Source organism: Octopus bimaculoides, chromosome 16 (assembly GCF_046866305.1).
Source record: "Octopus bimaculoides isolate indiv1 chromosome 16, ASM4686630v1, whole genome shotgun sequence".
Lineage (NCBI taxonomy): Eukaryota > Metazoa > Mollusca > Cephalopoda > Octopoda > Octopodidae > Octopus > Octopus bimaculoides.
In genome coordinates, this window is record NC_142943.1 from 13730325 (window position 1) to 13801433 (window position 71109).

The 71109-nt window shown below is 37.9% G+C and overlaps 2 protein-coding genes across 3 annotated transcripts in view; one reads left to right on the top strand and one right to left on the bottom strand.

Moving 5' to 3' along the window:
• Positions 1-6509, bottom strand: part of LOC106878381 (WD repeat, SAM and U-box domain-containing protein 1) — a 34471-nt gene extending 27962 nt beyond the window's left edge. Inside the window, exon 1 of the mRNA XM_014927575.3 lies at positions 6064-6509. Coding sequence (XP_014783061.1) covers positions 6064-6488 — 425 coding nt within the window. The 5' untranslated portion in view covers positions 6489-6509. The remainder of the gene's footprint in view (positions 1-6063) is intronic.
• Positions 6510-13512: 7003 nt separating this feature from the next.
• Positions 13513-60024, top strand: LOC106878371 (aspartyl aminopeptidase). Of its 2 annotated transcripts, XM_089364165.1 has the most exons (16): positions 13663-13755; positions 18170-18478; positions 25729-25807; positions 27661-27749; positions 28032-28145; positions 31078-31203; positions 32286-32410; positions 36406-36472; positions 37923-38030; positions 39164-39241; positions 46342-46422; positions 47104-47258; positions 47555-47594; positions 51176-51277; positions 54386-54553; positions 56486-60024. In XM_089364165.1, the coding sequence occupies exons 4-16, from the start codon at positions 27681-27683 to the stop codon at positions 56531-56533; spliced, it is 1281 nt and encodes a 426-aa protein (XP_089220291.1). In that variant the 5' UTR covers positions 13663-13755; positions 18170-18478; positions 25729-25807; positions 27661-27680; the 3' UTR covers positions 56534-60024. The 2 variants fall into 2 exon arrangements, with proteins under 2 accessions (XP_052829878.1, XP_089220291.1); XM_052973918.2 differs by lacking the exon at positions 18170-18478 and having other exon boundaries at positions 13513-13755.
• Positions 60025-71109: the final 11085 nt, after the last annotated feature.

A 71109-nucleotide genomic window follows, 5' to 3' on the forward strand; every position in this document is an offset into this window, starting at 1 on the left:
TTAAATGCGGGGAGCATTCCTTTAGTAATGGTATAGAGAGTGTTAGTATGAGGAGACAATGTCATTCATCCTCTATATAGCCTCTTTATCTATGTCTCGAGGGAAAGCTGTGTGGGTGAATGACATCCTGTACCAATATCAAAGAACTGCCAGGTGGGAGAGGTTTCTTCTTTACCTCTTCAAAATACTAATTAAAACATTGTTAAAATAAGCTGCTATTTTTATAATTACTACTACTGCATCTACAATCAGCAACACAATTGCAATTATCACTTCAAGTACTACTACCATAGCCATAAATGACACTAGTATTACGATTGCTGTCACCACCATCACCACAACTACCAGTGCTCTATCATCACCTGCAACCTATGTGGACAAGTCAACAAGAAAGCTGCTATGTAGTTGTTCAACCTGCAAGAAATAGCAGCCAAATCTCCATCAAATCATACCCTACTGTATTAAAAATCGGGGAAGAACATATTAGATAAGTTTTAAAAAAAGATGGGTTGGTCACGGTTGGAATGTCTGAATATTTTTGATGATAGGCCTGTCTGATAAAAGATGACCTGGAGCTAAACTACAAGAATTAATATCATCATCAGTAAGACTGTCTTTTCTTTTTTTCCTCCTACACTGTTACAAGGAATCAAGCACCACATATAACTAGAATTTTATTTTTAAAGTAGGAACAACTGGCAGAACCATTAGCACGCTGGGAAAAATGCTAAGTAACATTTCTGAGTTCAAATTCTGCAGAGGTTAACTTTGCTTTTCAACCTATCAGAGTCAATAAATGAGTACCAGTGGAGAACTGGGGTCATTTTATTTGACTTAGCTTCTCTGAAATTACTGGTCTTGAGCCAAAATTTGAAACCAATATATGATGTGTTATGACGTTTTCTCAAATCAATAGGGGCTGAGACTCTGGGGCATCCACAACCCCTCAGAGGCCTCACCTAAACACAACGGTTTTATTTGATTGCAGAAAGGACGAAAAGCAAAGTCAAGCTTAACAGTATTTGCACTGGGTACAGGACAAACTTATTTCAAGACTTTTATTACCATTTTCTCATCTTATTATGGCTAATATGTCATCAGTACTTAGCATTTTCAGTGTCCAACTTTGAAAACATTGTCTCCTTCCCACATTCATACACTGAAATGGAATTTTGCCATGAAACTTATCATGGCATTTTGATGTGTTTTCCAGCATAAAAAAACATATATCTCCTTACTTCCATCCTTTCACTGAGGTTTCATTTTATATAGATTCAAATTTGTTTTGGTTATTTGTCACCATCACAAGGGTGAGGGTGATAGCATATGGTACAGTAGACAGACGTTGCAAGGTTTCATTTTAAGTAACAGAAATGAAGCAGACATGGCTGTGTGGGTAAAAAAGAAGCTTGCTTCTCAAACATGTGGCCATGGGTTCAGTTCCATTATGCAGCACCTTGGGCAAGTATTCTCTTCTATAGCCCTGGGCTGAGCAAAGCCTTGTGAGTGGATTTGGTAAGCAGAAACTGAAAGAAGCTATTGTAAAGATGCAGTCACCATATTTCACTCCATAACTTCTACCTCTGAAGAGCATACAGTTACATAATTGGACAGTTACCTAACACTTCGTTGAACCTCTAGTACAAAACTGATCAGTAAGATCAGCCATAATGAATATACTGGATCACCCCATAAATAATGCAGTTTTTTTATACTTCCTTTCTTTTTCAAACCTAAGATAAACAAAGTTCCTTTTTAATCTAAAATATACTCTCCTTCATTTTCTACAATGCTCTTCCAGTAGACTTGCAAGGCACCTCTTCCAAAATTCACTTGTCCGTGACAAAAAATACTCCTCCGGTACTGTTCTGACCTAGTTTACAGAATTCATATTTTTTCCATTCAAATGATTTTGAAGACTGTGGAGTAAATGATAATCAGATGGGGCAATGTCTGACAAATATGGTGGGTGGGGCATCATTTCCCATTCAAACTGCTCCAGCCTTTAGAATGTCATCCTTGCTGTATGTGGCTGAGTATTATCCTGATGGAAGAACACCTTTTGTCTTGAAACCAGAGATGGTCGTTTTCCTTCTTTTGCTGACTTAAGCCACTCAAGTTGCTCGAAGTAGATCTCCTTTGTTATTGTTTGGTTTGGGTTTAAAAGTTCAAAGTGGAATAAACCTTTCATATCCTTCCAAACAGATAACAACACCTTACGTGGGTGAAGACCCTTTAGCCTGGGGTGCCGGTGTTTCTCCTTTCCCTACCCACTGTCTTTGGTGCTTAACATTTTTATAGAAAACCCATTTCTTGTCACCAGTCACTATTCGGTCCAAACAAAGGTTTATTTGTGAGATGTGACAGCAAAGAAGAACACACATTCAATCTCTGACTTTTCCTATGGCATACAGGTGTTGACGAATGGCTGAATGACCAAATCCAAGCTTCTCTGCTAGTTCCTCAATATTTACAATGGTATTTTGTTCCACCGGGGTTTGCAGGACGTCCTTGTTGAGCTCTACAGATCTTCCAGGACATGGCTTATCTTCTAGGCTGTAGTTTCTGGCTTGGACCCAATATACTGCATTCATATTCCTTGCACTTTTTGTGGCGTTGTTACCTTTATTGAACTCATAAAGCAAAATATTCCAAATATGCTCCTTTGTCACTTCCATTTATAGCTTTGAAAAAATAACTTAAAATTGAACTGCAATCTTCAAAGCTTGTACTAAGAATAAGTACAAGGTAAAATTAATACCTGCCTTTTAGCAAGTTGATGCAGGTAGATTATCCCATCCTCCTCCGACTTTTAGTTCATGCAATTGAAAAAACCGCATTATTTATGGGATGACCCAATATAATACTGTACACTTCAATTTATATACATATAATAAAAAGCACCTGTGCTGGTGACATGTAAAAGGCACTCTTGGAGTGGTTGGCATTAGGAAGGGCATCCAGCTGTAGAAACCAAGCCAGATTAGACTGGAACCTGGTACAGCTCTGCAGTTCATCAGTTCCAGTTAAACTGTCAAACTCATACCCAGTTATGTATCTATATGTACATGTAGATGAAGGTATGTGCATACATGTACATATATATGCATATACTCATATATTGTTTATATATATATATATATATAAATATACAGGGATTAGCATTGAGTTGCTTCTCCAACATACTGAAAATTTAGAAATAGCAGTCAAAGAACTACTGATTCTAAACTACAAATTTTTCTCTAAACGGATGGCGATATTTATGGCATACATAGAACAAAAAACTAAAGGCAGGTTTGTTTTTGCTTTTCCCTCCAGTTTTTTGTTCTATGTGTGCCATAAATATCGCCATCCGTTTAGAGAAAAATTTGTAGTTTAGAATCAGTAGTTCTTTGACTGCTATTTCTAAATTTTCAGTATGTTGGAGAAGCAACTCAATGCTAATCCCTGTATATTTATGATGATAAATGGTTTTACCGATAAAGGTTTTTTCATACTCAACTACTTGGCAAAATTGTTAATTATTAATTCTATTACTAATTGACAATTCCCTGCCCTTATTCTTGTATATATATATATATATATATATATATATATATTGCCAATACATGAAACTCTCAGACCTTGAGTCACTCTGTCACTTCTGCTAAATATTAATAAAAACATACATATGCTCATATTTTGAATTCTATTTTTCTTGTTTTCACCAACACACACACACACATATATATATATATACTCTTTTACTTGTTTCAGTCTGTTTGACTGTGGCCATGCTGGAGCACCGCCTTTAGTCGAGCAAATCGACCCCAGGACTTATTCTTTAGAAGCCTGGTACTTATTCTATCGGTCTCTACTGCCGAACCGCTAAGTTACGGGGACATAAACATACCAGCATCGGTTGTCAAGCGATGTTGGGGGGACAAACACAGACACACAAACACACACACACATACATATATATATATATATATACATATATACGACGGGCTTCTTTCAGTTTCTGTCTACCAAATCCACTCACAAGGCTTTGGTCGGCCCGAGGCTATAGTAGGAGACACTTGCCCAAGATGCCACGCAGTGGGACTGAACCCGGGACCATGTGGTTGGTAAGCAAACTACTAACCACACAGCCACTCCTACATATATATATATATATATATATATATATATATATATATATATATATATATATATATATATAATTATATATATATATATATATATATAATTATATATATATATATATATATATATATATATATATATATATATATATATATATATATATAATTATATATATATATATATATATATATATATATATATATATATATATATATATATATATATACACATACACACGTTAGTGGAAACTTCTAGATGCACACACACACACACATATACATATTTATATATGTTTATAAATGCTCATATACACACACATACCATTCGACTAAAACTATTTAAGGCAGTATCCCCAGCACAACCGCAGTCTAATGAATGAAACAAAAAGTAAAAAAAAAAAACAAAGATAGCTATGTGATACACTGACAGTCACATATGACTATCAGTGTATCACTTACCTATATTTAAGATACTCGACAACTAAACATAAAATAAGGTGACGAGGTTGCAAAAACATTCGAAACAAAGGCTCTATTGCAGTCGCTTGACTTGCTACAAAATAGCAGTCAATTTGTTTTCCTGAGAAAGGAAAAAAATTCGATCAAAAAGTAATATTATGATAATTACACTACATTTTAAAAACATAATCTAAAATTGTATCTTAATTTATTATTTGTTCTTAAGAAGTTTTTGTCACCAGAAGCGTTTTTGGACTGCCTAGGCGTGTATCGCCCTAGATATATTATGTTTGAAAACAGAACAGCTGATCATGGATGTAACACTTTTGTCCAAAGATCTGTTTAGACTTGGCCGGGGGTTAAATGATGCCTATAAGCAGGACTGTCAATGGGGGGGGGGGGGAAATGGTTAGGAAAATATGATAGGCGTAAAGATAACAACAGTATTTAAGATGATAAAATTAAATCAAATTGTCAAGAAATCATTTTGAAATGATTGATCGATCGCCCAAAAGCAGGTGAAGCCCATACTTTCGACATACTGCTCGGGATCTATGAGGGACTTGGCAGTTTCAGAGCTGTTATCGTTTACCCCGAGATCAGTGAGCAGACGCTCCTATCACGACCAACCCACCTTTCTTTTAGACGACGGAGGGAGATTTGTTTTGTTTCTTCTAGCAGGCCAAACAGCGCGAAAAAAATCCTCGTTGACTCAAATTCTAGTTGTTATTGTTGTTTGCTCCACCTCGGCAGTCTCTAATTTAGTTGACTTTATAATCAATCTTTATAATCAATGACGTTCCATCACACTTTTAGATTTTTATTCTTTCTTTTTTTTTTTTTTTTTTTTGTTAACAGTAAGATGTTATTTGTCGAACATTCGATTACTAGAAGCAGCAGCTCAAAAGGATACACCGAGAATTCATTTTTGACCCGACAGCTGGAAATTGACGATGATAAAACTTGTAAGACGAAAACTCATGGGAAGCGTCACTGAAGAAATTTAGTCCAAAACGTCCACTCCTCGCAACAGCTGAATTTAGTGAGACCTATAAACTCACTTGGGCACTTCCATTACCATTGTCGCTAACACTAGTCCTCACCGGTTTCCGAGGATTCTGGAATTTACTCATAGAAAACTGTCCAGTTGGAGACCGTGTCATTGTCAAAAAACAGAAAAACTGCGATCTTACCAAAGATCGCCAAAAAGAATATCACTGCATGCGTGCGGCGTACTTACACACAAACACACACACATATATATATATATATATATATATATATATATATACATACATTGAGTTAACGAGGGACACTTCGCGGTCTTTCGATCCAAAACCATATTTCCCTCAAATCACACCCTACCGTCTTAGAGTAAAGAAAACTGACACATATATCACATTGGGCTAGAATGTTTTTAAACATAGATCATTTCGATCAGTGCAGATGCAGTGCTCAAGAACAACAGCATACATACCTTATCAAATCTAAAGACGTGGATTCCCAAATACACAAAGTCTCATCGTCACTTCCTGACACAAGGTAAAAACCGTTTGGAGAAAACTTACACACACGTATACCACCTTTGGACGGGTGTTCGAGAACAGCTTCTTGATGCCCTGTATTTAGATTCCAAAGTATTAGTTTACCGTCCGTAGAACAAGATGCCAACAACGTTCCGGCCGGATTAAACGTACAGGAGTTCACATACAAACTATGCCCTGTGAGAGGCGAAAAAGGATTTATTTCGGCGAATCCTGGAAACGACCACAAACGAACAGTTTTGTCGCCTGCACAGCTGGCCATAACATGTTTAGAAAAAGCAAGTCCGTTGATGTCCGATGTGTGTGACTCCAAAGAATGAGAAGGTTCGGTCGACGGCGGAAAGCAAATTCCTGCCATTGTAATAAAATAAACACAAGTGGAGAATGTCGTTTACAACAATAACTAATGTGTCACCAAATTCCATTAGTTACACTAATTGACATTCCTGTTAATTAATTGATAAAATACTATTTTTAATTGTTGGAAATATATTTTCTTTTTTTATTTTATTTATTTCCCAAAAGTTATTTTAAAATTTTGTTCGGTGATCGATAAGCGTGACATTTAGAAACAGCCGCTTACATCACTAATAGCAGAACAAATAGATTTTTTTAAAATGTCATTCAGTATATTGTTACATTGACAGATGTTTTTCAGCATTTTTCGTTAATGTCAGCACCCCTCCCATTCAATTATAATTTATCAAATTTGGTAAATTTTCAGATTAATACCCGCACGATTTTCACTGGTGTTTTAGGGTTAGGGACGGAATTCTCTAACCCTAACCCTAAAACTAGCCATAAAACCCTAACTCTAACACCTCAGTGAAAATCTGAAAACTTACCTCAAATTTTTTGGTTTACTACAGCAAATATGCTGGTGTCTACTTATAAACTTTTCGTGCCCTGAATATATCACTATAAACAATAGTGCTGGTGTCACCCATACACACAGTAAAGTGATTTTAATTGAAACCATGCCAAAACTGAGACATTGGACCAAGAATGGATCTTTTGACTCTCTGAATTCTGTTGAACCATCTACCTATGCCTTTACGGCATGGGAAGCGAAAATAAAATGATGATGATGATGATTTTGTGCGTATGGTTAAGAAGTTCTCGATTTGCAACCACGTCGTTTTGGGTTCAATCCCATTGCGCGGTACTTTAGGCAAGTGTCTTCTATAGTCCCGAGCCGATTAGTGCCTTGTGAAACTGTGTGGAAGCCCATCATATATATAGGTACAGGCATGACTGTGTGGTAAGAAGCTTGCTTCCCATCCTTAAGGTTCGGGGTTCAGTCCCACTGCGTGGCAACTTGGGCAAGTGTCTTCTACTATAGCCTCGGGACGACCAAAGCCTTGTGAGTGGATTTGGTAGACGGAAACTGAAAGAAACCCGCATTATATACGTATATATATCTATGCGTGTGTCTTTTGAGTCTGTGTTTTCCCCCCTACCATCACCACTTAACAGATGCTGGTATGTTTATGTCCCTGTAACTTAGCGGTTCGGCTTAACAGTCCGATAGAATAAGTACTAGGCTTAAGAAAAAAATAAGTCCTGGGTCGATATATTCAACTAAAAATTCTTCAAGGCAGTGCTCCATCATGGCCGCAGTCTAATGACTGAAACAATTAAAAATAAAAGGTATATGTATCTATGCGTGTCTTTCTGTTTGTTCCCTACCACTGCAAGACATCCGGTGTTGATTTCTTTCTGTCCCCTAAACTTAATGATTCAGCGAAAGAGACCAATTGAATAAGAGTAATTTTTGGTTACCTCACCCCTATTAAAAAATTATCGTTACAAAATTGGGTTACCTCTCCACTAAAAAATTGAGTTTGTGGCGACGAGATTAGATAAAAAGTTAGATCTTTGGCCTCCTGGATAAGCATGGTATGATTTGTATTAAAAATGTTATGAGGCACAGGAGAGGCTGTGCGGTAAGTAGCTTGCTTACCAACCACATGGTTCCGGGTTCAGTCCCACTGCGTGGCACCTTGGGCAGGTGTCATCTACTATAGCCTCGGGTCAACCAATGCCTTGTGAGTGGATTTGGTAGACGGAAACTGAAAGAAGCCCGTCGTATATATATATATATGTATGTGTGTCTGTGTTTGTTCCCCCACCATCGCTTGACAACCGATGCTGGTGTGTTTACGTCCCCGTAACTTAGCGGTTCGGCAAAAAGAGACCGATAGAATAAGTACTAGACTTACTAAGAAGTCATGGGGTCGATTTGCTCGACTAAAGGCGGTGCTCCAGCATGGCCGCAGTCAAATGACTGAAACAAGTAAAAGAGTGAAGACTCAATAAGATGATTATTTTTTTTTTTTTTTTTCAGTTTTCCTGGTGATTAATTTTTTTCAGTTTTCATGTTTATCGATTTTTTCATATTCTTTTTTTTGTGTTTTATTGAGGTTTAAACAATTTTTTTAGGTGTAGGAGATAACCAAAAGTACCGATATTTTTCATAAAAACAGTGAGGGGAGAGATATCCAATTTTTTTAATAGGGTGAGATAACCAAAAAGTACCAGAATAAGCAGCAAACATAAGTCCTTGAGGGTGATTTATTCGACTTAGTTCATCGAAGAGGTGCTCCAGCAGTTCAGTGACAGAAAGAAGTAAATGATGAGAGAGACAGACAAAGACAGAGAGAGTCATATAAGATCTGTAGTAATAGAATACACTCTACGGAGGAGATCTGATACAACCGATACAGTCGTTGTTGGCACTCCGTCGCTTACGACGTCGAGGGTTCCAGTTGATCCGATCAACGGAACAGCCTGCTCGTGAAATTAACGTGCAAGTGGCTCAGCACTCCACAGACACATGTACCCTTAACGTAGTTCTCGGGGATATTCAGTGTGACAAGGCTGACCCTTTGAATTACAGGCACAACAGAAACAGAAAGTAAGAGTGAGAGAAAGTTGTGGTGGAAGAGTACAGCAGGGTTCGCCACCATCCCCTGCCGGAGCCTCGTGGAACTTTAGGTGTTTTCGCTCAATAAACACTCACAACGCCCGGTCTGGGAATCGAAACCGCGATCCTATGACCGCGAGTCCGCTGCCTTAACCACTGGGTCATTGCGCCTCCACGATACAGTCGTTGTAATGTTGTTAAAGATCAGACTCACTGCTCATTGAATTCTACCTTAATATTAAAATGTCAGAAAAGCAAGCTGGCAGAAACGTTAGCACGCCGGGCGAAATACTTAGCGGTATTCTGTCTGTCTTTACGTTCTGAGTTCAAATTCCCCTGAGGTCGACTTTGCCTTTCATTCTTTCGGGGTCGATAAATTAAGTACCAGTTGCGTACTGAGGTCGATCTAATCGACTGTTCCCCTCCCCCATGAATTTCAGGCTTTGTGCCTAGAATAGAAAAGATTAAAATTTCAGAGTTATCTCCCCTGTTTTTGAATCATTACTCGTTTAGATATGAAGTGTTCTCATCTGTAAAGGAATAATTTTAGTTACAATATCTTTCATTCTTTTACCTGTTTTAGCCAATGGATTGCAATGTTGCTGGGGCACCACCTTGAAGAGTTAATCAGACAGATCATCCTCAGTCCCTATCCGAAGTCTGGTACTGATTCTATTGGTCACCTTTCGCCAAACTACTAAGTTACAAGATGTAACCAAACCTACACTTGTTGTCAAACAGTGAGAGGACAAACACAAAAATGTACATACACACATGCGCGCACGCACACACACATATGTATATGCAAGTGTCTGTATGTGTATGTGTACATATGCATATATATACGTGTGAATGTCTGTGTATGTACAACAGGTTTCCACAATATTTCCATTCAGCAGATTCACTCACAAGACACTGGTCACCTCAGGGATGTAGTATAAGACACCTGCCTGAAGTGCTACATGGTGGAATTGAACAGAAAATCACATGGTTGCAAAGCAAAGTTCTTAACTACACAGTCATGTCTTCACCACATTATTTAGAATTTCTTGGTTTATTATATTAAATATGCTAGTGTTCACTTTATCATCATATTTCTAGTTTATAATGCTTCAGTGTTGTTTGTCCAACAATTTTGCTAGTATAACTCCTCCTTCTCCTTCATTGGACACGAAACTCAGCTTGCGAAGACTTATTGAGGCAAGCGAAAGCGAAATCGGGATGGCACCTGTGCCCAGCGTCGCCTTTTTGGCACTTGTGCCCGTGACATGTGTAAGGATTTTCGAGCGAGATCGTTGCCAGTGCTCCTGGACTGGCTCTTGTGCGGGTGGCACATAAAATACACCATTTTGAACGTGGCCGTTGCCAGTACCACCTGACTGGCCTTCGTGCGGGTGACACGTTAAAGCACCCACTACACTCTCTGAGTGGTTGGCATTAGGAAGGGCATCCAGCTGTAGAAACTCTACCAAATCAGATTGGAGCCTGGTGTAGCCATCTGGTTTCACCAGTCCTCAGTCAAACCGTCCAACCCATGCTAGCATGGAAAGCGGACGTTAAACGATGATGATGATGATGATGAACTTGGCACTCCCTGTTGTTACTCTGAGGACTTAAAGTGATGAATATAAAGATCCAAATAGGATAAGAAAACTCGAAAAATCGTAAGGTTGTTGTTTTGTTATTTCTGAGTCAACTCAGACTGAGCAGACCTATAACGAAAGACACTCCTGATGTGACAATCACCTACTTTTCTATTTTTTAGGTGTATCTAAAGAATACATCATCTACAGTTTTTACTTCTTCATAATATGTTAATGTATGACTTTAGGGAGATTTGTTGATATTTCTAGCAGATTAGGTACTTACATGAAAGAAAGAGAATTGTATCAAGTGGGTTTAGAAAGAGTGGATACAATCAGTATTTTAAAAAAGCAAAGACAGTAGAAGTAGTAGTAGTAGTAGTAGTAGTGGTGCTGAACAAAAAATGGCAGAGGGGACTCATCCAGGTTGTGATCCAATTGATTATTGAATCCTATGAAATATCCTATTAAGTACTGATTTCAGATTTTGGCACTAGGCCAGCAATTTCAAATGAGGGCATAAGTTGATTACATCAGCCCCAGTCACTGATACTTATTTTATTTACCCCAAAAGGATCAAAGGTAAAGTCGACCTCAGCAGAATTTGAGCTCAGAACATGGAGACAGATGAAACACCATGAAGCATTTTGACTGCATGACAACTATCCTGCCAGCTCACTGCCTTTATCCTATTGAATATTGATGAGTAAATATTTATTTACTTATCAATTAAATATTTTAGCCAAACGTGATTTAGGAATATGCATTTATGTACATGTGCAACTGATGAACCGTTCAGGTGGGAAATGGCAAGGAGAATCACACTCCAAATTGCTTTCCTGGTGAATTGTCCACATGATTATGGGAGCAAGCATGACTCAGTAATTAAGAGGTTCACTTTGCAACCAAGTGATTCTTGAGTTCAGTCTCACTGCATGGCACCTTGACTGTTTCCTACCATAGAGTCTGATCAAAACCTTGTAAATGAAATTCAGTAGGTGAAAACTAAATGGAAATCTGACAGAGGGACTGTTCCTCTCTCCTCGGTGATCAATTTAATTTATCACCTGGTTTAACACCCCCACCTGCAACTTGGGTGGCTTTAGTGGAATCACTTTGTTTCAAACAATAGGGTTAGATCTTCAGTCTAAGAATAACTTCTTCCAACCCTTGTAGAAGGTTATTTACACTACTCTCCCTCCTAATTGTTGTTGGCACTCCATCGCTTACGACGTCGAGGGTTCCAGTTGATCCGATCAACGGAACAGCCTGCTCGTGAAATTAACGTGCAAGTGGCTGAGCACTCCACAGACACGTGTACCCTTAATGTAGTTCTCAGGGATATTCAGCGTGACACAGTGTGACAAAGCTGACCCTTTGAATTACAGGCACAACAGAAACAGGAAGTAAGAGAAAGTTGTGGTGGAAGTGTACAGCAGGGTTCGCCACCATCCCCTGCCGGAGCCTTGTGGAGCTTTAGGTGTTTTCGCTCAAGAAACACTCACAACGTCCTGTCTGGGAATCAAAACTGCGATCCTATGACCGCGAGTCCACTGCCCTAACCACTGGGCCATTGCACCTCCACTCTCCCTCCTCATAACTAAAACATTAAAAACAAAAACCTGCATTACCTCATCCAACCAGATATGCCATTTCAGTTGAAACAACTTCAATTTTCAGTAAGGCAGTCCTTCCTCACCCCAATCCATCAATAATTTTCAGAGATAGTCCCTCGAGGTTACTGGAGGTGAACTGGCAAGTCCTGATTTCTTTCATGGTCAGCTATATGTTGCATGCTAACTTGTTGGACCAAACCAGAATAAGGTGAAAAAAGTTCAGGATATTATTTCCTGTGCTGGCAACAAGGGAATTCTCTCTTCATTGTTTGTGTACAAAGTACAATGCTGTCTGGTAATGAGATGAGAACACTAAACATTGAAGATGTGCAAAGGGTTTGGCTCAAGTGCCTACCCACACACTCTCCAAACCATCACCTACCTACCCTCTCCCTTCCACTCCAATTCCTCTCACCTTCACTATCTCTACAATCACCCCAATTTCTCTCAACATCACTTGCTATCTCTACTACCTTTAAACATCTTCCCTCACACTCTCATGGAACATCCTCCTCTATTTCCTCTAGACCACTTACACAACCCCTCACTCTTACCTGTAGCAGGCTCTCTCACACACACACCAACTATCTCTATAGCTTTCTCTAACTCTCTCCCACCTTGTCCTACTGAGGTAGCCAAGTATCTCCTCAATAGTAAGAGAACCACCTCTGTCATGCTCTAATTTCTCACTTCCACTCCCTCTCTCAACTGAGAGAGTCCTTGTCTTGCAAGCTCACTGGTGCCAGGTAAAAAATACCTATGCCAATGCCACGTAAAAAAACACCCATGCTAGTTCCAAAAGATACCTGCGACAGTGCTTTGCAAAAGCACCCATACCGGTGCCACATATAAAGCACTAGTGCTGGTACCATATAAGAAGTACATAGTACACCCTGTAAAGTGGTTGGTGTTAGAAAGGGCATTCACCATGGAAACCATGCCAAAACTGGCAATTGGAGCCTGGTGCAGCTCTCCAGCTGACCAACTCCTGTCAAACTATCCAACCCATGCCAGCATAGTAAGCAGACGTTAAATGATGATGATGATAATGTGCTAGAGAAACTATACTAAAACTGAGAAGACCACGTGAGACAGGGTTCGCTCTAACTTATATAGGTAGTAACATCGAACAAGGATTCAAAGACCAAAACGAAACGCCCAACCCGTACCAGTATGAAAAAACAATGTAAAATTATGACGGTGATGTGTGCGCGCGCGCATGTGCATGTGAAATTTGACCTAATTCTGGAAGTATTTAACCAGGGTGCCAATAAAATGAAAATATTACTAACTGTACTGCATGAAATATGACCTCATTCTCAAATTCAGCAGCAAATAACTTAGTGTGTAAGTGTAAGAGAAAATGTGGATAATAGAATAGGCGGAGTAGGCGGACGAATATTCATTGGTTGATATTAAGCAAGCGCTCCGTTTGACGGGTTGCAGTCGAACATTCAGAGTGTGTTTGTATCTTTGCCGGCGTGTTTCTTTCTCAAAATGGTAAGTTGAAAATGTTCTTATTTAATATTTAATATTGTACTATGCACAAAACACTATCATAAATAATAATTTTTTCGGCAATCTTTCAGCCATTCTCACTTCCGATTACTGGAGCTGTTTATTTCACCAAATTTATTTAAGTACATCGCTCGTATTCACTTTATTTTCTTTAAGAGAGTATTGTAGTTCGCTTGAACATTGTGTATTGTTTGTAAAGAATAAAAAGTTTAGAATGGTATAACAATGCACTATAGAACAAAAAATGGACTATATACCTGTTCTAACTTGGTTATCTATAGTCCGATGATATTTCGGAATTACAATTCCTTCTTCAGATCTTATTTGCTGAAGTCTCTTTATTTCTTTTGTATATATATAAGCACCCAAGTGAGCTCCGATCCCGGCTTTGTTTTAAAGTCCGGTGATCTTTCGGTACGATTACCTAAATATCGGATCGGTTTGTATAATTATAACTTTTATTCGGCTGAAGGTCTTCAGATAGCATGAAATTTCTATTTTATTTTTCTCCGCTTCATCGATTGGTAACAACTTCTTTTGTCACCGTGATAGAAGCGATATTCCGTCATGTTGTTGGTTATAGTCCCTGCATTTCTTGTCTCTTGCATATGGAATGTAAATATAACTGTAATAAAGTTTGAACTCCTTCCAATTTAATCAACTTATTTCGGCCACAAAATTTCTGAGAGAATGAAATTTGATCAAGGGTCCGTGATAAAGACCAAAATTTACCACCATAAGGTGTCAAGTTATCTTGTATGTGTGTGTGTGTGTTTAACTGAAACAACAATATATAGGCGAAAGTAAAGAATACGTACACCCGGTGGTTAGGGTTTTTGTTACGCCGAAAACGAGTGGTGTGCGTATTCTTTACCTCAGCCCAATATATAGCCTCTAAATAAATTGCTCTTCATATTCGAGGTTCCGATGAAGCTATAAGGTGTTACTCAGGTACTTAACTATGACTCCACTGCAATCTTGTAGCAGAAACAACTGTAACCTAATGAAGTTCATAAGATAATCATTTATTCCTTTGTCATCTCATTTTCTTATTATCTCTCTCTCTCTCTCTCTCTCTAATTATATATATATATATATATATATATATATATATATATATATATATATATATACACACAATATTCACACACGTACAAATTGAAGGTGATCACTTAATCACAAAACCCAATATCTATATATATAAAGGTGAGAATGTCTGTCTGTCTGTGTGAATCCCTAAAACTTGAGAACTACACAACCAATTTCATTCAAATTTTACATATGCCTTACTTAGGGCCCATGTAGTGTCATAGGCCATAAAATCTTTTTAACTTCTTGCCTACTGCGAGCCCAATATCATATCTCCTCCACTATTTCGGTATTACGTGTCAAAAGTGAAACTATAACATCTCTCTGTTGTAATGTCAGATATTTTCACTTTAATAGTTTCACTTTAATACTGAAACTGTTAAAGTTAAACTATTATCTCACATATATACAGGCATATATACATACATACATATATATATATATAATATATATGTATTATGTTTTTATATGTATGTATACATCTGCACAAATGTATATATATATATATATATATATATATATATATATATATATGGGAGAATTTACGAAAAAAACAACAACAGACGAGGACAGGTGGTGTAGACAACAAAAGGATGTATTAGTTTAACGCTCGGGAATACAGAAAGTCTTTAACATTTCGCCATGAACGGTTTGTGTTTTTAAACGGAATGTATTTTTTCTGATGTTATATTTATTCCTGAATGATGTGTAAAGAAATTTTGATTTAAGCCTCTTAATGAATTCTTTATACTGAAATATATATTGAAGAAAATAAATATGTTCATTTGAATTTATACGTTATTTGGTTGCAGGCCTCCTTTGAGTCTTTTTATTATCACTGGGTCGCACATAGTCCCCCGATTGTAACATTGATTTCAAGGCCTTCCCAGATGAGTGACTGGTTATTGAAAGACATTTATAGATTGTAAATTTATTCTGTCCAGTTACCTATCGGTATAGTGGTCATTTGCAAACTCCAGAGGCGACACTTTCATTTCCCTTTACTCCAAACGTCACACGTTCTTATTTCAATTGGGCCATGCCCTTCCAGTTGCTATAGATCCGTAATGCATCTTACAGCTGTGCCTGTCACCTGTATGGTGAGGAATCCTACATTGGGACTAGGGTAGGGTAGCTGACTGCTTATTGTGATCATTCGTCTTTGGGTTTCCTATAGCTTTCCTCTCTTTTACAAACCCAGTGAACATACATATATTTCCTATTTCAAAGAAATTTAAACAATACATATAAGACCCAGGTTCAAAAGATTCTTAACAATTCAACTTCTCTGGTTGACATTAAAACACCCAACCCCAATAGGGGCCTTAACTCCCACATTTTAGAGCTCCATGACCTCCATTTTTCAGGAGCAAAATCCTTTTAACAGGTTCCATAAGACTGGAATTTTGGAATCTGTGCATAAAAATCATTAGTATGGGATACATGTGTCATGATTAGAATTTTTTTATGGTGTTTTAAGAGGGAAAGAACCCTCATCTGCAATTTTGATGAAATTCGAATCATTGGTATTCCAGTTCCTTACAGAAGATATAACAGAAAAGTCTAATTCTTCAATTGCATGTAACATTGGCAACGCCGGGTATCTCTGCTAGCGTTATATATATTGAGTAATAAAAATGTCTAAACATCACAAAGTAACTATTTACACGAGACGTTATCTGTGATTAACGAATACAGAGATAAGTGATGTTACATGTTTACACTTGTCTCACGAGACAAATGAAACAGTAAAAAAATTACCGTTTGTTGTGCCATAGCGATGGTCTTTATTATTAGTTAATTGGAGTGAAAAAAGTGTTCCAGTTGTAGGCATCCCATCCCACCTTTCATGTATCTTGTGACTACAATGTGATGTTTTTTTTTAAACCTAGTAGCAGCAGGGTCTGCTTCGAGCGAGATTTGGCTGCTATATTTCCACTTAGTTAAATTAAAATTAAGAACAAAATATTGCAAAGTTAAATAGCAAAATAAATTTCCATGTAATTTTAGTAGAAACATTAATATCAGTTAAACTGTAACAAAACCTTTGATCTGTTTATATTCGAAGCTAAAATTTAGAATCTAACTGTTTCTATCACAAGTCGAGTAATTTACCAACTGTTCTACACAAGAAAAAGTTGTTTAGTCCCAAGCATTAGAGCATAGGTGTAATTCAGTAAGTAGGCTTAACCACAGACTTCTACGTTAGCTTCTACCCAGGTGCTTGATCTGTTGGCTATTGCTGGCACTCCGTCGCTTACGGCGACGAGGGTTCCAATTGATTCGATCAACGGAACAGCCTGCTCGTGAAATTAACGTGCAAGTGGCTGAGCACTCCACAGACACGCGTACCCTTAACGTAGTTCTCGGGGATATTCAGCGTGACACAGAATGTGACAAGGCTGACCCTTTGAATTACAGGCACAACAGAAACAGGAAGTAAGAGTGAGAGAAAGTTGTGGTGAAAGAGTACAGCAGGAGCCTTGTGGAGCTTTAAGTGTTTTCGCTCAATAAACACTCACAACGCCCGGTCTGGGAATCGAAACCGCGATTCTATGACTGCGAGTCCGCTGCCCTAACCACTAGGCCATTGGCTCCTCCACTTTTGGCTATTAGCAGCCAAATATTCCCCAAAACTATGTCTTTTATTTTATATTAAAAATAATGGGGTAATCTTCCAGTTTCGAGAGGTTAAAAAAGTAAATAAAATACAAGGGAAATAACTGAACGTCTTACCAGTATTATCCGTACTACTTTGTTTATAAATAAATCACGTGATTTGATTGACGTTAACTGTTTATATATAAATCACACACGTGGGATCTTTTTTAAAACGGGGGCCACATTTTTCATTAATGTTTTACGTAGTGTTTTTGGTACCGAAAGACTTTCAAACTTCGTATACTTATCTATTTTGTGTTATAGAACAGAAGAATATTTTTGTATTCGAATTTATTTCATGTAAAAAATTGTCTTATTTCGATAATTTCAACCAATCACTGACAAGTATTCAGTTGTTTACCTTTACTCCTTTGGCTCATTAAGCGATGTAAAGCGTATTTAATCTCCATACCTTCGTTTTATTTGCTTTTTTCATTTTAAATTTGCTTTAACCCTAACCTTAACCCTAACCCTAACCTTAGGGTTAGGGTTAGAGTTAGGGTTAGGGTTAATTGTTTCAGAATCGTTTGTTTATGTAGTCGGCACTTAATGTATATCGGCTGAATGGACGTCAGTGATTGGTTGAAATTACAGAAATACGACAACTTTAACATGGAATAATTTATGGATTTCTTTTTTTTTTAAGAAGACTAAGAGAAAAAGATGTTTTATATGACACATTCTACCAGTGTTCCAAGTTTCAAAGTGTTTCGTTAATGAAAAATGTGGCCCCCGTTTTAAAAAAGATCCCACACGTGATTGAATATCATAGTTTCTTATGAGAAATCGAAAATGCCTCGTGGAAGACCGGCTGCACATCTAACTCTAACCCTAAACTTTTATAAAAGAAAATTCCGTCGCATGCTGTTTGTAAAAAGAAAAAACATTTGAAACTTTTATAAAAAAAAATTCCGTCGCATGCTGTTTTAGAGAAAAAGTAGTACGGATAATACTGGTAAGTCGTTCAGTTATTTCCCTTGAATATTTTTATTTATTTCTTTTACCTCTCGAAACTGGAAGATTACCAATAATGGAAAACATACTGAAAAATGAAATTCTAAAACATGTCACGGAAATATCTTTTATTCAGATCTTTTATCTTCCACTGGTTTCAGTCATTCGACCACGGCCATGCCGAAGCACAGCCTTGAAAGGTTTTAGTCGAACAGACCCCCCCCCCACACACACACACACATCAGAACTTGTTCTTTTAAAGTCTGTTACTTATTTTGTCTCTCTTTTGCCAAACCGTTAAGTTGTAGGACTTAAACAAACAAACACTAGTTGTCATACACATTCACACACACACACGCATGTCTCAACACATTAGAGAAGAACGTTATTGGATGCGACAACCAAAAGACCGCTAGTCTACTTTCCGAGATGGACGAACGCACACACTGACACATGACAAAACATATTCACTTTTAACACATCACCTCTACAAATATGACCCTTTTTATTTATTTAACAACTCGTAGCAGTTGGGGACATTTATATGTAGTGGTGAAGTATGTATACTAACAACACAGTTTAAATCCAATCAATAAATTATTTGTAATGACGAAGCGAAGTCATTCTTTTGTTTACTTCAAAGGCCATTGCCAGTAGCGCCTGACTGGCCTTCGTGCAGGTGACACGTAAAAGCACCCACTACACTCTCGGAGTGGTTGGCATTAGGAAGGGCATCCAGCTGTAGAAACTTTGCCAGATCAGATTGGAGGCTGGTGTTGCCATCCGGTTTCACCAGTCCGCAGTCAAATCGTCCAACCCATGCTAGCATGGAAAGCGGACGTTAAACGATGATGATGATGATGAAAGGCATACACATGCCTATTGCATCTATACACCCTTAGACACATTTAGCATTTAACCACTACACATGCACACGTGCATGCACATACACACACACAAAGGCTTCCATGCAGTTTCCACCTACCAAATTCGTTCCCAGAGCATACGTCAGTTCAGGGCTATAGGAGAAGATACTTTATCTAGGTGCTGTGCAGTGGGATTGAACCAGAATTCATGTGGTCCCAAAGAGGGCTTCTTAACCACATGGGCATGTATGCACCTATAAATGTATTTGAAATGTTTTATTCGGTGAAAATGAAGATGCTTTTCATATATATATATTCATTTCCATATTTCTGTTAAAATTGCAGTCTTAGTTTCAATTTGTTTTGAAAACAATAACAATTATATGAAAATAACTTTTTGCCATTGTTAAGCTGGTGTTTGGAACATAAATTAGCATGAAATTTGAGTGGAATGTTTTAAGTAAGATCATTTTAAAACCTGGAGTTTGTATCATAGAACCAGGGGCAATTTCAGACAAATTTGCATCAAAAGGGTTAACCTATTCTCTTGCAATGATGAGCAGGTAACCAGCAAGAAATTCTATCTGCATATCACTGTAATATTTTGCATTCTTACTAAGAAGGCTTCACCCTGCTTATTTCCCCAGTCACTTATTTTCTCATGATGTAGTCAGTGTAGAAAGCTGCATATAGTGGTTAGTATAGGAATAAATTACAGGTTGTTGACTGAAATAAGAGCAGTCAGCAAATTCTAAAAAGTAACATCTATTTTCGTTACAGTGTAAGCAATGTGATCTTGCACATCTCTCAGCAACATTTTATCACAATGATGACATGCAGATGTAGCCATGTGATTGAGAGATTTGCTTCTCAGTCACATGATTTCAGCTTCAATTTCACAGCATACTACTTTGGGCAAGTGTCTTCTACTGTAGCCCTATGCCCACCAAAGCCTTTTGAGTGAATTTGGTAGCCATGTGTGTGTGTGTGTGTGTGTGTGTGCCTCCATGTCTTGACATTTGTGTGATAGTTGCAAATGAGTGTCACTGTCATATAAGCAGTGTCATTGATTTCCAGTTTCTGCAAAAACATGTTTAGCCATGGGGAAATATTACCTTCCTTGGAAACGATGAGTGTTGGTAACAGGAAGGACATCCAGCAGTAGAAAATCTGCCTCAACTAATTCTGCTTGACCCATGCAAGCATGGTAAAATGGAGGTTAAAATGATGATGTAGTCATTTTGTGCGCTTTTATAACTATTTGGAATGGTGAGGAAGTTAGAGCAATATTTTAGATCTGATAGAAAAACTGCCTGCAATATTTAGGTGGCCTAGGCATCAGAAATGGCTGTCATACATTTCTCAGTGACTATAAAATGAGGGGATGAGGAATATTTTCAGACAAATCAGAATATTTGTAGTTGGAGGACTTCAGAGAAATTTTATTTTGTGTTGAGAATTTTCTGTACTGATTATTACATATTGATAATGCAGGGGAACAATTTTGAACATAATTTCTGCTGAGTTTCCTTTTTCACTTGGTTTAGACTAAAATTAGCATGCTGATTCCAAAACTACAGTCAATTTTCTTCTATAACGTCGATTTATTTTTTTATAAGTTTCTCTCTGAATAAACACAATTGTCTGTGGAGGCGCAATGGCCCAGTGGTTAGGGCAGTGGACTCGCGGTCATAGGATCGCGGTTTTGATTCCCAGACCGGACGTTGTGAGTGTTTATTGAGCGAAAACACCTAAAGCTCCACGAGGCTCCGGCAGGGGATGGTGGTGAACCCTGCTGTACTCTTCCACCACAACTTTCTCTCACTCTTACTTCCTGTTTCTGTTGTGCCTGTAATTCAAAGGGTCAGTCTTGTCACACTGTGTCACGCTGAATATCCCCGAGAACTACGTTAAGGGTACACGTGTCTGTGGAGTGATCAGCCACTTGCACGTTAATTTCATGAGCAGGCTGTTCCGTTGACCGGATCAACTGGAACCCTTGACGTCGTAAGCGACGAAGTGCCAACAACAACAACAAACACAATTGTATTGTGTGTCCATAAGTAATAGGTCATCTGCTTTTATCATTTCACTAATAACACTGAGGATCATTTTAGTTGTCTTGCTTTTTACAATCAGTCCTACCTAATTTGATGATGCTGGGTTCATAAATGCCTTCAGAAATGTTCTATTGTGTTAGGTTTTTTTTATTAAATAGAAATTCCTTTTATGCCAAAAGATGTCTTGATGGAATCTTTCTCTTTGCTTGTTACTTAGTGTGTTATGATTTTCAGGGAAGTAGTCCAGATGATTGTGCAAGAAATGCACTTTTACGCTCATGTTGCAGCCCAATGCTCGAAAACTGGTTAACAGGGTCTGCGCAAGTTTTTCATTATTTGATAACTTCAGGAAACCAGACACAACTGCAGCAAAAGCATTCCATGCTTCTTTTCCAGTGCCACACATGGTCTCCAAAAACTGCTTGTCCTGCAATAACTGCCTAATCTGAGGCCCATCAAATACGACCCTAATTTTCTCACAAGACAAAGCTGGAAACTTTCTGTTTAAGTATTTGAAACAGTTACTGTCTCGGTGTTTCAACACATGTTTTACACACTATATGGGGTGCCCAGGCTTTTTCTTAATCACCCAGTTTCATGCTAAAGTAAGGTAAGCCGTCTTCTCAAAATCTGTGATTTTGTTTCACTGTCTAGATAACAGAAGACATCAGGGTTGTTTTTGTGTGTTTTTTGTCTCACAACTGGCCATATTTCTGAAATACAAAACATTATCATCATCATCATCATCATCATCGTCGTCGTTTAACGTCCTCTTTCCATGCTAGCATGGGTTGGACAATTTGACTGAGGACTGGTGAAACCATATGGCTACACCAGGCTCCAATCTGATTTGGTAGAGTTTCTACAGCTGGATGCCTTTCCTAACGCCAACCACTCTGAGAGTGAAGTGGGTGCTTTTACGTGCCACCGGCACGAAGGCCAGTCAGGCAGTACTGGCAACGGCCACGCTCCAAATGATGTATTTTACATGCCACCCGCACAAGAGCCAGTCCAGGGGCACTGGCAACGATCTCGCTCGAAAGTCCTTACACATGCCGCGGGCACAAGTGCCAGAAAGGCAACGCTGGGCACAGGTGCCATCATGATTTCGCTTTCGTTTGCACCAACAGGTCTTCGCAATCTGAGTTTCGTGTCCAATGAAGGAGACAACGTTGGCATGGGTGCCAGTCGTCGTATATATTTAATTTAGTTGTCATCTGAGAAAAGCATTTTCAAAACTGTCAGCAGTTACAAAGTAAGCAAATGCAGTCTTGTGATGGTAAAGTTTCATAAAGACCATACATACCATGAAATTCTACAGTTTTTGACCAAGCTGGACAGAGAGTGACCTTTGACCTATGTGACCTCAAGTAAAACATCAAGGGCGCATTCAAAATACCAATTTTCATAAGAAATAGTTTTAAGTTCAACAAAACCTGTCTCGTCTGGTTTGCAATATGGTCACACTAAGTCAAGCACAATGGATATATCTGCTGACTAATTTCACAGATATGAGACGTGTGATGTCAAGGACCTCAGAAATGGGTTGTTTAACATCGAATTGTATAAAGGACATTGTGACATTTAAAACTGGTTAGATTGAAAATAGTGAAAGTTGCTCAAGGTTGATCTTTCTTATTTACTGAAGATACTTAAATCATGGCTTTTATTTTCACTTTTGTAGTCAAATTTCCTTTAAATAATATGTCCAGCTCCATACATGAGTCTGCATTTGATGAAGCCAAATCTATCCTTAGAACTAGAAAAGCACTCGGAGAGTGCAGACCTCCACCAAGCAGCTCATTTCCACCCATATACACGCATGCTGAAAATCGCCCAATTTCCCAAACCAACGCCGGCAAAAACATAACTTCCTTGGCGGGGGGTAAAAAAAAATAACAGTCATTTTCACCACCACAACCAGTATAACCACCACAATACCACCATCACACAACTAACACTATCATCAACACTACTATTACCACCATCACACATCACACCGCTCCTGTCGCCATTATAACCACCGATACTATTTTATCCTCCTTCTATACTTATCTCGTCCATCGTCATCATCAACACTGTATCTGCTTTCACCACAATCACCATCAAAACTATGATCACCACAATCAGTATCTTTACACAGTTGAAAATCCATTATCACTCATGGGACTGAGATTGTTGCAGATTTTTGATTTTTCTAATTTCAGAGTGCTTAATTTAAAAAAAAAAATTGCATCTACAAAATGGAACACTTTGAGGACAGAAACCAGGTCTAAACACAATAGCTTATAGACATACTCTGAATGTAGTTCTATGTAAATCTTTAATAATTTTTTTTATACTTAAGACCATCAGAAATGTTAAGATATCAGCCCCTACCCACGTTGTCATGCTTTGATTAAAAGATTACAACATAGATTAAATTACTTAGATAAGTTTCAGCCGAAATTGACTCAGGCCATGTCTAATTTAATAGCACCACCTGGAAGAGATACACAGTCAGCTCTGGGGAACTGTAGCTCATTCAAGCAGAGGGTCATTGTTTTCAGAGACATATCTGGGTGTGAGTGGTTTATCTGGTAATTGTTGTGGGTAATCATCTAGGGAACGTTTGAATGCCGTGAAGTTACTTTCCTCCTTTATGTGTGTCTGGCACGATGTTGAAGAGAGCAGGGCCAATTGAGGTGAAATAGTTCTGTCATAGTGTTATGATATGACACGAACATTTCTGTAGTGGATGGATGGCATGGGGGCCAAGCCTCGGACGAATTTTAAAGATAGGCAATGTTGATGGAATATTTTCCACATCATACAGATGATATAAAGCTCACAGCGGCGGTGGAGGGAGCAAAACCTGAGCTTTTTGAGTTGATCCCAATAGTCAAGGCTTGTAATGTCATCCTCCGCAGACCTCCGCCAAGCAGCTCATTTTAAGATAGATACGCAAGTGAAATTACTAATAGAGAAACGAAAATAAACTTTGGAAACAGCAATGCCACCATGGGTTACGTGGAAATGATCAACGCGTTTTCAAGGGAGATAATCAAAGAACGTAACATTGTAATACTTCATGTAAAGTAAATATAACAAATGAAAAATCCTTCAAGAATCCATAAAAATTCCTGGATCACTACCAAAATTTCATCATCTGTTCCTTGTGTCATTACCAACTTTTCCTGCAAGTTTCATCAAATACCGTTCACAACTTTTCGAGTTATTTTTCACACAGACGGACTGACGGACAACCCAACGCTGATGAAAACATAACCTCCTCCCTTGGCTGAGGTAAATAGGGACAATATTGGAAATGTTGAAAAATGGACATTTGAGTATGTGAAAAATTTTGATGTGATAGAACAAAATAGATTTAATTTTTGAAATGAGCACACCAAAATTACTAGGAAACCTATCTCCAGCACCAGACAACAAAATCCATACTCCCCAGTGTAATTATCTGTGCTGATAAATATTTATTTGATGCTAATTGTTTAAATGAAAATTATGAATAAGTAATTATCAGTACAGAAAATCCTCATCACAAAATAGAATTTCTTTGAAATCATCAAATTACAAGGTAAAAAAACACACAATATATGTTTATACATACAGGCACAGGAGTGGCTGTGTGGTAAGTAGCTTGCTTACCAACCACATGGTTTTCTGGGTTCAGTCCCACTGCATGGCACCTTGGGCAAGTGTCTTCTACTATAGCCTCGGGCCGACCAAAGCCTTGTGAGTGGATTTAGTAGACGGAAACTGAAAGAAACCTGTCGTATATATGTGTGTATATATATATATATATATATATATATATATATATATGTGTGTGTGTGTGTCTGTGTTTGTCCCCCCACCATCGCTTGACAACCGATGGTGGTGTGTTTACGTCCGCGTAACTTAGTGGTTCGGCAAAAGAGACCGATAGAATAAGTACTAGGCTTCCAAAGAATAAGTCCTTGGGTTGATTTGCTCGACTAAAGGCGGTGCTCCAGCATGGCCGCAGTCAAATGACTGAACCAAGTAAAAGAGTAAGAGTATGTGATGATTAGTGGCTAGGATTAATTTTTGATAAATGTTTGTATTCAATGACTCAGCACATTGAGGATTTAACCTTAACTGGAATTTTACTAGTAATTTACCATATTTATCAATGGACTGACATTGTCTGCATTGCTTTTAGGTCACATCGAGGAACTTAAGATGTGATGTCCAAAGTGTTTTAATTTATGTGGGATTTAATCTTGATATTCTTTGACATTTTTTCTGATCATCTACGCTTATATGTCTGATATTTTCCTCTTTTTGTGTCTTTTTTTTTCATCTAGGCTTTTTCACGAGAAACTGTATTATCTTCAGCAGAAGAATTTCTGAAGTTTGTCAATGCAAGCCCATCTCCTTACCATGGTATGTTACTCAGTCCAATGATACTGTTTCTACGATTGAATTGTGTATTACACTGCTCAGTTTGTTCTTGGAAAACTGAGTTGATCTGATTTCAAATCTTGGGTTGAAACCTATGTATGGATGTTATCATCATCATCATTTAACATTCATTTTCTATGCTGGCAAGGGTTAAACTAAAACTTGACCACTGCAGGGTTCAACCCTTTAGCATTCAGACTTATTGTCAAATCTAATGTTTATTTATTCATTGCTTTAAATTAATCATGCATTATCTTGTGGCTTTGAGATTTCAGTGATGTGATTGTTTATTTTTAGAATGACATTGTAGGGTAGGTATTAGAGGCTGGATCTAGTTAGTTTGCATGTAAAACAGGTAGAATATTTTTGGCCAGATATGGCTGGTTTAAATGCTAAAGGGTTAGATCTGGAACAAATACAGAATGAGAATTTTGAAGAACACTCTAATGCAGTGGTTCTCGACTGGGGTCCATAAGGCCCCTGAGAATCCATATAAGATTTTCAGGAGTTCACGCAACAAAATGGTAAATTGGGAATCCACAATAGTATTTTAATGGGCCCTGAAAAAATTCTGCTTTAGATTTATGTATTGGTATCTCTTGCAAGAAACAGCTAGGTTTCTTCCTATAACATTTTACATAGTTCAACCTACACAAGTTGTGCAGAAAACAAAATGGGAATTTAGAACTTTTATAAGACAAATTTTTAGACATTGAATAAGCTGTTTGGGGTCCACCAGAATAAAATAACAATCAAAGGAGCCCATTGATAAAACATGGTTGAGAACCCCTGCTCTAATACTTCTGCCATTGAAACTACAGATGTGTTGTTAAGTTTGTTCGACAGCCACTTGTTTTGGGGTTTTAATACATTAGCATAACACCTTGAGCTAGTTTTTTTCTTTTCTTTTTTTTTTTTAAGTGAACCCTTTCACATTTAAATTATTCTGTCATGTCTTAATGTTTATTTGTTGACATTGTTTTCAATTAATCTTACATTATCTTGTAGCTTTGAGATATCGATGATGTGGTTGTCTATTTTTAAAATGACATTGCAAGATAGGTGTGAGAGGCCAGATCTGGCCAGTTTGAACATAAAACAGGTAGAATATTTTGGCCAGATATAGCTGGTTTAAACATTAAAGGGTTAAAATGATGATGATGATGATGATTGTCTTGACAATATTGGTTAAACCTAATGACATACATACATGTGTACATTCCTATATAATGTATATCCTGTGCTATTTCATAATATATAATTTGTATATCCTGTGCTATATATATAATTTATATGTGCTATATATAATATATATGTGCTCTATATATAATTTATATGTGCTATATATAATATATATATATATAATTTATATGTGCTATAAACTCAGCTTGCGAAGACTTATTGGGGCAAGCGAAAGCGAAATTGTGATGGCACCTGTGCCCAGCGTCGCCTTTCTGGCACTTGTGCCCGTGACATGTGTAAGGACTTTCGAGCGAGATCGTTGCCAGTGCCCCTGGACTGGCTCTTGTGCGGGTGGCACATAAAATACACCATTTTGAGCGTGGCCGTTTGCCAGTCCCACGTGACTGGCCCTCGTGCTGGTGGCACGTAAAAGCACCCACTACACTCTCGGAGTGGTTGGCATTAGGAAGGGCATCCAGCTGTAGAAACTCTGCCAAATCAGATTGGAGCCTGGTATAGCCATCTGGTTTCACCAGTCCTCAGTCAAATCGTCCAACCCATGCTAACATGGAAAGCGGACGTTAAACGACGACGATGATGATGATATATGTGCTAATATATAATTTGTATATCCTGTGCTATTTCATTTCCAGCTACTGATGCATTGAAAACCATGTTGAAAGATGCTGGCTTTGAGGAGTTAAGAGAGAGTAACCATTGGACTCTGGAAAATTCTAAGAAAGTAAGGAAATCTGTTTCATGTTAATTCATTTTCAGTTTAATCACTGACTTACATCAACAAATCATACATATCTAACTGGATAAGGGGTTGGGTTTTTGATGTAAGGGAGCTTTTCTGGTGGGATCCTGGTTTAAGCACCCATGTAATTCCTCATTATAAGAATGAATAAATTTATTAAACAAAGTAAAACTCCACAGACTACTTATTGCAGGGTTTGAACTCTTGAACTATAAACCAGTAACATGATATTTATTTGCTTACTTTATTTTTTTTAATTTTTAGTACTTTCTGACTAGAAATGAATCCACACTTATTGCCTTTGCTGTCGGAGCTCAGTATAAACCTGGGAATGGATTCAGCTTGGTTGGCGCCCACGTTGACAGTCCTTGCCTTAAGGTAAAACATCTTTCCTCGTCTTTTCTGTCTTTGAATTCTTTAATTACAGTAAAATTCCTCTCAGCTGACACTCAACTGGAACTTTTAAACAACTGGGACCCAGAAGAAAAAATAAATGAAAATATCTTGTTAATTAGTCGAGAGAATTTGTGTTAATTAATTTTCATTAAAAGAAAGTTTGTTGTACATAAAATGAATAGGTGCTTCTCAAAGTATAATATTTAGCAGCATTTACAATTTCTGTGTTTTATTAGGTTAATAAAATTTTGTTTTTTACTTGGATTATACTTTTATTTCTTCCTACTTCTATCATTTCTACTACATTTATAATATTAATGATGAAATGGAATATTAATGATAAAACTGATGTATATAGAGTGAGTTTTAAGGAGTTTTCTAAGGTGCTTTGGTAAGTTAGAAAATGGTAATCAGGGATCCAGAAAATTCAATTATCTGGCTCCCTTCCAGTTCCAGTGGTGCCTAATGAGGGAGTTTATTGTAGTATATTTTTGTTTTGTTCTTTTTTTTTAACCATTTGTTATTATATTATTTTGTTTACCCTGTTTTAGTTAAATCTATAACTTTCATTAAGTCTGTTCAGAGTTACCTCTCCAGTATTTCTCATTGATAACAGCTAAAAAGCTAGAAACACATTTGGGAATCCAACAGGGGGGCAACACTGGACAGATATGGTGTTTTTATACCTTTTTACCATAAGAGAGAATTTTTTTCTCCTTGGTAATTGCAGTGAATTTACCTTTAGAAGTTGAAATATGCCACAAACATATTTGACTAACCTTAAGTTTGCTTATGCCTAAACACTACCTGGCACTGATACTGTTGGATAATATACCTTTGTTTCAAGTAATTTGAAAATAATGACTTGATTGAAATACTTTTCTCATTATTAAGGTGGTGTTTGAAGCACATTAACATGAAATTTTGATGGAAGGCTTTGAGATCCCTTTAAAACAGGGAATTGGTATCATAGAATGGTCTCAGGTGGGTTGGTATTAGAAGGGTTCAACACACAGCTGCACCTGTACCTATTAATTAGTCTACTGACAATAGTATTCTATAGGCATAGACATGGCGGTGTGGTAAGAAGCTTGCCAACCACATGGCTCTGGGTTCAGTCCCACTTTGGACAAGTGTCTTCTACTATAGTTTCAGGCTGACTAAAGCCTTGTGAGTGGATTTGGTAGATGGAAACTGAACAAAGCCTATCATATGTGTGTTTCTTTGTGTTTGTTCCCCACCACTGCTTGACAACCAGTGTTGGTGTTGTTTATATCCCTGTAATTTAGCAGTTCAGCAGAAAAGATCTATAGAATAAGTACGAGGCTTAAAAGGAAAAAAGTACTAGGGGCCTTGATTTGTTCAACTAAAAATTCTTCAAGGCAGTGCCCCAGCATGGCCACAGTCTAATTACTGAAACAAATAAAAGATAAAAGTTATAGTAATTATGACAGCCATAATTGGTTGTAGTTTAACACTGAACTTAGGTAGGGGGCTCTGAAAGGGGTCTCAGGGAATAGTGTCCCTGCCTTCCTGAGCTAGTTTTCCACCACATTTCTTAAAAATCATGGTAGCGGCCTTGGTCTCGGGACCACTCATGTCTAGAAACTGAGGTTGGGGGTAAGCAAGGACATGCTCCCCGTAGAAAATCCAGCTCCAAAAATGCCTCAAGGAGAATGGGCACCAGCCAGCCCAAAGGTTGGGGTAGGCTGCACCTGCCTACCTTGGTTGCTATGGCATTGAGGTAGATCCATCGACCCCCCATTAACAGGGACAAAACCCAGATTTAAAACACTGGATGATGATGATGATGATGATGATGATGGCACTCCAGCAGTTACGATGAGAGTTGCAGTTGATTTGATCAACGGAACAGTCTGCTTGTGAAATTAACATGCAAGCGGCTGAGCACTCCACAGACACACACACTCTTAACATAGTTCTCCGGGAGATTCAGCATGATACAATGTGTGCCAAGGCTGGCCTTTTGAATTACAGGTACTACTCATTTTTGCCAGCTGAGTGGACTGGAGCAATGTGAAATAAAGTTCCACATGGAATGCACTTGTGCCAGTGCCATGTGGGATGCACTCGTGCCAGTGCCACATGGAATGCACTCGTGTCAATGTCACATTGAATGCACTCATACCAGTGCCACATAAGGTACACTTGGACTGGTACCACATAAAAAGTACCCAGCACATTCTGTTAAGTGGTTGTCATTAGGAAAGGCATCCAGCTGTAAAAACCATGCCAAATCAGACTGGAACCTGGTGCAGTTATCCAGCTGACCAGCTCTGGTCAAACCATCTAACCCATGCCAGCATGGACAATGGATGTTAAACAGTGATGATGATGCTGATGAGGATTGGTTCTGAAAAAACATTAGTCTCGGGACACAGTTACTCTTTTATACTCTTTTACTTGTTTCAGTCATTTGACTGCGGCCATGCTGGAGCACCGCCTTTAGTAGAGCAAATCAACCCGAGGACTTATTCTTTGTAAGCCTAGTACTTATTCTATCGGTCTCTTTTGCCGAACCGCTAAGTTACGGGGACATAAACACACCCGCATCGGTTGTCAAGCGATGTTGGGGGGGACACAGACACACAAACACACACACACAAATATATATATATATGACGGGCTTCTTTCAGTTTCTGTCTACCAAATCCACTCACAAGGCTTTGGTCGGCCCGAGGCTATAATAGGAGACACTTGCCCAAAGTGCCACGCAGTGGGAATGAACCCGGAACCATGTGGTTGGTAAGCAAGCTACTTACCACACAGCCACTCCTGGTTGTACATCACACGGAGATAAGTGTTCTTGCTAACGGATTCCTCTAATAACATATGTGAACAAGCTACTGTTTGTTATGGTAACATATTTACTTTGTTTATTTTTCTATTTAAGGTGAAACCAGTGTCCAGAAAGGAAAGACATGGCTACTTGACAGTTGGTGTGCAATGCTATGGTGGTGGTATTTGGGCATCTTGGCTTGATCGGGATCTTACTGTAGCTGGTCGAGTAATGATTGATGTGAGTACTTCCAAAGAAAAGTACAAGAGCGATTTAAAAAAAAAAACCATGCTTAGTTTGGGTTTTTTTTTAATCTACCCTCTTTGTTTCTTTTTTTTTTTTCTTTTATAAAATTTATGAATAACAGAGATTCAGAATTTGCAAAAACCATTTTTTAATTTATTACTGAATTTTTTAAAATCAGAAACTAATTACAGTTAATGGATTTACAGTTGCATACATTCGTAATATTTTTGTTTTCAATGAAACAGAGGACCACAGTATTTTAAATTTTCAAAAAAGCAAAAAGACTAATGTTTTCAGATGGAAACAAAATAAAATTTTTAAAAAGCTGTAACTGCTATTCCTCCAACCTTAATCAATTTCTGCTTTAAAAGAAAAAAAAAGTAAAAAATTTTTTAAAATTTCATTATGAAAATGTTTTTTGTAAATTCTGAAATGTATGTTCAAATCGAAAATATAAAACCCATTAAAACAAATAAATATTAACAAAAACCCAAAGATATAATAATGTTAGAGTGGTAAGGCTTTAAAAAATGAGTTTCCCAAGAACTTTTACCAATAATATTCTTGTTATTGTGGTTGTTAAGAGTGACAAAAGCACAGCACTAATTTGATCTTGTTCCCTCCATTTACCTTTCAGCTGTGCCTTATAACATAAAACTTGTGCTGAAGGAAGAAAACCATAAATTTTATGAAGCATAGAAGCATCCTCCTCGTTTATGTTGCTGTTATCTCTGTTTCCACAATCCCACCTCCTCTTTAACAGTCTTAGTAATTCACTGATTTATTCCTCATGGAATTTTTCAAGTTAGGGTTACAATGTTATTGTTATAGTAAGTGTAGCTCTGGGATGTTTGTATGGTGAAGTTGGGGAGGAGATGATTTAATTTTGAGGAGGTCTAATAATGCAGAAACATGTTTAGTATAGTTTCCCATACTTTCCAAAATGATTATAGTGTTTGCTATTGAGCTAATGTTGTCTTTTCTTTATCACATAACTATTTTTAATTTACTCTATTGAATATCTAAGCTTTAACTATAACACTTGCAATTCTAATCGTCTTTTTGTATTTTGACAGAATGGCAAAGGACTTGAACACCGTCTGGTGAATGTGAAGAAACCAATTCTTCGCATTCCTCATCTTGCTATCCATCTGCAGAGAGACATTAATGACAAACTGACTCTTAACAAAGAGGATCATTTGTAAGAAACATGACTTCGTTTTATATTTGTACTACTACGGTTTCTTAAATTTAAAAAATTTTTGATCTTTTCTTTGTTTTTGTTTTTGAGCCTGGTGCAGCCACTGTGTGCCCTAAATAGACATACTCCTTTACCTCCTCGATTTCATAATTTCCCACCTCTATTCGGCCTTGTGCTATGTCTTTCCTGATAATAAATATTAATGATACATACTTCAGTATAATAAATACAAATACAATATCTCAGATATCTAATTTAGTGGGGTGAAAAACTATTAATTGATATTATCCTTGCATTTAGTAGGGGGTTGATGGAAAGCTAGCGGAATCACTAACATATCAGACAAAATGCCTAACAGCATTTCTATTGGTTCTATGGATACTGAGTTCAAATCCTGCTGAGGTCAATTTTGCCTTTCATCCTTTCAGTATCAATATCATATAGTACCAGTCAAGTACTAGGGTTGATATAATCGACCACTCCCTCCCTCTGAAATCGCTAGCCTTCTGCCAAAATTAGAAAGACTTTAAAAGGTATTTTCCCTTTGCCATATATTGTTGATAGTCAGAATTTGAGTTACTACATTCCTGCTATTTCTATATGTATTGTTCATTCTTAGTCTTCAAGAAATCTCATGGAACCATTAAAAAAATACCCCCCCCCCCCAAATGACGTTGGATAATGTAATCCTGTGTTTCTTGCTCAAATTAAAATATTGATTAATTACCACATCTCAAGCGCCTCTGATCGTAGGTCTGTTTGACAATACCAGCCGCTCTTAGTCTTGCCAAGTGAGTAGAATAATACGCTTCATTTGTGTTAAATTAGACTGAAACAAAGCCATTGCTTTCATCAGCTGACTTTAAAAACTTGGATCCACTGTTCTCCCAAAATTTCAATCAAGCCTCATGGAGTTGTCTCCCCTGCATTTTTTTTTTTTTTTTTTGTCAGATTTTTTTTGTTAGTAACCGTTAGCGTTTGTATATTATAATTGCATCAATAATAATCGAAGTTTTGCAATTCACTACATTACTTATTTATGTGTATTTAAGTATGTTTTCATATAATTGGGAAATTTGTAAACCATATCCAACCATGAAACTTATCATAAACCTATCGTAAAATGTCGCCCTCATGTATTGTCTGCTTTACTGCACGTTGATGACACAACAAAAGTTTTCTCGATTAAGCGCGAGTTCTCTCCCACCAGATAAAACCATCGTGTTGCTTCTTTCTGACTTTCTCATAGTGTTTTCTTGGCACAGATATTGGGGTGGTTTACCATTGTCTTCCTCAACTGGATAGCCGTTGGCCAACAAGGAACTTGATTTGCCTTTGACTGGTCTTGTTTTTAGTTCTGCTGGGTGTCCAGACACTTCATCACAAGAATAGCAAGTCACTCGAGTGGGGTAGCTGGTTTAGTCGCCGACCGCCCAACCATGAAACGGTACTGGTTTACATGATACCAGTAGCAGGTCGAATCAGCTTTTGATGAGATCCCTGACCTGACCTGACTACATGTAAAATGTAATTTTTATCAAATCAACCACACTTTCTGAGTGGTTGGCGTTAGGAAGGGCATCCAGCTGTAGAAACTCTGCCAAATCAGATTGGAGCCTGGTGTAGCCATCTGGTTCACCAGTCCTCAGTCAAATCGTCCAACCCATGCTAGCATGGAAAGCAGACGTTAAACAATGATGATGATGATGAAAAGCATTTTGGTTTCTTTTTGTCTCTGACGACTCAGACTGGGAAGTAAAAATTGTACATAGCTTCAATGTAGCAAATTGGTTAATACATCTACCTTTTTAATGGGTCCGCTATGAGATGTGTGGCTGGTGGTTGGTCCATCATGTTGAAAGTCAACTCTGCATTGCTGTCACCAATAGTCTGTTCACCAGCTACATCCCTAAGCTCTCAGGGTCTCATTCACATGTGTATGTCATTTTATACCAATTGAGAGGCGCAGAAGGGAGCATGCCAAAAGTTGATATGGTCACTGGAGCCTATTCCACATGAAGTTTTGATTGACCAGATCTGTTGATCGTGTGGGTAATATTCTTTCCAGGCGGTCATATTCGCCAGTCATGTGGCAACATTCCAGCAAATCACAACATCAGTTGATTGCTGAATATTCTCACTACAAATGTATACATTGTAATGTATGGGGGACTAGATGATGTCTCTTCAGATGTGATGTTTGTTGTGAATGTCATGAAGTACAGATATGAAGTCAAAGTTGCATTTATTATTAATTGTGTTTCTTATTTCTATTTTACATTTAAAGAATCCTAAGATTCCATACTTACCTGGAGAAAGCAATGAGAAACCATTCCATTGAGTCCTCTTAGTAGTACTAGAAATGGTCTTGTAGCAAATTGTCCTTTGAATGAATATGTTCTGAGAAAGGGAACTAGCTCGTCTAATTGTGTGAAGGTGCATGGCTTAGTGGTTATGGTATTCGACTCATGATCATGTGGTCGTGAGTTCAATTCCTGGCAATGCATTGATTGTGTCCTTGAGCTAGACACTTTATTTCACATTGTTCCAGTCCACTCAGCTGGCAAAAATGAGTAGTACCTGTAATTCAAAGGGGCCAGCCTTGTCACGTTCTGTGCCATGCTGATTCTCCCTGAGAACTACATTAATGGTACATGTGTCTGTGGAATGCTCAGCCACTTGCACATTAATTTCACGAGGAGGCTGTTCCATTGATTGGATCGACTGGAACCCTCATTATCATAACCCTCAGAGTGCCAGTTTCATCTAATTGTTGTTATTCTTGGTCTTATTTTGATCAAATGGACCTATGATAAAAGGCATTTCAGCCATGACCATTCCTTCTTTCTTTTTTAAGCATTGTTCATCTTGGATTGCATTGTGTAATGTGTCCTTTTCCTTTTCTTTTAATAGAGGAGGGTGCAATTTGAGATTTGGCTATTATTTGTAACAAGTTGAGTGACTATATATAGACTTGTTGGTTTTTACTTTATCTAATAAAACATATGGGTAGATGTATTTTTATCTTGTGCTATAAATATATGTAAGAATGACCTACTTTCAAAAGGAAAATACCAAAGAAAAACAAAAATAGGATAAATTTGATAGGTGTTCTCATTAATCAACAATGTTAATGCAACAAATAGCTAATTACTTGACTTTTCATGCTTAGAATTATCCATTAATGGGTGATAAACTGTAAGTCTGTCATCCATAGCTCTGTATCTGTCACTGTTCATGTTTCTCAAAAGCATTTGCGGATTACTTATAAACTTGGAATTGAACCTGGGTTGTACATTTAGTTCACTGGGAGTTTAACAACATATGTTGCAGTGCTTTCTATAAATAAACAAACAGGTCAAATTAATTTCTTTTACAAAGAGTGAGTGAGTGGTTTATATTTTTACTAGGTTGCAAGTCTTTCAGTGTAGCAAAACAATAGTACAGGTTCCTTTCTCCTATTGGACCTGCATCATTTTATAATGATGTCCTTAAGTAGTAAGGCTTGAGCATCACATTTCATCCTCTCCTAAAACTGTGAAATCTGTCCCCCCCCCCCACCTATCTCAACATATGAAACTAATATTTTCATCACATAGTTGTTTCATAACCAAAGTTTGCATTGATCAAGCAGGCTTATGATCAAGGCATTCCAACCTATTGGTTTTTGTGTTTTTTTTAAAGATATTTGTATGTTTTCGTTTAAGACTGTCTGCTATTTCTAGCAGGTTGACTGACCACAGAGGGGCCACTCCTGTTGGCTCATGCTTCCTTCATAGTTTATGATTGAGATGTGATCCAAATGCCTTTTATTTTTCAAGACCAGGGTGACACATGAAAGACGGTTCCTAGCTTCCAACAATACCTATAACAAAATATAATGATATATTAGCATATATCTACATTGTATTTTCCCATGTTTAAAATATGAATAATTTACTATTAGGAGCTACTTAAAATAAGTTGTTTTTTTTTTTTACCTTTTTTCCATATAGGAATCCAATCCTAGCCACCAAGGTTCAAGCTCATTTAAATGAAGAAAACTCAACCAAGTCATCAAAGGTAAGGTTAAACGTAGGATTTCTCATTAGATTGTTTTCTTCATATAGTTCTACCCCTGTTTCATATTTTTGACATATATTTATTTGAAACTGTAATTGATTCTGTTACTACTCCAAGGTTGTCACTCTGGGTATTCATTCAGGCTTGTGTGTGTGCACATGCAGAAAAGAAAATCTTTGCCTGTCTTTGATAACATTTCATAGATGAAACTAAATGAGAAAATCAAAAATCAACACAACACCCATGACTTTTGCATCAAGGGTACCAATGATATAGCTCAGTACCAGTGTTGTAGGCTTGGCTGTCATAACACAAGTCAGACTTGACACTACAGAGCATCTCCCCTGACCCTTTAATAATTCTACCAATCTACCACCCTGGATTGGTACTATTTTATTGACTTCCCCAAAAGGATGAAAGGCAAAGTTGACCATGGCAAGATTTGAGCTTTAAGTAGATAAAGCTGGAATACTGCAAAGCATTCTATCCAACTCTGCCACTCTATTGTCTTAAAATCAGAGCTAATCTGTTGACATAGATAAACTAAGATTTCTTCATACTCTCTTTACTCTTTTACTTGTTTCAGTCATTTGACTGTGGCCATGCTGGAGCACCGCCTTTAGTCGAGCTAATCGACCCTAGGACTTATTCTTTGTAAGCCTAATACTTATTCTGTCGGCCTCTTTGCCGAACCGCTAAGTTACGGGGATGTAAACACACCAGCATCGGTTGTCAAGCGATGGTGGGGGGACAAACACAGACACACAAAGACACATACATATATATATATATATATATATATATATATATATATACACATATATATGACAGGCTTCTTTCAGTTTCCGTCTACCAAATCCACTCATGAGGCTTTGGTCGGCCCAAGGCTATAGTAGAAGACACTTGCCAAAGGTGCCATGCAGTAGGACTGAACCCGGAACCATGTGGTTGGTAAGCAAGCTACTTACCACACAGCCACTCCTGCGCCTATACATGTGAAAGAATTTTGGGAAATTTGAATGTGATCGCCTAATGTCTTATCCAGAATAAAGATTTAATTTTTCCTCTGCTTACTGCTATAAACACCAGTATTTGACATTGGCATCATGGATTGGTGTGGCTTCTGATTGGATTAACAATTTTTAAAAACTATTTGTCTTATCTCTTGTGCTTTAATTAGAAAACTTATTGACTGATTTCTTACTTCAGTTCATATCTACAAATCTGCAGGGAGAGGTTTTAGTAAATTAATTCAACTTCAATACGTAACAGGTGTTTTTACTGACCTTTAAAGGGCAAATTTTGAAGAGTTGATTCTTGATTAATCAGGATATCAAAGCATAATGCTGAATACTCTAAGGCATTTAATCTAGCACTTTCCATTTCTTGCACCTTGACACCTTTTCAAAAGTTTAATCTTCATTTACTGATTCTCCATTCTTATTTCCAGTGTGAGAAGCACCATTCTGTACTTATGAAGCTACTTTCTCAAGAATTGCAAGTTGAGCCAAACCAGATTATGGACTTTGAACTTTGTCTTGCAGATACTCAGCCAGCAGTAAGTTCCTTAACAGTAGTTTTTGCTGTTTTTCTTCCTATATTTCCCTAGTTACCATTATCAATAAGCTTAGATGGCCAAATGGCTGAGATATTGAAGGAACAATTCCTGATTCATTGTTTCACATCTCACTGCAAGCATTTCATTGTGTCTCTCAGCAGCTCACTTACTGGATATTACTTAACTAAACAATAGTTGCCATGATGTCGCATAGTTGTTTAACTTTCAGTTACCTTTGACTAAACAAATCAAAAATATTCCTGTCATGCCAGTCCCTTCGTTTTTTTCTCCCCCAGGTATTGTGTATAAAGACCACAGTTTAAATGTACCACTCACAAACATACTTATAAAATAAAAAAAAAAAAAACAATCTATGACTTTTGGAACCATTCCACCATACCCAGAATTGTTGAAGCATGGAATAAATTATTTGTGTTTGTTGTTGTGAGGACATTGTATCCTTAAATTCCACACTTCCTGAAATTCACTAACATTATTACTTATTTATCTATGCATACTTTCCTTTTCATGGTGCACTTTTCTGTAGTTTCTGTGTTTAATTTTGTGTACTGTGCATGCCCAATAACAGATTGGCAGTTTTCAATGTTGTGTGTTTGCCAGATAATGAAGGACTATAACAAATGGTAAGACAATGTGAGATCTGTCCAACCTATTGCCAGTATGGAAAGAAAAATAATCAACATAAAATTATGATAAATCTGATGATTGTTCGCTGACCTGTGAAAGTATTTAGTGAACCTGGATTGTCCAACAACTTTCATGGTGTCTTGTAATTTGCATAGATTTTGATATGGCAATATTTACCAATTTGTCTATCTGTCAAGTTGTGTAATGTTTGGGATAAGATGACCAATAATTTTTCAGCACATGAACATGGTATTCAACCTCTCTGGAAGTCAGTTTCTCTTTCATGTGTGTTCTTGCTTGGGGTTTTTTTTCTAACAGACAGTTTTGTTTTTTGCCAATTCTTTCAATATAATGCTTAACCAAGTAAAACAAGTTACAGGTTTTTTTCTTCTTTGTTGGAATCTAGCAGGTTATATATTTTTTTAGTCTAGTACTCGAGACCAAAATTACAGTTACAGTTACAATGTCTCAATTGTTTCTTCTAGGTCATCGGTGGCATTTGTGAAGAGTTTATATTTTCTCCACGTCTGGATAACTTGGTGAACTCATTCTGTGCTTGTAAGGTAAGTTCTTAAACACTGATTGTAACTCTATTGTTGTTGTGAGTTTATCCAACCCATGCTAGCTCCAACCCATGCTAGCATGGAAAGCGGACGTTAAACGATGATGATGATGATGATGAGTTATTATTACAAGGCAGTAAAGTGGTGAGCTGGCAGAATCGGTAGCACACCAGGCAAAATGCTTAACAGAATTTCATATGTCTGAAGGTGGTGAGCTGGCAGAATCGGTAGCACACCAGGCAAAATGCTTAACAGAATTTCATATGTCTGAAGGTGGTGAGCTGGCAGAATTGTTAGCACACCAGGCAAAATGCTTAACAGAATTTCATATGTCTGAAGGTGGTGAGCTGGCAGAATCGGTAGCACACCAGGCAAAATGCTTAACAGAATTTCATATGTCTGAAGCTGGTGAGCTGGCAGAATCGGTAGCACACCGGGCAAAATGCTTAACAGAATTTCATATGTCTGAAGGTGGTGAGCTGGCAGAATCGGTAGCACACCGGGCAAAATGCTTAACAGAATTTCATATGTCTGAAGGTGGTGAGCTGGCAGAATCGGTAGCACACCGGGCAAAATGCTTAACAGAATTTCATATGCCTGAAGCTGGTGAGCTGGCAGAATCGGTAGCACACCAGGCAAAATGCTTAACAGAATTTCATATGTCTGAAGGTGGTGAGCTGGCAGAATCGGTAGCACACCAGGCAAAATGCTTAACAGAATTTCATATGTCTGAAGGTGGTGAGCTGGCAGAATCGGTAGCACACCGGGCAAAATGCTTAACAGAATTTCATATGTCTGAAGGTGGTGAGCTGGCAGAATCGGTAGCACACCGGGCAAAATGCTTAACAGAATTTCATATGCCTGAAGCTGGTGAGCTGGCAGAATCGGTAGCACACCAGGCAAAATGCTTAACAGAATTTCATATGTCTGAAGGTGGTGAGCTGGCAGAATCGGTAGCACACCGGGCAAAATGCTTAACAGAATTTCATATGTCTGAAGGTGGTGAGCTGGCAGAATCGGTAGCACACCGGGCAAAATGCTTAACAGAATTTCATATGCCTGAAGCTGGTGAGCTGGCAGAATCGGTAGCACACCAGGCAAAATGCTTAACAGAATTTCATATGTCTGAAGGTGGTGAGCTGGCAGAATCGGTAGCACACCAGGCAAAATGCTTAACAGAATTTCATATGTCTGAAGGTGGTGAGCTGGCAGAATCGGTAGCACACCGGGCAAAATGCTTAACAGAATTTCATATGTCTGAAGGTGGTGAGCTGGCAGAATCGGTAGCACACCAGGCAAAATGCTTAACAGAATTTCATATGTCTGAAGGTGGTGAGCTGGCAGAATCGGTAGCACACCGGGCAAAATGCTTAACAGAATTTCATATGTCTGAAGGTGGTGAGCTGGCAGAATCGGTAGCACACCAGGCAAAATGCTTAACAGAATTTCATATGTCTGAAGGTGGTGAGCTGGCAGAATCGGTAGCACACCGGGCAAAATGCTTAACAGAATTTCATATGCCTGAAGCTGGTGAGCTGGCAGAATCGGTAGCACACCAGGCAAAATGCTTAACAGAATTTCATATGTCTGAAGGTGGTGAGCTGGCAGAATCGGTAGCACACCGGGCAAAATGCTTAACAGAATTTCATATGTCTGAAGGTGGTGAGCTGGCAGAATCGGTAGCACACCAGGCAAAATGCTTAACAGAATTTCATATGCCTGAAGCTGGTGAGCTGGCAGAATCGGTAGCACACCAGGCAAAATGCTTAACAGAATTTCATATGTCTGAAGGTGGTGAGCTGGCAGAATCGGTAGCACACCAGGCAAAATGCTTAACAGAATTTCATATGTCTGAAGGTGGTGAGCTGGCAGAATCGGTAGCACACCAGGCAAAATGCTTAACAGAATTTCATATGTCTGAAGGTGGTGAGCTGGCAGAATCGGTAGCACACCGGGCAAAATGCTTAACAGAATTTCATATGTCTGAAGGTGGTGAGCTGGCAGAATCGGTAGCACACCGGGCAAAATGCTTAACAGAATTTCATATGTCTGAAGGTGGTGAGCTGGCAGAATCGGTAGCACACCAGGCAAAATGCTTAACAGAATTTCATATGTCTGAAGGTGGTGAGCTGGCAGAATCGGTAGCACACCGGGCAAAATGCTTAACAGAATTTCATATGTCTGAAGGTGGTGAGCTGGCAGAATCGGTAGCACACCAGGCAAAATGCTTAACAGAATTTCATATGTCTGAAGGTGGTGAGCTGGCAGAATCGGTAGCACACCGGGCAAAATGCTTAACAGAATTTCATATGTCTGAAGGTGGTGAGCTGGCAGAATCGGTAGCACACCAGGCAAAATGCTTAACAGAATTTCATATGTCTGAAGGTGGTGAGCTGGCAGAATCGGTAGCACACCGGGCAAAATGCTTAACAGAATTTCATATGTCTGAAGGTGGTGAGCTGGCAGAATCGGTAGCACACCGGGCAAAATGCTTAACAGAATTTCATATGCCTGAAGCTGGTGAGCTGGCAGAATCGGTAGCACACCAGGCAAAATGCTTAACAGAATTTCATATGTCTGAAGGTGGTGAGCTGGCAGAATCGGTAGCACACCAGGCAAAATGCTTAACAGAATTTCATATGTCTGAAGGTGGTGAGCTGGCAGAATCGGTAGCACACCAGGCAAAATGCTTAACAGAATTTCATATGTCTGAAGGTGGTGAGCTGGCAGAATCGGTAGCACACCGGGCAAAATGCTTAACAGAATTTCATATGTCTGAAGGTGGTGAGCTGGCAGAATCGGTAGCACACCAGGCAAAATGCTTAACAGAATTTCATATGTCTGAAGGTGGTGAGCTGGCAGAATCGGTAGCACACCAGGCAAAATGCTTAACAGAATTTCATATGTCTGAAGGTGGTGAGCTGGCAGAATCGGTAGCACACCAGGCAAAATGCTTAACAGAATTTCATATGTCTGAAGGTGGTGAGCTGGCAGAATCGGTAGCACACCAGGCAAAATGCTTAACAGAATTTCATATGTCTGAAGGTGGTGAGCTGGCAGAATCGGTAGCACACCAGGCAAAATGCTTAACAGAATTTCATATGTCTGAAGGTGGTGAGCTGGCAGAATCGGTAGCACACCAGGCAAAATGCTTAACAGAATTTCATATGTCTGAAGGTGGTGAGCTGGCAGAATCGGTAGCACACCGGGCAAAATGCTTAACAGAATTTCATATGTCTGAAGCTGGTGAGCTGGCAGAATCGGTAGCACACCAGGCAAAATGCTTATCAGAATTTCATATGTCTGAAGGTGGTGAGCTGGCAGAATCGGTAGCACACCGGGCAAAATGCTTAACAGAATTTCATATGTCTGAAGGTGGTGAGCTGGCAGAATCGGTAGCACACCAGGCAAAATGCTTAACAGAATTTCATATGTCTGAAGGTGGTGAGCTGGCAGAATCGGTAGCACACCAGGCAAAATGCTTATCAGAATTTCATATGTCTGAAGGTGGTGAGCTGGCAGAATCGGTAGCACACCGGGCAAAATGCTTAACAGAATTTCATATGTCTGAAGGTGGTGAGCTGGCAGAATCGGTAGCACACCAGGCAAAATGCTTAACAGAATTTCATATGTCTGAAGGTGGTGAGCTGGCAGAATCGGTAGCACACCGGGCAAAATGCTTAACAGAATTTCATATGTCTGAAGCTGGTGAGCTGGCAGAATCGGTAGCACACCAGGCAAAATGCTTAACAGAATTTCATATGTCTGAAGGTGGTGAGCTGGCAGAATCGGTAGCACACCAGGCAAAATGCTTATCAGAATTTCATATGTCTGAAGGTGGTGAGCTGGCAGAATCGGTAGCACACCAGGCAAAATGCTTAACAGAATTTCATATGTCTGAAGGTGGTGAGCTGGCAGAATCGGTCGCACACCAGGCAAAATGCTTAACAGAATTTCATGTCTGAAGGTGGTGAGCTGGCAGAATCGGTCGCACACCAGGCAAAATGCTTAACAGAATTTCATATGTCTGAAGGTGGTGAGCTGGCAGAATCGGTAGCACACCAGGCAAAATGCTTAACAGAATTTCATATGTCTGAAGGTGGTGAGCTGGCAGAATCGGTAGCACACCAGGCAAAATGCTTAACAGAATTTCATATGTCTGAAGGTGGTGAGCTGGCAGAATCGGTAGCACACCAGGCAAAATGCTTAACAGAATTTCATGTCTGAAGGTGGTGAGCTGGCAGAATCGGTAGCACACCGGGCAAAATGCTTAACAGAATTTCATGTCTGAAGGTGGTGAGCTGGCAGAATCGGTAGCACACCAGGCAAAATGCTTAACAGAATTTCATATGTCTGAAGGTGGTGAGCTGGCAGAATCGGTAGCACACCAGGCAAAATGCTTAACAGAATTTCATATGTCTGAAGGTGGTGAGCTGGCAGAATCGGTAGCACACCAGGCAAAATGCTTAACAGAATTTCATATGTCTGAAGGTGGTGAGCTGGCAGAATCGGTAGCACACCAGGCAAAATGCTTAACAGAATTTCATATGTCTGAAGGTGGTGAGCTGGCAGAATCGGTAGCACACCAGGCAAAATGCTTAACAGAATTTCATATGTCTGAAGGTGGTGAGCTGGCAGAATCGGTAGCACACCAGGCAAAATGCTTAACAGAATTTCATGTCTGAAGGTGGTGAGCTGGCAGAATCGGTAGCACACCAGGCAAAATGCTTAACAGAATTTCATATGTCTGAAGGTGGTGAGCTGGCAGAATCGGTAGCACACCAGGCAAAATGCTTAACAGAATTTCATGTCTGAAGGTGGTGAGCTGGCAGAATCGGTAGCACACCAGGCAAAATGCTTAACAGAATTTCATATGTCTGAAGGTGGTGAGCTGGCAGAATCGGTAGCACACCGGGCAAAATGCTTAACAGAATTTCATATGTCTGAAGGTGGTGAGCTGGCAGAATTGTTAGCACACCGGGCAAAATGCTTAACAGAATTTCATATGTCTGAAGGTGGTGAGCTGGCAGAATCGGTAGCACACCAGGCAAAATGCTTAACAGAATTTCATATGTCTGAAGCTGGTGAGCTGGCAGAATCGGTAGCACACCAGGCAAAATGCTTAACAGAATTTCATATGTCTGAAGGTGGTGAGCTGGCAGAATCGGTAGCACACCGGGCAAAATGCTTAACAGAATTTCATATGTCTGAAGGTGGTGAGCTGGCAGAATTGTTAGCACACCGGGCAAAATGCTTAACAGAATTTCATATGTCTGAAGGTGGTGAGCTGGTAGAATCGGTAGCATGCCGGGCAAAATGCTTAACAGAATTTCATATGTCTGAAGGTGGTGAGCTGGCAGAATTGTTAGCACACCGGGCAAAATGCTTAACAGAATTTCATATGTCTGAAGGTGGTGAGCTGGCAGAATCGGTAGCACACCAGGCAAAATGCTTAACAGAATTTCATATGTCTGAAGGTGGTGAGCTGGCAGAATCGGTAGCACACCGGGCAAAATGCTTAACAGAATTTCATATGTCTGAAGGTGGTGAGCTGGCAGAATCAGTAGCACACCAGGCAAAATGCTTAACAGAATTTCATATGTCTGAAGGTGGTGAGCTGGCAGAATCGGTAGCATGCCGGGCAAAATGCTTAACAGAATTTCATATGTCTGAAGGTGGTGAGCTGGCAGAATCGGTCGCACACCAGGCAAAATGCTTAACAGAATTTCATGTCTGAAGGTGGTGAGCTGGCAGAATCGGTAGCACACCAGGCAAAATGCTTAACAGAATTTCATATGTCTGAAGGTGGTGAGCTGGCAGAATCGGTAGCACACCAGGCAAAATGCTTAACAGAATTTCATATGTCTGAAGGTGGTGAGCTGGCAGAATCGGTAGCACACCAGGCAAAATGCTTAACAGAATTTCATATGTCTGAAGGTGGTGAGCTGGCAGAATCGGTAGCATGCCGGGCAAAATGCTTAGCGGTATTTCGTCTGCCACTACGTTCTGAGATCAACTTTACCTTTCATCCTTTCAGGGTCGATTAAATAAGTACCAGTTACACACTGGGGTCGATATAATCGACTGCCCCCCCCCCCCTCCCAAAAAACTTCAGGCTTTGTGCCTAGAGTAGAAAGGAATAAAAGATATGCCACTAATAAATACTGAGTCAATTCAATCAACAAATGAAATTTCTGCAAATCATTATGTGATCCAAACTCCATTGTGTGAGCGTTACATTATTACAGAGAGAGAGGGAAAGAGCGAGTTACTATTATGATGATATTGTAGGTATACCACTTCCATTATGGAGTTTCATTGCAATTTGTCTTTGGTACCTTGAGTAGAGTGTCTTGTACCATAGTGCCAGGCTAACTAATGCCTTCTGGATGGAAACTGAAAGAAGTCCATTGTATGTATATATATGTGTGTGTGTGTTTGTTTGTGCTGCTTTGTTTTGATATTGTATGGTTTGCTGTAAATGAATATCTCTGTTATACAAGCAGTGTTACTTGTTTCCATTCTTTCATGAAAACATATCTAGTCATGGAGTAATATTATCTTGCTTGGAAAGGTGGTGAGATGTCAGAATCGTTAGCATGCCAGGCGAAATGTTTAGCAGCGTCTTGTATGTCTTTATGTTCTGAGTTCAAATTCTGCCAAAGTCGACTTTGCCTTTCATCCTTTCGGGGTCAATAAAATGAATACCAGCTGAGAACTGGAGTCGATGTAATTGCCTTAACCCTGCTCCCAAAATTGCTGGCCTTGTGCCAAAATTTGAAATCAGTATTACCTTACTTGGAAACAGGTAAAGTTTGGAGACAGGAAGGGTATCTGGCTGTAGAAAATCTGCCTCAACAAATTGTTTGACCCTTGCAAGCATGGAAATGTGGATGTTAAAATGATAATGGTGAAACTGAAGAAATTAAGGGCAAACTGTATAATGTAATATAAAATAAATTTTAAACATCTATCAGTTTATATAAATATTAGTACACAGTCAATTTTGATTGGCTGACAAGATGTGTTGGAAAATCATAATCATTTCTAACCTTTTATTTATTTATTTATTTATTTATTTATTTATTTATTTATTGTAGGCCCTCATTGCATCCTGCCAAGAGAACAGCTTAGCAAAAGAAAAAAATATTCGTATGATTGCACTCTACGATAATGAAGAAGTAAGTACCATTAGTTTATTATTACACCACTATTTTTAGTCAGCTTCTCGTATCATTGCACCTGGGAGGGAATTTTTTATTGTTTTAGTCCCTGGTCAGCTTCCTTTGATTAAACCTATGAACAAAGTATTTCACAGCTCTAACCGGTCTTTTTTTAATCTTTTTCAAACAGTGTATATTTAGAATTATTTTGACCATTGTGTTGTTGTTGTTGTTGTTGTTGTTGTTTTTTTAAAGAATAGCATGATTTGAATTTGAATGCAATTTCATTGATATTTCAACCAGATTGAATACTCACTTAGACATCCTTTTTTTTGACTGGGGTGGATAAAGGTCTGTTATATCTAGTGGTTGGCTCTTAGCTGTTTAAATCAGTGTTTCACTCATGGGGTCCATATGACCCTTGGTGGGTCCATATAAGATTTTGTTGTTAAAATTTATACACAATAAATTGGTTATGCTTCTACAATACACAAAATATTTTAATAATTTTAACAATATTTTAAAAATTCCTAATAATATTTAAGTATAAAAATATAATAGGATTTTTAAATATCGAATGGCTATGAGGGTCTATCTGAGTTAAATAGGAATCAAAGGAGTCCATAGGCAAAAAATGGTTGAGAACTGATTTAGATAAAGAACATGAGTATTCTAATGTTGTTTAATTTTCATTCATAGGTTGGCTCAGACAGTGCACAAGGAGCAGCTTCTTTACTCACAGAGCTGGTCATGAGAAGAATCTGTCAGGGAACTGCGTTGGCTTTTGAAGAGGCTATACCAAAGTCATATCATCTCAGTGCTGATCAAGCTCATGCTGTTCATCCAAACTATGGGTAAAAATATTCATCATTTTTATTTATCTAATTTTTATCTTTTTTAACCCTTTCTTTACCATATTTCTGCTGAAACATATTGTCTTCATTTCAACTAATTTTGAAAATAATGAAGAATTTAGTAAAATAGCTTTGTCATTTTTAAGCTGGTGTTTGGAATAGAAATTAACATGAAATTTTGATTGAAGTTTTTAAATTAGATCATTTTTAAACTGGGTGTTTGTATCATAGAACTAAGGCTTGTGCCTATAGTAGAAAGGATTATTATTATTATTATTTTTCTTCATTGATTTTAGTGAGAAACATGAAGACCTCCACCATGTCGAAATGCATAAGGTAAAGGATTCTTTCATTACTTTTTTTTTTTACCTCATTCCAGATTCTTCTAATACTAACTTCACCAGAAAAACAATCAAAGACTTTGTTAGCTTTTTTTTTTTTCTTACTAGAGAGAAATTAAATTTGAAGAAAATATTGACTGATCACATGTATGCGCGCACACACGCACGCACGCTGCATTATTTATACAGGCATGATTTTTTTTTTTTACTTTTTAAAGCAATTTGAAGGCTGCCATTTCTAGTAGGTTAAGTAACTACATAAAGGTCCATGATGAAGAGCATTCAAACCATAACCATCACATCTTTTTACAAACACTTCTTTATAGGACTACATTATCCAATGTTATACTGTAATTAGAATATATCTATAGATTGTAGGAAACACTGTATGTAATAGACAGCAGTAAATACCTTGTCTTCATTTACAAAATCTTTGTGGATAGAAAAGGAGGAATCACTCAGACAAGTTCCAATCCTATCTTTTACTTGTTTCAGTCATGCTGATGCACACCCTTGAAGAATTTTACTCAAATAAATCGACTTCGGTGCTTATTATTTTTTGTACAATCTGGGACATATTCTTTTGGTCTCTTTTGCTGAACTGCCAAGTTACAGGGACATAAACACCAACACTGGTTTGTCAAGCAGTGGGAGGTGGAAACAAATACAAACACACACACACACACATGACAGTCTTCCTTCAGTTTTTCATCTACCAAATCCACTCACAAAGCTTTGGTCAGCCTGAGGCTGTAGTAGAAGACACTTGCCCAAGGTGCTATGCTGTAGGATTGAACCCAGAACCTTGTGGTTAGGAAGCAGACTTATCAAACAACCTGTAGTGAATTTCATCACTAATCACATACCTTCCTCAACAGTCCACATATACACTGACTACAAATCAACCAATAAGGGCTTAAGTAAATTAGTCTGATTTGTATATTATAATGCATTCTTGGCAATTAAGTTCAATTAATTAATCACTAGCACACTTAGTATTTTGTTTAAGGGATGCAGTGCTCTACAGAAATACATCTATAGATTTTAGTTTACACTATATTTAATAGACATATAAACATGCTCAGGTGGAGGCGCAGTGGCCCAGTGGTTAGGGCAGCGGACTCGCGGTCATAGGATCGTGGTTTCGATTCCCAGACCGGGCGTTGTGAGTGTTTATTGAGCGAAAACACCTAAAGCTCCATGAGGCTCCGTCAGGAGATGGTGGCGAACTCTTCCACCACAACTTTCTCTCACTCTTACTTTCTGTTTCTGTTTTGCCTGTAATTCAAAGGGTCAGCCTTGTCACACTGTGTCACGCTGAATATCTCCGAGAACTACGTTAAGGGTACATGTGTCTGTGGAGTGCTCAGCCACTTGCACATTAATTTCACGAGCAGGCTGTTCCGTTCATCGGATCAACTGGAACCCTCGACGTTGTAAGCGACGGAGTGCCAACAAACATGCTCAGGTTTATTGAAGTATGGAATAAACTCTTCACAGCAGTTATTAACTGTCAGGACATTGAATCCTCTAAAAATTCCATACTTCCCAAAATTTGTCAACACTACTCCTGATGTGCTTACACGGCCCTTCATTTTTATAGGTTTTCTGCTGCTCATTTTCTTGGGAATTTTGGGGGATTCTTTTTTTACCGTGCATGTACTTATAGCTTTTTTTTAATTGATTTATGACTGTTTTCTGTCCCTTCTTTCACCTTTTACTGATTAGTTGTACATAGACACTGTATACAATAAGCTCATTATCATTACTTTTCTTTATATGCAATACATTTGTGGGGAAAAGGATTGACCAAACTAGTTTCAACCTTATTTTGGAATTTCATCAAAGTACAGATTTCTATAACAGAGTTCCTTGTTTCACTGTTATTTATGCAAATCAGTCTGTCCAGTTTACTAAAGTCTTACCAATTGTGGGCCTACAATTAGTGTCTTTGTGAGTGGTTAAAGAGGATACTTGATCATTGATAAAATTTAAATACAGAATTGAAACTAATCTAACCAATACCGCTTTTTTTTTCTGTCCATGAAGATACCAGTTAGAAAGACAGTGCTTTCACCTGTCTAGTACTCACACTATTACCTAAAAGCTATTGATATATTCTGAGGTATAGTATAGTATTGATACAGAAACAGTTAACCTGCCATTGATTAATTTAATCCAATGCATTTTATCCCATTTTTAAAATGGTAAGGATGTGATATGAGGCTACTATATCTAGCTAGTCAAGCTATCTGTATAGTATGCAAATAGTTTTGCCACTGGGCATCCTTATTGAGCAAACAGACCTCTGATCAAAGGTGGTCCAGCCTTGACCATTTTATCTTTTATTGAGATAGTGTATCTAAGACTACATTATCCAATGTGTCTTTATTCTAAAAACTGAATACTGTAAAAAAAGATTTTGCTGCTATTTTTAGCAGGTTGAGCAATTGTGTTGAAGTTCCTTCATTGACTCATGTAGTCGTTATCGGTAATAGTTATTCGTATTTGAGCTTTTAGTTTAAATAAGTGAAAAGCTTATAACTGAACATGGCACACAGTTGCTATGGGGAAACCAAATAGTAGAAAGCCAGCCGTTATGAGATACCGAACAGTAGAGAGCTAAGTGTTGTGAAAAACGTGGTACAGCACATCACTTGTTTCACAGCTTGCTATTTTATTGTTGGTCGTCCTCAAAGGACAGCTGTATATAAAGTTGCTGAATATGCTCGACGCTTTGGTATACCTGTGTTTGCAGATGGTGGGGTTTCCACTGTTGGCCATTGTATAAAGGCTTTGTCTTCAGGAGCATTGACTGGTAAGCCTTGGTCTTTTCTTTCTTGTTTTATAGTGTGTTCCCTGGCATGAAGATGGTGTTGTATGATCATCTTATCACGGGTTGCTTCATTGCCATCAACCTCCATCACCATGACTCTGTTGTCATTGTTCTCATCGCCACCATCCACAAGTCTACAAAGGAGCTTCTACATGAGTCACTTGAATTGCTTAAAAAGAAAAACAAAAAAACCCAGCTAAATCTCCCCAAATCACATCCTAGCCATTATCATTTTAGCATCCACTTTTCTCTGTGTGTGTGTGTGTGTGTGTGTGTGTATATATAAAATACATGAAAAAATGTGTGTATATATATATATATATATATATATATATATACACACACACGCATATATCTAAGGTAATAAACTAAGGAAAGGAATTCCTTCAAAGGGCTGTGTAAAACATCCAATTCACTGGTATGTCAGTTGAATACCACATAGATATGGGTATAATGCAAATTACAAACAAATTAAATGTGCTGGTGGCATCTAAAAAGCACCCACTACACTCAGAGTGGTTGGCGTTAGGAAGGGCATCCAGCTGTAGAAACACTGCCAGATCAGATTGGAGCCTGGTGTAGTCACTGGCTCTCCAGACCTCAGTCAAACCGTCCAACCCATGCCAGCATGGAAAACGGACGTTAAATGATGATGAGGATGACGATGACGATGATGATGATGATGATTCTTGAAGGAAGACAGCTGTATTATTCTGACATTATTTTTTTGTAATTTTCAGGGTTATGTGTTGAAGATCAATGCTAATCAAAGATATGCCTCCACAGCTATCACATGTGCTATACTGCGCAAAATTGCAGCTCAGGCCAATGTACCACTGCAGGTAAGAACAGCCTCTAAAGAAAATCCTCTACATATTTGCTCCTTTACAAACTTGAATGTAAAAACTACCTGGATTGATTGCTCTCTGCAATCCAAATCCTCTGATAAGCTACTTGTAATTGACCTTGACAAAATTGAAGCTGTCTCCAGACTGAGTTCAATTTTTCTCATTTTTGCTGAGGTTACCACAAAAACTAGACTTCTCAATGGCCTAGTTCCCCCATTGTAAATAGAAACCATGGAGAGGTTCAGTTCACTATTAATCAGTGATGGGTACCATATATATTTGAGGAGTGCCTCGTTAGTTTGAAGCACCAAATTCAAATCCATCTATTAGCAACACCTGCAACTTTTCAATCCAGAAAAGAAACTGTCTCTTAATTAACATCTTAAAAGCTTTAAACTGTTACATGCCTTCACATTCCTGCCATTTGTGAACAAGCTTGATTGCAAAGCCTGTACAAAATGTCATGGCAACTCCCCTGCATGATAGTGTACTGTGTATTTCCACAACAGATTGGACCTGAAACACACACACACATACATATATATAGCATGTGTGTGTGTATACGACACGTGACGAAAGGGGTTCTCTCTTTCTGCCCACTGCCTTCCTAAAGAACAGACAAGTTTTTTCTGTCTCTTCTATCATGGCACTTCTACTTAGCATTCATAATAATTTTTCTATCGTCTTGGCTCAACAGCCCTCACCATTTGTTTTTACTGTCTTGTTCTCACTGTCCTGTTCTTGTTAACACTTTCACCCTCCGCAAAAAATTCTAAATTTTATATGTTTTGCTTTGCGGGAAGGACTTTTCCAACGAAGTCGCGTATTGTCCTTGCCTTCAAAATGCAGAGTAGATAGAACAGGGACAACTGACGAAGGGGTATACTCTTTATGTTGCATGTCTCATTTCTCTGATGTCCTGTACCCATATATGCATGTATGTATACATATAGATGTAGGTATGTATATATATATATATATATATATATATATAATAATAATATTAGGGACAAAATCCAAAATTACAGGTAAAAAACTCAATTAAAATCAATTTATAAAAAATTAAAATTAAATTGAGCCTTATAGATAAAGTATATATAAAATATATAGTTTTAGGGAAAATAACCAATTTTCAAGAACTCATCGATGAAAATCCACTATCACATATAGAAAAATTAATAATTAAAAGCACAATAAATGAGTATAATATAAAGTAAAGTAAATATTATAAGATAAATATAATAAAAAGATTACACGTGTTTCATAACCAATTTTCAAATAGAAAAGAAATTTAAATCGATTAAAATCAATTGAAATTATCGAAAATAAATTCTATTCAAAAATATAGCTACTCGTCAGATCGTAAGTAGAACAATAATTAGATATATATCTCAACCAACAATAAGTACCAAATGAATTAATATGAAATACTTATTATATAAAGATAGAAAAATTATTTAAAAAATATCATAATATCAAAATAATAACCATTCAATAATCATCCCTTCATCCATTATAATAACATGTATATTATATACAAAAAACATCTTACGAACTCTTGCTTAAAACGCTATAGCTATTAGATAACGTCTTAGTTTTCAGTTTGAATTACGGAAAAATTTGGATAAGTAATGTTTTCACTTTGCTAAAGATTTTCTACTATTTGAAAATAATATGTATTCTTGTTTTTATACTATTCATTTGGTTCTTTATAGATTATTTTTAATAGTTAACTTATTTAACACTAAACTATTTAGAAGTTATAGTTTCATTTCAACATAATATTAGAACTTCAATTTGAATAGTGTTGATATATTTTCGATTATTTTTGATTAATAATATTTGATTAATTATTAATCTTTATAGTTTATAATATTGTTAAAGTTTTTTTTAAATTAAAACTTTGTATATATATATAAAGTTTAATCTTTTATTCTTAATAATTTTTTCTTTCCTAATTTTTTCATTCATAATTTTTCCATTCATAATTTTTTCATTCATATTTTTTATTATTACGTTTGTAGAAATAAATAATCTTGTATTTTTCTATTATTCAATTGATCTTTAATTATAATTAAATAAACGTCTTTAGCTTTAAATAGTATAGCTTTAACTATTACACCGGTTAAATATGTACTAATTTTATCTTCATTATTATTTTAAACTTAAACTTCGTTCAACTTGTATTTAAAACAATGATAATTTAAAACAATGATAATTTATGTAAGATGTTTTTTGTATATAATATACATGTTATTATAATGGATGAAGGGATGATTATTGAATGGTTATTATTTTGATATTATGATATTTTTTTAATAATTTTTCTATCTTTATATAATAAGTATTTCATATTAATTCATTTGGTACTTATTGTTGGTTGAGATATATATCTAATTATTGTTCTACTTACGATCTGACGAGTAGCTATATTTTTGAATAGAACTTATTTTCGATAATTTCAATTGATTTTAATCGATTTAAATTTCTTTTCTATTTGAAAATTGGTTATGAAACACGTGTATTCTTTTTATTATATTTATCTTATGATATTTACTTTACTTTATATTATACTCATTTATTGTGCTTTTAATTATTAATTTTTCTATATGTGATAGTGGATTTTCATCGATGAGTTCTTGGAAATTGGTTATTTTCCCTAAAACTATATATTTTATATATATATATATATATATATATATATATATATATATATATATATATAGATAGATAGATAGATAGATAGATAGATAGATAGATATAAAGTGTAGGCTAAAAAGCATGCATCAAAACATTCAACATTTTTTATTTATATTACATTATTATTAAGGCAGTGAGCTGACTGAATCATTAGCATGCTGGATGAAATCAGACATAGTGTATCTAGCACTAAATTATCTTACGTATTCTTCTCTTTTTAAGATGGTAAGGTATGATTTGAGAGAGATTTGACTGCTGTTTCTAGCAGATCAAGTAACCAAGTAGAAGTTATTTCATCAGCTTAAATGAATAGGAGCATCATAAAAGACCAATTAAATCAGAGTTAAAGATAAAATTTTTTCTTCACATTCATTTTTTAAATTCATTTTCATTTTCTTCAAGGATTTTGTTATTCGCAACGATTCTGTTTGTGGTAGCACCATAGGACCAATTTTATCCCAGAAAATTGGCATTCCCACTGTTGATGTCGGTAGCCCCCAGCTAAGCATGCACTCAATCAGGGAACAGTGCTGCACAACAAGTATTGCACATGGTATTGCTCTGTTCGAGGTAAGATCAATCCTATTTCCAAATTCTACTTTATCATCGAAGTCACACCTTGGCCAAATTATTGATATCTCACACGCACACACACATTCATTCTCACACATGCATACACACACACATTCTCTTGCACACACATTCACTCACGCACAGATTCACTCTCTTTCTCTCTTTTTCACACACCTTCACTCGCATGCACACACACACACACACACACACACACACACACACACACACACACACACACACACACACACATGACAATCATTTGCCTGATTTCCATCTCCCATTTTTATTGTACTTTGAGTTCAAATACCACCAAGGTCAACTTTGACTTTCATTCTTTGGGGCCTGATGAAAAAAAGTACCAACTGAAGGTTGTGGATTGGCAGAACTGTAAAGAACATCAGATCAGATATCTTGCAATATTTGTTCCAGTTCTTTGTTTTCTGAGTTCAAATCCTGTCCTGCCATGGCACTCCGTTGGTACAATGAAAAGGGTTTCAGTTGATTCAATCAACAGAACAGCCTGCTCATGAAATTGATGTGTTAGTGGCTGAGTACTCCACAGACATGTGTCCCCTTAATGTAGTTCTCAGGGAGATTCAGCATGGCACAGAATGTGACAAGCCTGGCCCTTTGAAATACAGATGCTGCTCGTTTTTGCCAGCTGAGTGGACTGGAGCGATGAAGAACCAAAGTGTCTTGCTCAAGGACACAATGCACAGCCTGGAATTGAACTCACGACATTATAATCATGAGTCAAATACCCTAACCACTAAGCCACACACTTTCACTACTTGGGTAATAGACTTAATCCAGTGCGCCACCATCTGGCACATTGGATGTCTTTAGTAAACTTCCCACTGTTAGAAGCATTCCAGCCAGATCCCTAGGGTTTGAGAATACCCTCCTCCTTGCTTCTCACCCACTAATCCCAGAAACCCTTCGGTCATTGAGCTTTGACCTTGCAGGGACATCATCTTTTATTAAAAAACTGTACCTCAGTACTTAGTCTTTCAATGAATTGGATTTATAAAATGAGTACCAGGTTATGTTGCACTGAATTACCTCCCTTATAATCTACCTCCCTTTTACAAACTTAATATTACGATTTTACAAGTTTTACATTAGTATAAGGAAATGGATTTGTTAGTGAGGCATATACATACGCACCCTCTCTCTCTCTTTTTTCATATACACTCACACATCCACCCTCCTTCACTCACACATTCACCCTCCTTCACTCTCTCTCACACACACACACACACACACATTCACTCTCATGCGCATGCACATTCACTCTCTCACTCACACACACACACACACACACACACACACACATTCAATCTCACACACACTCATTCACTCTTGCGTGCACACACATTCACTCTCTCTCGCGCACACACATTCTCTCTCACACATATACACATTCACTCTCACACACACACACACATTCACGTTCTCTCTTTCACACACACTTTCACTCTCATGCACTCGCACTCACTCACGCACACACACACACACACACACACACACACGTGCACACAAGTCATTTGCCTGATTTCCAATCTCCCAAATTTCAGTTGTTGATCAATCCTGGTATGCAATGATCGAAGACACTTGCCCAAAGTGTCATACAAGTGGATTGAACATGGAAGCGTGGTTACAAAACAAAATCTCCCAACTATGTGGCCAGTCTGATAAACTGGGGCAAGCAGTGTTATGTGGTTTGTTCAAGGGCCCAACACAGTGACTCCAGTAAAATTTGAACTCACAACAGTATGGTCAGAAGTCCACTCCTTTAACCTCACCTCCATTGTATTTTACTTGAATTTTCAAATAATATTGAATAGTTTGAAATTAATTTTTAAAATTTTAATATTATCTTTTATTTATTTATTTGAATGTTATCTTTTTTATCTATTTATCTTACAGGCTTTCTTCAAAAATTACCCTGAAATATTTGACAACATGAAGTTTTAACCAGTTTTAACAAGCAATGATGTTTTTGGCTGCTGGATGTTTGATTGTAACAAATAGAAATGAAATTATATTTTGTAGTCTTTAAGTCCCAGTTCTTTACATTGTATTCAAATCCTGCCATGGCCTCGATTTTTACCTTTTCATCCTTCCAACACTGATTGAAAATAAACTAGCTGTTAAGTATTGTGGCTGATAAAAACTGACTGAACTCAACCACTGTCGAGTTTCCAGCCTTGTACATCTCTGTAAGAAATTATCATAATTTGTCTGGTGAATGCTGTTGAGTTAGTGCCATAGCCAAGGTTCTTAATATTACCAAACGTGACATATGTGTTAACCCATTTCCTTTATGACATAATGTTGATTCAGACAAATGCAACTCTCTTATTTCTGTATATACATATAAACATATATGCACCATATGTCTATAGACAGGGACCTTCTGTATTTGTACAACATGTATCTGTTTGAGTATATGTTTGTAAATATATCAAGTCATTCCATAAGTAATGTGTGAATTTTGGGTAAGGAAAAAAAGTGATGTTATTTTACATTTTACTAAAATTTAATCCTGTATATAATTCCCATCATTATCAATGACTTCCTTCCATCTACTCATCAGTTTTTTTAATCTCATTGGTAAAAAAAGCTCCTTTGGTTTTGCTGAGAAAGAAGAAGAGAAGTCAGTTTCAACCTCTCTGGATCTTTCAAGTACTAATCCATCTAAGTGAGTCTGTAAGCTTTGAAACAAATGGTAATCAGAAGGAGCAAGGTCCAAGGAATAATTTTTTTATTTATGCACCCTTTTAAAGCCTAGCCAGGCTCATGGGCCCGGTTTCCCGGTTTCTATGGCATATGTGTTGCCCTCCCCCAGCTGGACGGGATGCCAGTCCATCGTAGCTTTACCCAAGTAACAGGAAGAAAGAGTGAGAGAAAGTTAGGGCGAAAGAGTACAACAGGGGTCGCCACCACTCCCTGCCGGAGCCTTGTGGAGATTTAGGTGTTTTCGCTCAATAAACACACACAACGTCCGGTCTGGGAATCGAAACCGCGATCCTCCGACCGCGAGTCCACTGCCCTAACCACTGGGCCATTATGCCTCCAGGGAATAATACTGTTTTTTTTTTGGGGGGGGGGGTTCAAAGCAGCACCTAAATGCTCTAATCATTGGCAATATGTGTGAGTAGTAATTATTGAATTTGTTGGTCGCAGCTCAAAGTGGATGACTCTTATGCAATCTCACCAAACAGAAAGAAGAACCCTTTTTGACTGGAGCTTCTTTTGAGGTTGTTTCGCCTGTTCTCCATGACTAAGCCTTTGCCTGATTAATTAACATTTTCATTAAAAAAATCCATTTTCCATCTCCAGTCACTGATCTGTCCCAAAACGGTGAGATACGTTCACGAGAATGAGGAAATGAACAGATGTCCACTCATGATTTCCAGTTGGCTTCTGTCAGATCATGGAGAACCCATTTTCTGAGTTTGAGCACCTTTCCAAGCTGTTGAAGATGGTAGTGAACTGTTGAATGGCTTGAATTGAGCTTGCTTGCCAATTCTTCAACTGACGCAACATTATCCTTTTGAAGTGACGACAAATGAAACTCATCAAATTCAACAGAGCATCCTAATCATGGCCTCTCTTTTAGGCTATTTTTGAACTTTGTAAACCATCTTCTGTAACTTCTTTTGTTCAAGCACTTCCTCATAAACAAATGGATATTTCAGGTTCCTCCTGTTGCACTGTTTCTCTTTTTGAACTCATTTATGTGCCTTAAATGCTCATTCAATATGTCCACCTTTGAGGGGTTAATATTAGTAATTATTTCAGTCAGATTATTCTGTAAAGAGAAATTATATTAAGTTAAAGGTTTCCAAATTCATATGAGTATCAATCAATATCACTTGACATGTTAGAAATCGAAATCAAACTAAATTTGACAACTAGCACCCATGCCAACGTCGTCTCCTTCATTGGACACGAAACTCAGCTTGTGAAGACCTGTTGGGGCAAGCGAAATCGTAATGGCACCTGTGCCCAGCGTCGCCTTTCTAGCACTTGTGCCCGCAGCATGTGTAAGGACTTTCGAGCGAGATCGTTGCCAGTGCCCCTGGACTGGCTCTTGTGCGGGTGGCACATAAAATACACCATTTTGAGCGTGGCCATTGCCAGTACCACCTGACTGGCCTTCATGCCTGTGACACGTAAAAGCACCAGTCCTCAGTCAAATCGTCCAACCCCTGTTAGCATGTAAAGCGGACGTTAAACGATGATGATGATGATGTTAGAATACTGTAAAATTTGATAGAAATTACATATATAAAATATACAAGGAATTTTTGCCAGGGTGACTTAAACCAATAGGTTTGCACTCTGAATGCTCAATTTGGTATGCCACTAAAATTCTGGTCCCTCCATTATCACAGCTGTTTAACCTCTCCCTCTCTGGTAACAGAACATTATGTTGAGCAAGAATTCCATAGTCCGAGAATTCCAATAGCTGGGATATTCTAGAAACAGCTGTTAGAGACTATGTACACCTTTTTATTATATAGCTAAATTAAATGTCCTTATCAAATCTTGCTAAGCCATTTGCCTCTTTCTGTTTTAATCTATAGAAATTACATGTATGATATTTCAGACAATATTCATGGGAGGACCTGATGTATATGTATAATATATATATGTGTGTAATATATGTATAATATATGTGTATGTGCAATATATGTATAATATGTGTATGTGTAATATATGTATATGTGCAATATATATATGTATAATATATACATGTAATATATAATCAGTTAATAAAAAAACATATCAGAAAGAAGTACACTCTGAATAATGTAGTGGACTTTGGAAGACACTCTGTAACCGGGTCGCAGATAGACAGTTAATAAAAAAACAACACACACACATATAAAGTGCGTGTGTGTGTATATATATACACACACACACCTGCATTTTGTATGTGTGTATATATAAAAAGACACCTTGCATGAGGGTGCATATATATATATATATATATATATATATATATATATATATATATATTTGAGCATTATGTATGGCATAGGTATATCATGTCTCTCCAAAACTTGTTTCCCTGAAGGGAATTTTCTTTTCATCCTCTTAAAGCTGCAGCAGAAAATAGGGTTGGCTTTCTTGTAGACTGTGTGTATGGAATAGAGAACGTATATGCACATATACACCTTTGTGTATGTTAGCGTGTGTTCATACAAATGCTGTAATACATGGCACACATAAATCACTGCATTTGCACACCATAAATACACCAATTTCTGTGGAAAGCTCTCAGCATACACTAACAGTGACAAACAAATTTCCTTAATTAAGTGAACCATCCAAAAATTTATGAACATTATGACTAAGAATTTCAATAATCATTAAGATTTTATGTAAAATTTTTTTTTTTAAAGATCAAATGCATTGAAGGAAGAAATCAAATAAAATCATTTCTTATAAAATTCTGATTTGCTTTTGTGTTCATTTGTTGTTGATAACCAGGGCTGAATTGAGACCCACAGAAGCCCTAAGCATTTAAAAGATTTAAGTGCCTCCATATATATATACAGAGATATATATGTATTTAATTCAAAATATAAGCAATAATAAACCATAAAATAACTTTTTATTTTTCAAAATGAAACAAATCTAACAGTAAAATGTTTATTTTTGTATACTCCCACTTTATTTGAAAAGTTTTCTGGTTTCTTTTTTTTTTTTTTAATTACAAAGTCTTTGATCAGATCCTCGCTATGACACCACGGATGCTTTGAAATTACATTTACAATCATATAAACCTTTCTTTCGTAACATAAACCATTTACCATTTCTGTGGTGCCTCTAACTTCCCATGTTTATTTTGCTAAATGGTTAATCCAATGCTGATGATAATGGTGACGGAATAATCAGGAGATATATATTTGTGTGCAACAGCAGTTTTGATGTGCACTGACATAGAGATATTTTGTTTCATTTTTTTTTTTTTTTTTTTTTTTTCATGCTGGCATTGGTTGTATGAATTTTGCTGAAGCAGATTTTTTATGGCCAAATACTCTTCCTGATGCCACTCTTTGTCTGTTTCTACGCACTACACTCTTGGAGTGGTTGGCGTTAGGAAAGGCATCCAGCTGTAGAAACTCTGCCAGATCAGATTGGAGCCTGGTGCAGCCATCTGGTTCACCAGTCCTCAGTCAAATCGTCCAACCCATGCTAGCATGGAAAACGGACGTTAAACAATGATGATGATGATGATGATTCTACTGTCCCTATCTGTCCCAAGAAATGACACTGCTGAAGCTGTGGGGGTTTTGCTTAATGGAGAATATAAACAATGGCATCGTTTCACTCAGATAATGCCAATGAGTATACATGAAAGCACACACACACATATACAGAGAGAGAGAGAGAGAGAGAGAGAGAGATGCAGACATACATGTGTGGTTAAGAAGTTTGCTTCCCTTTCTCAGTGGTTTTGGGATTCAGTCTCACACTGTGGCACTTCAGACAAGTGTCTGCTACTGTAGCTGGTCAAAAAATCATCTGTTGTCTTCACATCTTCAATGAAGAGTGCAATAAGAGATCTCTTACATGAAAAGTAGGTAAAGGCTAGCAACAGAAAGAGCATCTGACTTAAAGCAATGCCTCAATAATATAATCATTTAACCTATGCTAGCATGGAAAAAAGCAACCATAAAACAAATGAACAAATACACACATATATATACAACAGGCTCTTTTCAGTTTCTACTTACCAAATCCACTCACAAATCTTTGGTTGGCCCTTGGGAAGCAAATTCCTTATCACACAGCCATGCCTATGTTGTATGTATGCATGTGCATGTGGTATAATGCAGTCTTAAAGGTTCAAATAGCTACAAACATACCAACAAAATTGTTTGGTGTACCAGATAAACATTTTCTCCTGTGTAACAAATACAGACTGAAATTTAATAGACACACAATTATATTTGCTTTTTCAACAACTAGAAATCTAGTCCAAATTATTGTAGCACATCATTCTAAGAGAATTAAAGTGATTGCTAGTAGGGAGTCAGTAAATGCAAATTATAGCACAAATATAAATAATAATAATCCTTTCTACTGGAAGCACAAGGCCTCATATTTGGCAGGAGGGGACTAGTCGATTACATCGACTCCAGTAGCCAGCTGGTACTTTATGATGAAAAGCAAAGTCGACCTTGGTAGGATTCAAGCTCAGAACATAATGGCAGACAAAATACCACTAAGCATTTCGCTTGGCATGCTAACAATTCTGCCAGCTTGTTGCCTTATAAATAATAATAATAATAATAATGATAGCTATCCAGATGGATTGGGACATAATATGAATAAGAATAGGGATCTAGTTGTATAACTAACACTTGTAATAGAATCAATAATGAACTAACAGAAATTAGGGCTAATTAAGCCAGACTCACAAATTAAATGAACTGAGCAGGGAATCTAATGGCACACCTAATTTGACCTATCATGAAACCAATAATATTCATAGTGCAATACCTCATTTTCTAAATGGAATATATAATACTGCTTGGAATACTGTAGAAATAAGGTTACTAATAAGATGCGAAATTGTAACAAGAAACTAATTGGTATGTTCACTTGTAGGACACTGTCTTAAGAAGTATATAAAGGTGCTATAATAATAGTAATAATGAACTTATTGTATACATATAATGTATACAATTTAATTTAAATCAACTAAATGCACAGAATTATTATATCAGAGAACATGAAGACACTTGTCCAGTAGAAACACGTATCAGAATGTAATAGAAAGAAAATGTTTTAATAAAGAATCTTTGAAGATATATTATTCTCCAGTCTTCATTTCTGATGTCCTAATTATATACCCTGCATGCAACAAAAAATCCTCTGGATTTACCAATCAATAGGAGTATAGTTCAATTGTTTACCTGAAATGATACTAAATGTTTCCTGTCTTTCAATGTGATTAGCCAAGTCTGGATTTCATTAGAGTGCTAACAAGGTATCTCCCTGGATTTCGGTTCCCCATTTGTTGACATTACATGTGTGTATATACATACATATATATGTGTGTGTGTGTGTGATGGGCTCTCCTGTAAAAGACAGTGTATGATTTGTTTATAGTGATCAAAAATGTTTATATATATATATATATATATATATATATATATTAGTTTATGCATATATTAATATTATCTCTGTTTAAAAAAACTTTGACAATGTAAATATGTTAATAGTTACCATGGGTAGCAAAAATTACCAAAAAACAGGATATCACACCCATTTTATAGGTAGAGATACCAAGTCGAAGTGATGCATTTTGAGTAGATATGAATAATAACAATAAATGGAGCAAAACGCATATAAATAAAAGTTCCTTTAATTCCTACACATGTTTCAAAATATATGTGTGCTCTCCTCCAAAGAAATAAGAGCTGCTGGAATTCCACATATATTCATCGTCAGGGAACCAACATATAGAAGCAAGACAAATGCAAAATAATGAAGTAACTTACAAGTTATAATATTACATGGCCAAGTCATATCATCATCATCATCATCATCGTTTAACGTCCGCTTTCCATGCTAGCATGGGTTGGACGATTTGACTGAGGACTGGTGAAACCGGATGGCAACACCAGGCTCCAGTCTGATTTGGCAGAGTTTCTACAGCTGGATGCCCTTCCTAACGCCAACCACTCAGAGAGTGTAGTGGGTGCTTTTACGTGTCACCTGCACGAAAACGGCCACGCTCGAAATGGTGTCTTTTATGTGCCACCCGCACAAGCCAGTCCAGGGGCACTGGCAACGATCTCGCTCGAAAATCCTACAGGAGCCAGTCAGGCGGTACTGGCAACGGCCACGCTCAAAATGGTGCATCTCATGTGCCACCCGCACAAGAACCAGTCCAGGGGCACTGGCAACGATCTTACTTGGCTTGCCGGGTCTTCTCACGCACAGCCCATTTCCAAAGGTCTCGGTCCGTAGTCATCGCCTCGGTGAGGCCCAATGTACGAAGGTCTTGCCTCACCACCTCAGCCCAGGTCTTCCTGGGCCTACCTCTTCCACGGGTTCCCTCAACTGTTAGGGTGTGGCACTTTTTCACGCAGCTATCCTCCTCCATTCTCACCACATGTCCATACCAGCGCAATCGTCTCTCTTGCACGCCACAACTGATGCTTCTAATGTTCAGCTTTTCTCTCAAGATACTTACACTCTGACGGGTATTCACATTGACATTACACATCCAACGGAGCATACTGGCTTCATTCCTTGCGAGCTTACGTATGTCCTCAGCAGTTACAGCCCATGTTTCACTGCCATGTAGCATGGTTGTTCGTACGCATGCGTCATACAGTCTGCCTTTTACTCTGAGTGAGAGTCCCTTTGTCGCCAGCAGGGGTAAGAGCTCTCTAAACTTTGCCCAGGCTATTCTTATTCTAGCAGCTACACTTTCAGCGCACCCACCCCCACTACTAACTTGGTCGCCCAGATAGCGGAAGCTATCGACTACCTCTAGTTTTTCACCCTGGAATGAGATAGAAGTTGTTTCCTGTTTGTTTGCAGTCTTTATTGCACCTGAACATCTGCCACAAACAAAAACTAACTTGCTAGTTAACCTGCCTTTGATGTTGCTGCACCTCTTATGTGTCCATAGCTTGCACCGGGTACATCTTATAGAGTTACTACCTACTCCTTTTCTACATACTGAGCAGGGCCATCTACCTGAAGGGGTTTGTGTTTTATCTACCTTCCTACTTATTAGGATTTTGGTTTTAGCTAGGTTGACTCTAAGGCCCTTCAATTCTAGACCTTGCTTCCACACCTGAAACTTCTCCTCTAGTTCTGATAGTGACTCCGCAATTAGGGCAAGGTCATCAGCATAGAGGAGCTCCCAGGGGCAACCTGTCTTGAACTCCTCTGTGATTGCCTGGAGGACTATGGTAAATAATAGGGGGCTGAGGACGGAACCTTGGTGGACCCCTACCTCTACCCGGAATTCATTGCTGTACTCATTTCCAACCCTCACCTTACTGGCCGCATCTCTGTACATGGCTCGCACAGCTCTCACTAGCCATTCTTCTATCCCAAGTTTCCTCATTGACCACCAGATAAGGGATCGGGGGACCCTGTCAAAGGCTTTCTCCATGTCAACGAAAGCCAGGTACAGAGGTTTATCCTTGGCTAGGTATTTCTCTTGCAACTGTCTCACTAGAAATAAGGCATCAGTAGTGCTTTTACCTGGCACGAACCCAAACTGCATCTCATCTAAATTGATTCGCTCCCTAATTAGTTGGGCTATGACCCTCTCTGTAACTTTCATAACCTGATCTAACAGCTTGATGCCTCTGTAATTATTTGTATCTAAAGCGTCCCCTTTACCTTTGTAGCAGTTGACTATGATGCTGCTACACCAGTCATAGGGTATGACTCCTTCGTGTATCACCTGGTTCGTAATACGGGTGACTAGGCTATAGCCAACACTGCCAGATATTTTGAGCATCTCTGCAGTGATTCCTGATGGGCCGGGGGCTTTCCCGGTCTTCATACTCTTAATTGCTTTATCTACCCTGGTACTATCAACTCGGATAGCTGGTCCCTCTATTGGGTCGACATAAGGCAGGCTCTCTTTCTCCCATTCATTCTCTTTATGTGTGTGTGTGTGTGTGTGTGTGTGTGTGTGTGGAGGCACATGGCCTAGTGATTAGAGCAGCAGACTTGCAGTCAAGGGATCGTGAGTTCAAATCTCAGATCGGGCAATGTGTATGTTTATGACCAAAACACCTAAAGCTCCATGTGGCTCTGGCAGAAGGTAGTGCCGAACTTCTGCTGACTCTTTCACCACAACTTTCTCTCACTCTTTCCTCCTGCATCTAGCAGCTCACCTGCAATGGACCAGCATCTCATCCAGTGGGGAACCTATACGCCAATGAAACCGGGAAACCAGCCCTTATGAGACAGGCATGGCTCAAGAAGGAACAAGCAACAACAACATATATATATGTTATTTATATTATTATATAATTGAAGAACTTGAATCAGGAAAAGGGAGCACAATTCGACATTTGTTTATCATTAGCGAAATGCTAATGCATATATTAAAAATTAATATAAACAGTTGCTTATATTAATTTTTAATAAATGCTAATGCATATATTAAAAATTAATATAAACAGCTGTTTATATTAATTTTTAATATATGCATTATCATTTTGCTGAATCAGCCATAAATTTTCATGGTAAAAATATAGATACTGACAGCTGAATTTAGCCAAACCATTGAGCATTTGAGCTGTCCCTACTCATGAGCAATATAGGTTTTTTGAAAGCCTTAATCACAATTAGGGATGATTAGATTGTTCCTTTATGGTATTATATTGTGCCTAGCTGTTTATATTAATTTATGTTTTTTCCTTTTTTTTTTTCTTTTTACTTGTTTTAGTCATTTGACTGTGGCCATTTTATATAAACTCTTCTATTGTAATCTATAGACCTATAATAATAATAATAATAATAATCCTTCCTACTAAAGAGTTTTAACTCTTATTTCTTGCAATATAGGTGTTTCGGCAACTTCATTTACCATTAGTGATGATTAAATTATGTGTATGTATATACTAATATATATATATATATATATATATATATATATATATATATATATATATATATATATACATACAAATATATATAGATAGATAGAGAGATGGATAGATATAGATTATGTGCCACTGGGCGTTAGCGTTTGAGAAAATGCCCATACAGCTAAGCATTTTATAGGAGTGAAACTAACGCTCACTCTCTGATGAGCCTGAAGTTTTGTAGGGGAGGGAACTAGCTGATTACATTGACCCCCGTGTTTTGGCAGAATTTGAACTCAGAACGTAGTGACAGACGAAATGCCGCTAAGCATTTTCCCTGGCATGTTAATGATTCTACCAGCTCACCACCTTAATTATAATAATAATAATTCTTTCTACTGAAAGCAGAAAGCCTCAGATTTGGGAGAAGGGATTAAGTCAATTACATCGACCCCAGTGTGTAACTGGTACTTATTTAATCAACCCTGAAAAGGTGAAAGGCAAAGTCAACCTTGGCGGAATTTAAACTGAGAACATAGTGGCAGGTGTGCTAACAATTCTACCAGCTTGCCACCTTATTATTATTATTATTATTATTATAATAATAATAATAATAATAATAATAATAATAATAATAATAATAATAATAGTGGTTTCTAATTTAGGCACAAGGCCAGCAATTTTGAGGCGGTGTAGCACTACTACTCATTTGTCCTTGTGATGGCATTCACCCAGGGTTGTTTAAACCAAGCAATGAGAAGTTCATATTTGGATTTCTAGTAGGAACACAAATTCACATGTTGTCCTTGGTCACATGTGTTACACACTTTGGGATAGTGTGATCCATAACACCTCATCTTGTCAATTGTCGATTGTTGCTGAGGATTTGCTGACCAAATCACCACTGGTTATTATCTTAGCAGATGTGGCCTAGGTTTCAAGCAGGTTCTATAAACATGCTTTAACAAAAGGTAAGTGGTGCCTCACTTCCAGTAGCCTTCCAGCACACTGGACAACAACCTGGAATTTTTGAGGGCCCATACTATTGACTCCAGTACTTGATTGGTAATTCATTTTATTATTGTTAAGCTCAAGACCTTAACAATAATAAGAACAATCATTATCATCATCATCATCATCGTTTAACGTCCGCTTTCCATGCTAGCATGGGTTGGACGATTTGACTGAGGACTGGTGAAACCAGATGGCTACACCAGGCTCCAATCTGATTTGGCAGAGTTTCTACAGCTGGATGCCCTTCCTAACGCCAACCACTCCGAGAGTGTAGTGGGTGCTTCTACGTGCCACCAGCACGAAGGCCAGTAAGGTAGTACTGGCAACGGCCACACTCAAAGTGGTGTATTTTACATGCCACCTGCACAGGAGCCAGTCCAGCGGCACTGGCAACGATCTCGCTCAAATGTCTTTACACGTGCCACCGGCACAAGTGCCAGGAAGGCGACACTAGGCACAGGTGCTGTCATGATTTTGCTTTCGCTTGCCCCAACAGGTCTTCACAAGCCGAGTTTTGTGTCCAATGAAGGAGACGTTGTTGGCATGGGTGCCAGATGTCGAATTTAGTTCGATTTCGATTTCACTTGCCTCAACAGGTCTTCGCAAGCGGGTGCATGAATATGATTACTCTATGATTACGAATTCAAATCTTACTAAAAATGCAGATATAGATATTACTGAGCATCAAACTAAGGATGACATGTCCCTTGGCCACAGTCTGTGTACTTGACAGCATCTTAATGACTTATAATAGGAACAGTATCCAGTTGTGAAAGGAAAACAATGACGACCATAGAAATAGGTTAATTGCTTCAGCCTCAGTACTTCACTGACACTTTATTGACCCTGCAATGATGAATGGCTAAGTCAACCCTGGCAGGATTTGTATTCAGAATGCAAAAAGACAGAACAAATATCACAAAATGCCACTAAGCATTTTGCCTGATGTGCTAACGATTCTGCCAGCCTGCCACCACCACCACCGTAATAATAATAATAATAATAATAATAATAATAATAATAATAATAACAATAATAATAATAATAATAATAATAATAATAATAATAATAATAACAACAATAATAATAATAATAATAATAATAATAATAATAATAATAATAATAATAATAATAATAATAATAATCATCATCATCATCATCATCGTTTAACGTCCGCTTTCCATGCTAGCATGGGTTGGACGATTTGACTGAGGACTGGTGAAACCGGATGGCTACACCAGGCTCCAATCTGATTTGGCAGAGTTTCTACAGCTGGATGCCCTTCCTAACGCCAACCACTCAGAGAGTGTAGTGGGTGCTTTTACGTGTCACCCGCACGAAAACGGCCACGCTCGAAATGGTGTCTTTTATGTGCCACCCGCACAAGCCAGTCCAGGGGCACTGGCAACGATCTCGCTCGAAAATCCTACAGGAGCCAGTCAGGCGGTACTGGCAACGGCCACGCTCAAAATGGTGCATCTCATGTGCCACCCGCACAAGAACCAGTCCAGGGGCACTGGCAACGATCTTACTTGGCTTGCCGGGTCTTCTCACGCACAGCCCATTTCCAAAGGTCTCGGTAATAATATTAATAAGAACAAGAGCACTCAGAAAGCGCAAACTTCCACCAATCAGTTTGTGCCAGTCATGAGGCCCAAACATCCCTGAAAGTTTCATTCGAATCCATCCAGCAGTTCTTGAGATATCTTGTCCACAGACAAACAAACAAATGTGACTAAAAACAATACTTCCACCTTCACTAAGGCAGAGGTAATAATCCTTTCTATTATAGGCACAAGGCCTGAAATTTTGGGAAGGGGACAAGTTGATTACATCGACCCCAGTAATCAACTGGTATTTAATTTATTGACCCCCCCCCCCCCCCCCCCAAAGGATGAAAGGTAAATTGACCGCAGAGGAATTTGAACTGAGAATGTAGTGATGGGCAAAATACCGCTAAGCATTTCATCCAGTGTGCTAACGATTCTGTCAGCTTGCCACCTTAATAATAATAATAATAATAATAATAATAATAAATAATAAATAAATAAATAAATAAATGCGCCCCTTTTAAAACCTAGCCAGGCTCATGGGCCTGGTTTCCCAGTTTCAATGGTGTATGTGTTCCCCAGCTGGATGGGACACCAGTCCATCGCAGCGTTACTCATTTTTACCAGCTGAGTGGACTGGAGCAACGTGAAATGAAGTGTTTTGCTCAAGAACACAACGCGTCGCCCGGTCCAGGAATCGAAACCACAATCTTACGAGCATGATGCTGACACCCTAACCACTCAGCCACGTGCCTCCACAATAATAATAATAATAGTAATGCTAAATATCAACAACACTTTTTTGTCCTTTTGTTAAATGATGTGGTCAAAGGAGGAAGCACTGTGCATATCAACCCATTCAAGACTTCCGAAACTTGTGGAAAGAAAGAGGAAGTTGTTCCGATACTGAACACCTCACCCAAATGTTTGCAACCGAATGAATCCCTGCAGAAATCCCCTAACGGTCAAGTGCTGATGTTAAACAAGGAATTGGATTACATCAACCATACTTACGCACAAGCAACCTCATATCATACGCTCAAACGTTTCCCTGTATTCCATGCTAAACTGGTCCACATGGCCATCAGCTATACTTAGATAAACACATTTGAAGTAAACTATGTAACTGTGTTAAAGACATGATTTGCTTATATACATTCTTCTATCTGTCAGACATTTGTTTGTTTCTTTCTCTGCAGTTTTCGTGTCTGTCAGTAACTGGATACTGCAACGAATCTCTCTTTAAACAACATGCTCACCTCGTTTCCTTGTCTTCAATTCAACACCAAACTTCCTTCATTTGCTAAGTCAACTGATCTTAATTACACTCACATTCTTTTCTTCTCTTTCCACAACACTTTTTTTCTCTTCTTTCGCCTTCCCCTGCCCTCTCTTTCTCTCTCTCTCTCTCTCTCTCTCTCTCTCTCTCTCTCCCTCTCTCTTTCTCTCTCTCTCTCTCTTTCTCCCTCTCTCTCTCTCTCTCTCTCTCTCCCTTTCTCTCTCTCTCTCTCTTTTGCTCTCTGTTCAAACATATACATATACATAAATGCACACAAACACACATACTATAATATATTTTTATATATATATATATACTCTTTACACTTTTACTCTTTTACTTGTTTCAGTCATTTGACTGCGGCCATGCTGGAGCACCGCCTTTAGTCGAGTAAATCGACCCTGGCACTTATTCTTTGTAAGCCTAGTACTTATTCTATCGGACTCTTTTGCCGAACCGCTAAGTGACGGGGACATAAACACACCAGCATCAGTTGTCAAGCGATGTTGGGGGGACAAACACAGACATACAAACACACACACACACACACACACATACACACACATATATATATATATATATATATGTATACATATATACGACGGGCTTCTTTCAGATTCCGTCTACCAAGTCCAGCATGGCCACAGACAAATGACTGAAACGAGTAAAAGAGTAAAGAGAGTAACTAACTCACACATTACAAATGGAATCTATAAGTGAAACAGCAAAAACATGCAAAACTTTTCTCAAGTTTAAAATGTGATATTGTTCTCATTATCTACAATCCTACAATGGAGCCTTTGTATCTTTATTAGAAACCAGCTCCTTCGTCAGAAGAAGAATTTAACTAAATAAAAACAGAAGAGAACGCACACACACACACACACACACACACACACACACACACACACACACACACACACACACACACACATGTGATCAAGCACACTTCAATTAGACTGGTATTGTTCTACGTCAGCAAGACTAATATAGTAAAACTGAAAACAAACGTACGGTGAACTTGCAGTGGGGAGTGGGAAAATCCAACTTTTCAGACAGAGTCCTTTTTCAAGGGAAAAGTTGAGGGGAGAGAAATTAACGAAAGACAACAACTCC

Coding starts and splice junctions, on each gene's coding strand:
- LOC106878371 (XM_052973918.2), top strand. Junction 32,411..36,405: donor CTTAACAAAGAGGATCATTT/GTAAGAAACATG, acceptor TTTTCCATATAG/GAATCCAATCCTAGCCACCA. Junction 51,278..54,385: donor AGGCCAATGTACCACTGCAG/GTAAGAACAGCC, acceptor ATTTTCTTCAAG/GATTTTGTTATTCGCAACGA.